Here is a 72,089-nt window from a genome sequence, read left to right as displayed (position 1 = left end):
GATGAGTTATTTTGAGGATTTATATGGTAGAAAATGTATCACACCCATCAACTGGGATGATTCAGTAAATTGGGTGGTTCTTGGACCTAAAACGCTGAAGGAAGTGGAACAAAAGGTAATTAATATGAGGCAAAGATTAAAGGTAGTAAAAGATAGGAAAAAAGTTATGCAGATCAAAAAAGAATGCAAAAGTAATTCCAAGTGGGAGAGCATGTGTATCTCCACATTAAACCAAGAAAGAGTTCACTAAGAATAGGGTATTGTTATAATTTGGCACCAAGATTTTATGGACCATTTCAGAATTTGGAGAGAGTGGGGCCAATGGCCTATAGATCGGGGTTACCATCCACAGTGAAAGAACGTTATGTTTTCCATATTTATTTGCTCAAAAAGTATGTAAATGATGCTAATCATATTGTTGATTGGTTCGTGATACAAGTGGAATCCAAGGGAGAATTCAAACTAGAACCACATTGCATTTTGATTCAGAGGCATATCGCACTTTAGAATTGAGTAGTAGAGTAGGTCAAGGTGTAATGGAAGCACTTTGGATGAAATGAAGCCACTTAGGAAATGGTTGATCATATGAGGGTATCTTACCTATTTTTTTATTTTATAAATAAATGTAAGAGTTGTATATATAAATTTCATTGTTGTATTTTTTGTTATGCTTATAGAACACCTAGAACATTGTTCCTTTAAGGGAGTGGTGTCTGTAACAACAATTTTGGTGCCCCTCATGTAAATACCATTGTTTGAAACTATTTATGTAAATTATGTGAAAAATGAAAATATGGATGAGCTAGAGGAATGGACATGGATTCAGAGATCTGAGGAGGAGAGGTTGGTTGGGATGTGATTAACCTATGCCACTTCATTTATTTCCATTATCCTTATCACCTGAATAATTAAATGGTCTACACAATTGAAAGCGGAGTTGTGTGTGGGCCACCTGAGTGAAGTACAAGGCCCCATGCTATTATTTTTCTCTTGGGATGTGTTGGTTAAATCAATAGGAAAGAGAGGGGACAAAGGAGTCGAATATGGGAGAACATAACACAAAAAAGAGAGAACACAAAGTAAGTGAGTGAGAGAGAAAGTGTGAGAGTATGAAGGAACATGTGAGTGGAAGGGAACATGAGGATTTGTAGGAGAAAGGGAGCACATAACAAAAGAGAAGAGAAGATGGGATATCATTCCCCATAATTTTGGAGTGGCCAGTGTTGTTTATCATTGTTATGATGGGGTAATGAAGACTAGGTGGAGATATTGTCTCACTAGTGCTTGTTGTCTCAATTGATAAACCTCTAAGTGCTTTCCTTGGGGCTAATAAACCACTTAGAGCTTACTGAATTGGATTTTATAATACTAGGGTGATTTTTAGAAGGCTGATAAACTACTTGGTAGGCTGCCACTTAGGTGCTTTCTATCTTAGCTGATAAACCACTACATGATTTTTTTGGAGCCAATAAACTGCTTAGAGCTTGCTGATTGGGATGATAAACTGCTTGGATAGTGAACTTTGGACTCCTACAATTATTACCTTGAAAATACAACAAATAAATTACCCTTTGATTACGTTCTCTTAGATTGAGTATAACATCACTGAACCTAGGGTGAATCCCTATGATCTATTTCAAAGAGGTAGAAGAGTCATTATGGATCTTACTATGTAAGGCAGTTGATAAACCACCTTAGTAGTGTACTTTCTCTCTCGTTTGGTTCATTTGATATCAGTGTGAAATTCCCTTGAGCACTTAACTCTTCATACTCTGAATCCAACTTAGGGGTGGTCAAGTTCAAGAAATATTGCGATGTATCCGACCTATGGTTGGGTGGAGAGTTGAATTCCCTCCTTTAGTTTCTAGTCATTCAAGTTAAACATATAAGTATATTAAATTGTATGTTTGTACCATGGATGATGAAAAATGTCTAGTATGTGATATGAAAGTGTAAGTATAAACACTACGAATGGAGGAATGTTGATATTCCTATATGTTTGTGATGAATTCTTTGCTTACATAATGTCATGGCTATGTTGAAATTACAGATATTTATGTTGGTGATTATTGTCATAAGCTATAGATTTATTTGTAGCCTAAACTAATCTATTATATTATGTGATTTAAATTTTCTAGAATTCTATGAGCAAGATTGTTCACTATATTATTTTAGGCTACCTATTTTGATAAAGAGTTAATGCAAGTTTTATGTGATGCATGAAATATCCAGTTAAATTTAATGGTCACTTGATTTTAAGATCAACGGGAGAATTTTATGGTTATGTATGATGATGCAGTGTCTTGAGTTCCAAAAAGGAAGTGTGGTATGTCAATTCCTTGTGAAATTTGGCTATCAGAGCTATTTCCTAACTTACTCAATATTTGAGACAAGGCAGTTTTGCTAGATCTATTAATCTTCTTAAGGTTTTGATATCATGCTTTGTAGGATCAATGCTTAGATATGGGTTCATTCCTAGAAATTTTATGCTCTAGGCATTTCCCTATCTTAAGGAAACTTGGTATTAAAAATATTAAGGTTTCTTCCCTTACAAGGAGCAAAATTTGCACATGTATATGGAGCTAGACAATTCTTTAGTGGACCATGTACCTGGGTTGAATGCCCTCTTTAAGTTCATGTTGCTAAGTTGTATCCGGATATGGGAAAGGGGGTAGATGCTTACAAGGGTAACATATGCATTCAATAATCCAGGCATCATAATGGTCATTACATGTGCACCTTTGATGTGTACCATACTTCAAATTGTCTATATTTTAGTGGTAAATCAATGTTGGAGAGATATCTAATGTGGGACCTGTGTGGGAGAAGTCAATTATTTATTTTGGTTTCACAAGTAACTCGGGATAAGGGGTGATCTAGAGGTTGGAACTTGGCATAGATACTTGTGGTACCAGATGTCCACAAAGCTAGATGTCCATTTTGGTTTGTGAATAATCCAGGGATCCGATGGTGTGTCAATGGTGTACACTTGTATGAAAAACGGATTCACCCTTAATCATATTTAACGAAGAAAGAGTAGCAAAGCATGAAGGGACTGGGCTCTATGGGACCCATTATCTTGGGTTGAGGTGGAAAGTGCCATAGAGGCCTAGTTAGACTATGTGGAAGCCACATGGTGGTCCCTCCTCAATGTGTCGAAGCTTAATGGGTCGAATTTTAAATGGGAATAACTTTCAATTAGGGAGTTAAATGGAGATAAATTTTATATCGCTTGAAATCCCTTAACGATCTAAATACAATGGTGATATTAGAAATTAATTTTGCAAAATTTGGAGAAGAAGGATTTTTGTAACCCCATCTTCATAATAGATCATGGAGGTCGAGTTAATTATAAAGTAACACCTCCCATAACCTGAGATGGTAATAGGGGGTGGGAGGGAGTGTTCCAATGAATAAATAGATCATGGTCTAGAATATGAAAAAAAGGATGAAATATAACAGAAAGGTCCCAAGATGAAACCAATCAGATATGTTTTGTGTGCCAACCGTTGATTATCCCTCCAAACTACCGTATTGCATCGTTGGCTACAAATTCCTAGCAAGGGAAGGCCGAATGTAACAAAGTGTTTTCCTTAGCTCATTTGATCATCGATTCTTAAATACAAATAACAAAAGGATTACTTGACTCAACAAGTGGTTTTAAAGCCAATGTTTAGTGGGGGTTGGCAAGGACCCTACTATTTATGGAGAGAAATTTCATTTAGGTCCCTAAATGAGGCCTAAAGCTCTAAGGTCCTTTTGAATTGATCTTTTCCCCCAAGTGTATTTCAAGATGATATTGTTTTTTGGATAGCAATAGTAGGTATTTTCTCACTCTAGTTAGTCATTTGTGGTGTTGAAAATAACAACAAGAAATGCTAAAAATAACATCTAGAAATTCTGATTTAATTTGTCTTTGAATTAAATTGGGAATTAAATTGAAATTCTATCCTCATAGCAACTTGTAATAGTTAACTAAGTGAAATTGTCTTAGTTGGCTCAGTAAATTCAAGTTGGAAGCCTATCTAGAGTTATATAGAGTGATTCCTAAATTTTAGGGGTCCGGGTTGAGTTCGTTTGAGTTGTAATTAATTATCTCAGTGTAACTAAGTTAAAGTTAGTTAAACTAGTTCAAACAGTTGGAGGAACTAGTAGGAGGTCTAGTAGTGGGGAAAGCACCAATGCAACTTCACTGCTCCACCGGTTAACTAAAGATTCACTCATAATTAACTCATGCATGTCAGTTCAGAGGAAGACCTAGTTGAGATTAGAGTTCAGGGACAGTGTACTATCAATTGTATAATTTTCCGAGTTTTACAGATAGTGCATGCAATCAGTAGAAGGCCTATGGATGGATCGCACAATTATGGAGAGAGAATTTCCCAATTAAATATGGCTTAATTCTATCAAGAATTGTGAAATGAAGTAGGGGCTTGGAAGGCAACAAAATTGGCTAAGTGTTGGATTGAGCTGGCTTGTGGGGCAGAGAGTTAGATTGTACTAGTGCAAGAATTGTTTGGGTTGAACAAGAATTTTATTTTCTTCTCAGATCTTTTGATTAAAGCAATATAGATAGTTGAGGTTTTTTGAAGTTGCTTTCCCCAGAGAAATATTGTGTTATGTGCAATTTATATTCTTCCTTTTTCTACTTATTGTTTTCATCGATCAATTTTGTTTTCGCTGATGAGTAGAGTAGATTCAAGTCTTTTGTTCTAGCATATTACATAAGTAGTTTGAATATACAAGTAAAATTTACATGTGGGCCTCATCTCCCAATGGACTAAGGCCACCTCTAGGGTTTTAAATAATGAATTCAATAATGTCATCGATAAGAGAAAGGTAACTCAAGTCATAATGGGCGGAGAGGGAATAGAAGATGGGGAGGGAAATATGGTGAAATTTGGTAGAAGCAAGGGGAGATGAGGGAGGGAATGAGGTGAGGGGGCTTGAAGGAGAAAACCGAGGGAGAGAGAGGTAAAGAGAGGTCCAAGAGAGTGTACAATGGGGCAGTGCGAAGGGAGAAAAACAAAGAGATAGGGGAGAATGAACCATTTTTAATTATATTCTCTAAAAGGGACATGGATGTTAAATACGCATACTTGCATAGAGGGGGCTCTCCTAGTAGTGAGAGGTCGAATGTCAAAGTGAAACTTTGAGTTCTTGGGGAAATAAAGTATTGAGGTTTCCGTTACAGAAAAATCCACATGCATTAGTAAACTTCCAAACATTTACCATTACATTGAGTGGGAAATTAATCCCATGTTCCTAGGGTGGATCCCAGAGTGACATTTATTTCACATGATCGATTCTTAATGAGGTGAGTGTGACAAATACTGCAACACCCCCTCCCATCCAAACATAACTCAGGGAAGAAAACTTGGGCCAAGGCCCTGATACCATATTGAGATTTTCCTTTACACAAAAACCCTTATGCATTAGTAAAATTCCAAACCATTACCATTACCTTGAGTGGGAAATTAATCCCATGTTCCCAGTGTGCAGTGTGCAGTTAGTCCACGTGATCAGTTCCCAATGAGCTAAGAGTGACAATTAGTACTCCAACATGAAGTTGTTTCCTAACGAACACCTTGAGTAGGAGCAGTCTCCATGAAATATTGTGTATAGCGGGAGCTTTATATGGGAGCTTCACGAGCCATGGTTACCACTGGGGAGGAAGGAGGAGAGACTAAATAGAGAGAGCACTTGCTCACCCATATTTTAGAAGTGTTATCCAACACACAATTCTTACTAAGATGACCATCTACATGACAATGAATGCACTTGAAGGGAAAGCCTTAATAATTGAGACTCTAGTGGTGATTTAGTGAGCCATATTTTATGTATATGGATTCAAGTAAACCAGATACCAAATTGAGCTTGACCATGATTGTAGCCATCCCCATCTAGCCAATTTGAAGAAAAGACATATTCGCCTCATAATAAAAATCTAAGGTGTGACCAAATTCTCATAACACATCCTCAAACCAAAATATGAGTGGTAATCTTAGAAGTTAAACTTGTATAGGAATTATTTCTAGTTTTTTGGACCTTGCATTGAAATCCAATGACCATTGTTTGATGAAGAGGATCTACGCTCTTCGATACTGTTATCTCAAAATCAGGCCCTAGAAGGCTGCAGACCAGGAATACTTCAAGTAACTATTTCAAACCAATATTTTAGCTAAGGCTTGTTACACTAAAAAATGTCACCATGACTATTTACAGTTAGTATGGCTCTATCAACAGTCATGCTATCCTCCTGGGCAAGTCTTATGCCTCTGCTCTCCATGTCAAACTCCAAAAAGAGAGAAAGTCTTTATAAATGTATTTATCTCTGGGTACGCAGGTTCTCTCAACCTTACCTGCAGGTACGCACCCAATGTTCACAAAAGCTACGTACTTGTACGCTCTGTATGTAAAGGGGCAGGTGCGTCCCCCTGTAAAGGTCAAAATGCGCAAGTTTCATCTTTAAAAAGTTACTTGTGGTCATTTCTAGAGCATTCTAGAAGGTTGTTCGACGTGTATTGAGCGCCTCCAGATGGTTCATGTACCCCTACCAAAGAGGAACTTATCCCATCAATGAGGGAGCTATCCCATCCAAAGAGGGGATTATCCCATTGATGGTGGACCTGAATAACTTCCTCTAGACCAGTATAAATGCAGGCATTGGGCCAGAAGGAGGAGAGGTTGGAAGCTAAACATTTCTAAGGGTAGATGCTGCTGGAATTAGGACTCCCATTTAGAAGCTTGTGAGGAGAGATTGCCATCTTTGCTTGTTCTATTTGGAAGTGGGTGAGCTTTGTCAAAGTAAAGGAGAACTCTTGATGGACCCTGGGAGGGACTTGCACAACACCAAGGCTCAGGTTGTAATTGTTCCTTTTGTTTCCTATTAATGCAAATGAGTCCATTCTTCTCAATAACTTGTTATTTATGAGTTGTTTCATGTACTCCTTGGTCTATGTGTTAAATATGTTTTATTCTATGAGATTATCAAGTGTTATTTAATCGTTTGATTGTTAGTGGATGCAGGTTTCAAAGTGAAGGAGGAGCTCATCCGGATCAGTGAGGCTGGACTGCTACAACAGCGTTGGATTACAGGTAGGATCTAAACACTTGATTTCTTATATAGTAAATGCATGTTTAGAGAAGGATTGCTCTTGTTTGTCTTGTTTGTCACTAGAGAGTCTTAGGCTCCTAGGGAGGTTGGTTGTGTCCGCACTATCAACTCTTTCCGTCTGACAAGGCTTAGCCTCCTTAGCCTGAGAGGGTTCTCTCAAAGGATTAAAGGTTTTTTTGATTATGATCAAGATGGCTAACTCTTTGTGAAACAAATAGGAATGAAAATGGTGGAAACAAAATTAACAAGCATCCATTGGGCTTATGGAGTCATATGTGATTTAGTATTAACAGTAGGATTGGCTTTGCATAAAAGTCAAGGCATTCAGATTTCAATATAGGTAGAGCACACCAAACACAAAAAAAGATAGTCTACGAGTATATGAAGGAAATTAGAACACTGCAAGTGATTTCTAAGTAATCAAATACTCATAACACTGTAGATAACATGAAAAGACAACAAAAGAAACTCATACATTGAACTCTCTATGATTCTTGAGAAGCATAAGCCAGTACTGTATTACCAAAAAAAAAACAGAGTCTTTACATAAGCCAAATATCAGAGCTTCTTTACATAAATTTCCAACCCTCTTTACATTTCTCTTTCTCCAATATATAGAGCTCTTCTACCTAATTGAGATTCCTCCTCAAGCATGAGGGGAACTCGAAATCTACTTCTAATGACACCTATTCAAATCTTAACTGCCTATTAAATGTAACAAACTGTTACTAGACTTTCTAGAGATCTAAATCAAATAGGAGTCTAACTCCATATTATGCTAATAATAGCATTAATTACAGTCATTCTCGTTCTTTGACATGTGGTCCCTTTTTAGTTTGGCTGTGTTGGATGTTCAAAGCTCCATACTAGTCTTCAATGTTACATCTTATCCATTGCCCCTGAAACATAGGAAACTACCCCTGTTTATCGGCCTTTGGTTTTACTTGAAAATGTTCGAATCCAATGAACCATGTCTTTCATCTTTGATTATCCAAAATATATTAGAATGCCATGTGCTTGATGTGCTGTCAACCTCTTTCATGTGTGAAGGCAAAAGCTCCTCCAAGCTGTCTGACATATCTTGGACTGTAGTAAATGTGATCACTTTATGACATAAATTTTAGAGTTGGATTCGAATACACGTTTCCTCCACCTGCCTTGACCTTGTTGAAAGTTGATACTTGTAGATGATCCCTTGAAGATATTTCCTTTTTCAAAAAATTTCCACTTGTATTTCAAAATTGATTGACTGATATTAGACTGTGTAGCTTTAGCAGTTTCATAGCACGCTACGAAACTGCTATGCGTTAGTCAACATCTTTAGTAGTTTTGTAGCGTGCTACAAAACTACTGTGTAATTCCAAAAACACAGTTTCAACCCAAAAATTTGCTATTTTGAGCTTCTTACTATTTAAACATTCTTCAACTGCTCCAAGGTCTTTCAAAACTGAATGGAAAGTATGATTCTTCAAGAAAGATTATACCAAGCAAAACCATCAAAATTTGAAACATAGCCTTACTTGAAATGGGATTTCTTTAAGGAAATTCTTTCTGCTAGCTTAACTGTATCTTTAAGTCTTCAATTTGTTTCTTCATGACTTTGATCCCAGATCTGAGGTTTGTATTGACCTTTCTGATAAATTGAGCTTCCTTTATTGCAGGAACAGTCCAGCTACGGAATTGAACATTAAAATCAACCACCTCGGGTATTTGAAATGTTTGGTCCTCCCACCGAGCTTGCATTTGGTTAAAATAAGCCTCCTTAACTGCAAATTTCCTGGTAGCTTTCTTCAGTCTAGCAATTTCAAAGTTGGCCAATTCCAATCTCCTTTTCAAGTCTTCCACACTATCTTCTTCTTGAATGGTAACTGCTTTGCCTTTATCCTTTCTTTCATGAGGCTGTGTCACCTCCCCTGTTTCATCTGCTCTTGGCAGTACCTCCTGTATTTGTTTAAACTTCCTCGTTATGGGTCTCCTGGGCTTAAAGACAAATTGATCAACCTGATCATCAAACTTGAGTTTTTTCGAGGCTTTGACTCTCTTAGCCTTGTCTTTTCCTAACTCTATCAAATTTACTTGAACTAGTGGAGATTCTTCAATGTCGATGGCTTGCAATAAGTCATTTAAATCTCCCTTCGAAACAAGGCTTTCTTCAATAATCCTTGATTTGCCTTTTTCTTTAGCTACCTGGCTCCTAGTCCTTCTTCTTTGAACTCCTTCACATGTGCTTGATTCATGTGCAGCTTCTTTGACCTGAGATTTCTCTTTAAGGGATTGTTGGGGTGTATCCTGGATAGTCAGTGGCCTGGTGGATTCTCTTACTTTCTTCCTTGCCTTTAACTTTGAAAACCTCCTAGATCTTGTTTCTGCCTGATGACCAGTTGTTGTTGGAAGATCTTTTGTAGCTTGAGGACTGAGACCGGTCTCGTTTTTGAAACCAAACATGAATATAAAGGTGGGCCAGTCTCTACCTACTTTCTGGAGTTCATGCAGAACAATCAACTTAATCAAACCGTGGTGAAACAATGAGGTCTCACAGGCTTCTTTCCTTAGTTTCACCTTATCACACATTTTACTTAAGCTACGGAATAAGTAAAAAGGTAGGTCAATGGATATCTTTCCTGTGAAATGTAGCAAAAGTGAATGATATAAATACACCTTGTTATATCTGCCTTCACAGGTAAGGTACCTCTGTATACAGGTAAGCAGATTGGCATATGAGTCTTTGACATAATTTCTAGGCACAGACTTGTTTAAATCTGAGTCAATGTGTTCTGGCTTCAAAAACTCTTTGCAGGGAGTCATATCAAATTTGAAATTCTTAAACCAAGTTTCCTGTCCCCTTGGAATCTCAGCAACTGCGGATATTACCTCTGGTGAGACTTGCAATTTGAGCATCCCAACCTTCGAATTCAGCCCTGTGAAATTCAAAGAAAATTCCTTGGTGGTTTGTGCATGACCTCCCTTAGTTTCTCACAAAAGTTCCAACATCCAACCTGCTTGAATGCCTGCTCAACTTCTTTGTGTTTCAAGAGAATGTCTACACCTTCAGGTTCATTTCTTAAGCACCTGCCTGATCTATGGTCTTTTCTTTTTGTCGATCCCTCCATGAAGGTTCAGTGTAATGGAGGTTTGAAATGCTAGCGCTACTTAAACTTCAATTTCTGCCTCGCTTGAATGGCTGCCTTGCATGATAACTGCCTCGCTTGATAACTATGGATTCAAATTGAAAACTTGCAGTCTTGTTCCTCATGCAACGAATACAATCATCATTAAGACTGTGAATACGTGGCCTCTCTTGGAACTTGCAATCCGTGTGTACCAACATACCTAGTGGCTGTAATAATGGAGATAAGTGGTTGGACATGATATGTGGAGTGCATAAGCTGACAAGGAATGATGCAACCATAATTGAACTTGACAGATTTGACAATTAGGAAAGATTCGATGCGGATTGCACAAATCTCCGATTTCGTAGCGCAGTCAGTGTAAATTTTGAATTATGTGCTACGAAATCACCTAAAACATGTTGCGCTGCGAAACTGCTAAAAAGAATCTATGCGCTGCGAAAACACTTCAAAATGATTACATGCGCTATGAAATCACCTAAAGGGCTTTGTGGCACATAGTAACTTTTAAACAAAACTGACACATGGCTATGAGACCGATGATGAATGAGAATGACCAGTGATGAATGAGAATGCATATGTGACTCAAGACTCCTAAGACTCAGACTCTAAGGAAAACAAAAATCAAACTTAGACTAGCACCAACCTTTATCATCAAACTAGTGTGACAAATTTTGGCATTAGAATTCTTAAGCGATAATAGATACCATCTGCCTCGCAAGATTTTTTCCGCATCCTCCTCATAGGAAATGATCCAACCTAACCAACCCTTAACTAATATCATGCAACAAGGTATATACCCTAGATAAAGTTTGAAATGTTGTTCAAACCATTTTCTCATAACCTCTATGGATATTCATTTGTTAGAAAACTTACCCACGACTGCCTATTTTTGCATCCTGCTGATTTCATTGAGATGCACATTGATGCCAAAAGCCAATATTGTCTCGTATGCCTTCTGTTTGATACATTTTCATGTTTTTTGAGAGGGAAGTCCAACATAAGAGGCTAGTGTGGTCGCTGGACAAGCATGTGCCTCTCTTCCATGAAGCATTTCCAATAAAAGAATGTTGCCTAGGAAACCTAGCTAGTTGTAGGAGAGCGAAAGGGGAGGTAGTCGGTGGAGAGGCTGAGGTCTATCGCTAGACCAGAGAAAGTGATAGGGAAAGTTAAAGGGGATCAAGGTGGAATGCAAGGTTTGGTGGGGGAGGATGGAAGACAAGGCAGGTGGTACGTGGCCTCAAGAGAAAAGGTGAGGGAACAAGCCCCTATACTATGAGAACCTATCATTATTGAGAGTGAGCCCTGATAGGAGGTAAATACGTCATGTGTGTGATCCCGTGGGGACTTGGGGGTCTTACTTGGATAAGAAAACAAAACTTCCGAATCAGCAGTGTCAAGTGGTTGCTCTCTAGGCCCACACTAGATGTTGACCCCTTCTAGTGGTTCAACAATATAATCCTGTAAGTACTCTATGGAGAGAATATCTTAGTAGATATCGATAGTTGATCCAAGGAGGAGAGGTTGCAAGTGATACAACCTTTCAACCTTGAATATTAGCTTCGCCATCACACTCCAGCCTCATTTTATGTTTTGATATATAACACATATTTACTTTATTTTATAATATATGTTATATAAATTTCACAAACTTAACATTATATAAAATATTTTTAATTTTATTTTTAATTTCAAAAGTAAAATAAAATTTAAAATCATATACTTCAAATGATTATAATTTTATATTTTTATCAATTTAGGAATAATAATAATTTAATTTTATGATTATAATTAAATTAAAGATTAAATTAATATGTATAATATAATAATTTGTTTTTAAGACAAAAAACTAATCTCTATTTGATTATTTAATTATTAAAATTTATATAGATATATATACTTTATCCTTTTAAATTTATCTATAATTTTTCAAAACTAATCCTATGACTCAAATTTTATTATTTTTTTAATAATAATTTTATGATATCATTTTTATTAAATATAATTTAGGTAATACCCCGATCGGGGTGCGATAGTTATGATCAATACCTTTGATTTATGTATTGCCACCCCCCACACGCTCAAGGCGATGGGTGCGGTGACCCTTGGCATGAGTGCACGCAAGGCTGGTGGGAAAGGTGGCAGGGAAGGTGGTGAGGATGGATGTATAGGAGAGCATGATAGAAAAGTGGGTGAAGTTGGAGTGTTGGCTCGTGGATGCAGGAGGTGGTGCAGGGGAAATGGAAGGCGACGACATCCTCGACATCAAGCTTGGAGACGGTCTGCAATTGTATTCAGGGTATGATTTTCGGCTTTCTTCCTCCATTGCAATGACGTCCTGTTTGGGGTTTTGCTGGTGGGAGAAGGGGAAAAGTAGGAATGAGATTTGTTGGGGGGTTGAGAATTGTTGGTGGAAATGGGGTAGGCAACTAGTTGCATTTGCTTGGTTCTATGTTTATATCTTGTGCTTGATGGGTATTGCCTCTGGCCTCTGTGGTGTTGACCCTACGACGTTTGGTATGGAGAACCTAGGTACTGCTACCCACGGTTGGTGCAGGGTTGGTCGTAGGAGGCATGCAGGTTGTGGCATTGAGATGAATGTTGGGGGAAGGGGGGAATAGTTGCGATGCTACATAGGAGTAAGGCCATACTACCGCAGCCAATGCACTTGTTGGGTTACTGCGAAATTCTACAGTGGATATGGAAATGCTAGGGGTTTACAGTGGAAAGATGGGTATGGAAAAGACAATGGAACACTAAAATCTCCTGGTTGAGGGGGAAGGGGTTACAATAACTTCTTGGAAAGCTGCTTATTTGAGGTTGGGCTTACTCTCATGGCCTTGGCAAGGGGTTGTCTACCCGACTGTGACTGAGAGGTATTGGGTATGGAGGTGTGGCGAGATAGAGTGTTGCTGGATGTTATAGACATTTTTGGGCACTGCACCCCCAATCAAACATGTTCATAAACCAAGGGCTCCTAAGTCCCTAAAAGTGTTGTTCCATACCCTAAAAGAACAAGGTCAGCTGATTACATCATCTCCCAGAAGTTCTCCATGAAAAACTGCTCAGAACTGGTCAAAACTAGACCATCTCACCTGCTCCATGGTCAAAGTGCGATGCATCCCACCGAGTGCACATGGGAGGTGCGATGCATACTGAAAATCCCTTCTATGGGGTGCGATGGGCGAGAGTGGACAAATGGGAGAGACATTTTGCGAGGTGGATGATCATGGAATCTTCTAGAAACTTCTCCTGTGACACTTGCCTCTCTGATTCGCCTAGGGATGAGTAAGAGATCATCAATCTCCAAGTCGAATCAAGAACTATCAGAGAGAGGACACTAATCAGAATCCCAGAAGCTGACTCACCCCCTGTAATCATCTATATATGGATCCCTCATCCCAGAGGTCCAGAGGCTGGAATTTTGTATCTTGTAAGGAAGTGCTGTTGGTTTCTTGTTGGAATATCATAGTGTTGGGTGATCTAAGCTTTTCATGAGGTGAAAGAAGGGCTTTCATGCTAGAGGGTGACGCTGGGTCAGAACAATTGGTTATAATCCTCTTTGATTATTCTTGATATTAATAAAGCTATTCAAGTTTTCCTCTACATTCTTTATGTTTGATGATATATGCATTTGTGTGGTCAATATACATCTGGTCCTATATTGTTTATGATTATAGATCTCTGTTCTTCGATAGTATTATGCTGCTTTGATTCCACGGGTGCTCTTTGAAGCTGGGTAGACAAAGGAGAAGCGGCAAGGATCTGTCAGAAGGGAGAGGAACTGAGTAAGGAACCAAGCACAAGACTGAGGTTGGTGTCTTTTATTCCACTCTCATCTACTTCTCATAAAGGAAAACGAAAGTAGTTTTAGTTTGTTTGTTTCTAAGATAGCTACCAGTCCTAGTGGGGCTAGCAGCTCCGAGTGGACACTAGATTTCACGATAACAAAATGGCGACTCCGCTGGGGAGCGAATAGATTGTTTGTTTTTCCATATTTGTCTATTTTATAAACTTACAGACAGAGCTTGAAGTCAAGCCAGCTAGCCTTCGAAATGGATTTGCTATGCAAGTGCAAAGTAGATCAATGCTGCTTCAGTCTATCTCTGGGTTTTGTTTATAAACTGAACAATCGATTTGCAAACTTTCTAATTTCCCTAGTGGTGGCTCTAGTAACCTCATTAGATCAGCCCCTGTGATTTCTATTTTTTGTACATCATTTGCTCGACCTAAATCCCTGAACTGAGCTGCAAACTGTGACCAAGAGCCAAGTAAAGTCTCGTCCTGGTACCATCGCACCATCTCTTCAAGGAAACCAGTATGCATCGCACCTCCCATGTGCAGTAGGTGGGATGCATCCCTGCTTCCCTGTGTTACAGATGTGATGATAAAAAAAGGCTAATTTTGCCTCCAGGTTTTTGTTTTTCTTCACTCTTTTCAACTCTATTCAGGAGTTTTGTTGTCTGTGATCAGTATACCACGGTGGAAACCCCCTTCCTTTCCATCATTCCGTGTCCATTGTGCAAAGAACTGTGAATGATTTTATGTATTTTCCTCCATTTTCAGTTCTCTTTCACAAAGTAGTAGCATAGTCGTACTGTCGTCTTTTGATTTGAAAGTGTCGCAAGTGTCATTTTCAGTCAAAGAAAAGAATTCTATTGTTCTTGATGGTCAATTATACAGTTACTCTTGTATTTGATTTGAATTAGTAGTTTTTCAAGTGTTGAAAGTAGTTTTCAATTCAAAATAGTAAATTGTCGTCATTATCTTCCTTTCGTTTTGAAGAGAAATTTGTTAGTACTGTCGCTTTGAAAGATAATTCAGATTTGTACTTAGCATTCTTCTTGTCATTCACACATTAAGAAAGCTGAAAACAAATACATGCATGTGCATTTGCATTTAGACTGCTTGTTGGTTTGATTTAGGACAGTGCATCTAGTGTGTGCTCTCTGCTCTATGTTGAAAGAATATCATCTCTCTTTCTTTAGTAGCTAGGATTTTCATTGCAAAAAGAAGATTAAACGATTGTTTATCATCTTAGATTGCATTTTAGGAATTGTACATCTACATCACGCGGTGAACCTGAAAGGCAAATTTCTTAATAAATATCAACTGTAAAATAAATTTAATGAACCTAAAAATGCTTTGGAACCTAATGCACAACATCTAGAAGTCTAGGCTAGAGACATATTTCGGCGTCGTAAAGCCTAGTAACTGTCGCCTTCACTGTTGGTTGGGTGATTCCTCCTCTTTGAGACGACAAGTGCCAGTACGGACTCGTGCTCCCACGTACCATTGAGTATATATTGGGAGACCACAATAGGCTATATCCTTTATCCATAGGAAGCCATGTCTACCACCCTATCGATCGCAATGCACTAAACACAACATTCGGGAAGATTAACTGTCGTACCATAAAAAGTATTCTGCAGTTTTGCGATTGGTTTGGTAATCCCTCTGTCTAGATTTCTAGAGTAGTCTCTTTCGTCCCTTTTCAGACCCCTTAAAGGAAAAGGTCCACCTGAGCACTTGTCACTTCAGGCTCATTAAAAATCGAAGGCGACTAGAGTCATCTTTTGTTTTTTCTCGACTCTTAAAAATTGAAAAAACAAGTTGTGTCAAAGCGTCTAAAATTCATTTAATTCGGAAACATTTTCCCCTTTATTTTTAGTTGATCGAGTAATCCACAATCGTGGAAGAAAGTCAATTGAAACCTCATCGTTCACGGAGGCTTACGAGTCAACTGTCTTTGTCCCCAGAATCAAAACTATTCCAGACAAAGCGAACTCGTTTAACCGGCTCAAAGTCCCCTGGTCGGGTTGGAACAAGTGTTCCGACACCCTCGGAGACTCTGGTTACTCCAAACATTTTTGGTACCCCTGCCTTTACAGAAGAAGTTCTGCAGCCACAAGAGGACAGTAGAACTGATCCTAGTGTGAAGGTAAACACTTCTATACCTGAACCGGCTACATCCATAGCTGATTCGGAAGGTGTTGTTCCCCAAACATCAGTCGCTGCAGAATCTATACCTTCTTCGGCACTGGAAATATTTTACGGACCTGACGGTCTACCTCTTCCACCTAGTTTGATTGCTATAGAAGAGATTGTGGAGGATCCACCATCTAGTACTCCATCGCAATTTGGAGTCGGGATCACTCTATATCCTTCTTTGCCAGAAATTAGTCCACCATTATCGAAAATTCCTGTAGAATCGCTAGGAAACCTTTTGGATAGACTAGATATGTCTGAAAAACCGTCGACATCTAGGACTGTGTCATTTGACACAACAGTGGCAGAACTTCCTGCTGCTACTCCGACAATGTTTGTTGGCGTACCATCTATCGCAACTAGCTCTCAATCACTAGATGGGATCCATCCAGGGGCTGTTTCAATGGTATGGTCTGTCCCCGTTTGTTCATTTGGAATAATATTTAGAATCTCTTATGTTGAGTCTCAGCAAATTGATCCTTCGCAATGTCAATTTGGGTAGTCCGGCCCTCAAAGGCAAATAATTCCCTTAAGCACCGGATTACCGCCGTATGGAGGGAAATATGCCCTTTCATTGTCACCTCCGGGAGGTCAAACATACGAGAGTTCGCAACAGAATTCAGGTCATGCTGGAATTACATCGAGTGGTTGGATACCAATACTGCCTCAAAAACCAAGAGTTGTATACTCAATGCAACAAAGTATGCCTATGTCAAATATCCCCACTACACCGGCTATTTTGACGGTGTCACAAGTACAAGCGTTACCTGTTGTATGCCAACCTCAAGTCTCTCAGGTCACAATCCAACAACCCCTTGTCCCTGGGACACCACCACAATCAACGGTTAGTGGCTCCTTAACTCCAGGAGTGACCCAGGCTCAAACGGGTACCATTACCCCTCATCTCGGTCAAACAGCCAGTATTGGGCAATAACACATGGTCTCACAACCATGGCTGGTGCAATATCAACAACCACAATTCCAACAAGTTTACCAAGGATCTGAGCACCAAGTCTTTGCAAGTAATGGGCAGCCGTATATTCAAAACGGACAACATCAACCATTCCATAATGGTTATGCCCATCAACCTTATCAAAGTTATCAACATCAAATGCACTATGCTGGTATGCAAAGAGCCAATGCTCAGGCAATCCCATCTTATCCTGGGTATGCTTCGCCAAACCTAAATCAATAGTTGCCCTTTGTGGCAACTTTAGAGTGACCAGATCTAAACTGACTAACAAACGATCCAATCGCTTACGCCCCTTGGTGGCCAACGATTCCTCATAAACTTCAGTCAGATATTCCTAAATTTAGTGGAAATCCGGGTGAAGACTCGTCGAATCATGTGATGACCTTTCACCTGTGGTGTTAATCTAACACTCTAAATGATGATTCGATCAGGCTTCGCCTTTTTCAGCGAACGTTAACTGGTCCAGCAGCAAAATGGTATATCGAATTGCCTAGAGCTTCGTTTGATAACTTCAGCGCCCTAGCCACAACCTTTTTAACCCATTTTCAGTTACCTATAAGGTACGAAACGGGAACAGAGCTTCTTACCAATTTCAAGCAAACGACGGCAACTCACATATTCGATCATATTCATGAGTGGCGACGTCGTCGTAGAATGGTAAAAACATATGTTCCTAATAAGCTATTGGCTGAATGGTTTATTAAGTCGTTGTTACCTTCTATCACGGAAGATGTGGCAAAAGGAGGAGTCGTCACTGAAGAGCAAGTAATTGCTCATGCGCAATATCTAGACTTGATCTATACTCAGTCTGGCACGCTCTATGATAAATTCCCTGATGCGCCTAGACCGGATTTTTCCGTTCCTCCATCTCCTAAATCAAACAAAGACTCTCATGCCAGGGACGGCGTGATATGAATGACTAGCACGAAAATCGTAAAGGCTAAGTTGAAGAAAGCCCGTACGGTTTCAGGTCAAAATGCAAATGAATAACTTCTCGCCTCGGAAGTAAATGCCGTATCGATTGACAAAGGCAAAGAAACCAAGCAACTAAGAGGTAAGAAGAAAAAGAAAGGGAAGAAGAAAAAACAGGAGGAGTTGTCCCCTGAAAAATCTTCTGCAAACCCTTCTGGAGATAGGAAACCAAATCGTCCATGCCTAATATGTGATGAGGATCATTAGACAAGAGAATGTCCGTATAAAGCTGAGCTTAGAAAATTCTTCAAGAATTCAAAAACCTCGGCAGTATTGACTGATCCATTTCCAAATCCAGGAACAAATCTAGTTGCTAGTGACAATGCTTCCCCATCCCAAGTGCTAATGTTTTCGGTTTCAAAGCAGCAAAACGATGCTTTGATATCGACAAGGAATAAAGATTACGGGAATCCACAGCTGTTGGACAACAAGGCCAATGATCAACCCAGTAGTTCGACAACAACTTCGACCAAAGTTTTTCCACCCATCATTCCTGAACTAACGATAAAGCCGCCAAAGGGAGTAGTACACAAATCGACATTTAATCCTCATGCCATAACAACACAACATTATAGTATAGTGGAAGATTTGGTCCAATCGCCATCCGCTATGTCGACACTTGAGGTATTGAAAAGTTGCCCCTCCCAAAAGAAGGTTTATTATCAGCAATAGGTGGGATTGACCCAACGGATTCCAATATTGTGTCCTTTAATCACAAAGGATATGACCCTCAGTTACCGACTCAACTAGCTTTCCTCATACAAGTGAAAGCCCTCAACAAAACTGTTCATCGAACAATTATTGATGAGGGGGCATCTACATGTATTATGTCGATGAGTTGCTGGAAAAATTTAGGATCTCCATCCTTATCGCGATCTTCGACAACATTAAAAGCATTTGATGGACGAACATACACCCCATATGGGATTTTAAGTAACTTGCAAGTCGAATTGGGGGGCAAAACAGTGGAAATAGATGTTGAAGTAATTGACGGAAACCTCGATTACAACATCCTACTGGGAAGGCCTTGGATATATGCTATGGCCGCTGTTGTGTCAACATACTTCAGAAAGATTGCATTTCCTTTCCAAGGAGGAATTACAATCGTTTACCAACAAACCTTTCTCCCCAACAGTTCACAAGTTACGGGAAGCATTCCGATGATCCACGAAAGCCCTCATTCGCTTCAAAATATTAGAGTATGCCTACTAAAAGAACCTACAATGATGGGTACTTTTGCCCTACCACCTCCAAAAAATCTGGTGGAAGTGGCCATGGTGGGAACCTGCAATATAATTTCTTCTAGATTCGGAAGATTCCTGAACATTTTGACAGCATGGATCATCGCCATTATAGAGACATTGTAGCAAACAATTTTCTTGGCTTGGGGGGAAAACCCAAATCAACGCTCATCGAGTGTTTGGATAGATACGTATAAGGAATATGGCACCTCTTCAGATCCTTGGTCGCATGTACTTTCTACAGATGAAGGAATCATTCAGTCAAAGATGATAGGAGAGGCACCATGGGAAGATTACCACCATTGTTCCCATCTTCCAGATTACCACGAAGATTATTCCGACAACCTTAATCATCCTTCAATTTTTGATTTTCTATCAAATACTGTAAATATGGTGGATTCTGAGGATAGTTATTTTACTGTGTCAACCTCATTAAAAAATGAAACAACTCCCTTTCCAAATCGAGTCTTTGATTATGATCTCATAAAATCCAAGTCGAGACTTTCAAAGATCTCGAAGGTAAACCTTCATTCCAACCACTGTGTTGAATGCAATGAAGCTTGGGGGGCATGCACCTCGATTTGCATTATTATGCTAGGGGCATGCAAACTTATCACAAGTAGTGTTACCGCAGGGTTCAAGCTCGTTAAAAAATAAACTCGCCACGAGCAGTTTTTATGCGAAGTTCAAGCTCGTTAAAAATTAAACCTTAGCAATGAGCAAGCATTCCCCCAGAGTTTAAGCTCATTAAAAAATGAACCAATTTTTGGTAAATAAACATTGTGAATGCATTATCATCAGCTTTTGAGCCCTAGTCGTGTTCTCATCATCACCTCCACTCTATTTTAGCCGATCATTCACTTCCATTTGATTGTTTGCCCCTTTTGAGGAACAACTGCGAAGAGTGATCCTGTTAGCCATCCTTGTGACACTGCCGTGATTGGAAAATTCCAAACCTTACCTGGAATCAGCTGCTACCCGAAATTATCACTCGTCCCTCAAAAATGAGTCTCCTTTAAGCTCTTTTCACCTGACTCGTAAAACATGAAAATATCGCCGAGCGATTGGCCTTTCCATCTCGTTAAAGTGATTGGAAGTGCTATCCCTCTTCTAGATTTTAATCTTTTTGGACCTGAGGGATTATTACACAAAAAGATCGAGCGCTTGTTTTGTTTGGCTCGTTAAAATTACCAAAAATTCATCCATTTTTTATTATTTTATACTTTTTCGGACTTAAGGGATTATATGACGAAAAAGGATTATTGGAGTTTCCTTTGTGTCCCTTTTAGACTCTCTAAAATTGAAAAGGACCGAGTTATCTTTGTTGTAAACTCGTTAAAACCGAATAGCGACAAACTTGTCCATATAGACAAGAACGAGTTTCACTGTTGCTAGGCTCGTTAAAATATAGCGACGGGTTTGCCCGAAGGGCAAATTATAGAACAAACATATGTTATCCTCCTCAAGCTTGAAAAAAATAGAGAGGTACTGGTCAACAATGACTGGGGAAAAATTGGGAAGAAAACTTAAAGAAACTTTATTGGTAGCAAGTTGCTCTTGAACATGACACTTTCACTCCGCATCCGAGTTGGGTTGGGTTGTTCCATTCACTGGTCATACCACCATTGGTCCATCACACCATCCATATTTTGGGTTAATGCTACCAATCCATGTCAGTGTCACCGGTATGTTCAAGAGAAGTTGCTCAGAGAATTCACCTGTGTCTCATCCGCTGCAATATATTCATGCTCCATTCTTTCATGATCGCCACCCTGAACCCTGTATCATCAGATCGTTTTCACCTCCAAAATCATTTACTCCGTTCCGTGTCATAGATGTGGGATTCAGTAAGACCCTCCTATGGCGGGTCGCTTCTTGTCGACATCAGCTCATTATCCAAGAATTCAACTTAGGAACAACCCTTTCAGTACTTTGAAGCTTGCATGCCTCAATGGCAAGTTTCTCACTTCCAGTGACAGGTTTACATCAATGGCCTTCGACCGAAAGATTTTGCGCGGTGTTCGACACCAAGTCCCTTATTCACACCACGCGAATTGTACTGTAGTACCTTGAGGGTCATCATCATTATCGGTGATTCCTCTCGTGCCTATTAACAACTTACATCATTGGCTGGTAATCAGACGATGTCTTTCCATGTTCGACTCCAGAACATCTTTCACATGGATTGACTTGTACTCCGAGTGAAGATTGAACGAGTTTGAAGACCCCGGATCTAGTTTCATCCATCCGGGCTACAATATATTCAGGAAAATAAAGACATCAAATGTACATTGTTGCTGCACAGATGATCATCCAAATCAAAGGATGAAGAATCTATTAGAATCATCAGTCTCCCGCACAGACAATTGTCTATCTTATGTACATGAAAATGAATTTATGAAGTTGAGCATGGGAATGCCCGCCTCAGCTAGATCATGAAAAATATTATGAAGATAATGTATTTTATTGTATCTTATTACAAGTTGCCTTCCAGCTCGAAAGAACTTCGGATCCTCGTGATAAAGCATTTCACCCGACATCAAAAGATTAATGACCTCATGCTTTAGGGGGCAATTGTTATAGAAAATTTTGGGCACTGCACCCCCAATCAAACATGTCCATAAACCAAGGGCTCCTAAGTTCCTAAAAGTGTTGTTCCATACCCTAAAAGAACAAGGTCAGCTGATTACATAATCTCCCAGAAGTTCTCCATGGAAAACTGCTCAGAACTGGTCAAAACTGGACCATCTCACCTGTTCCATGGTCAAAGTGCGATGCATCCAACCTAATGCACATGGGAGGTGTGATGGATACTGAAAAGCCCTTCTATGGGGTCCAATGGGCGAGAGTGGACAAATGGCAGAGACAATTTGCAAGGTGGATGATCATGGAATCTTCCAGAAACTTCTCCTATGACACTTGCCTCTCTGAATTCGCCCATGGATGAGTAAGAGATCATCAATCTCCAAGTGGAATCAAGAACTATCAGAGAGAGGACACTAATCATAATCCCAGACGCTGACTCACCCCCCTGCAATCATCTATATATGGATCCCTCATCCCAAAGATCCAGAGGCTGGAATTTTGTATCTTGTAAGGAAGTGTTGTTGGTTTCTTGTTGGAATATCATAGTGTTGGGTGATCTAAGCTTTTCTTGAGGTGAAAGAAGGGCTTTCATGGTGGAGGGTGACATTGGGTTAGAACAATTGGTTGTAATCCTCTTTGCTTATTCTTGATATTAATAAAGTTATTCAAGTTTTCCTCCACATTCTTGTATGTTTGATGATATATGCATTTGTGTGGTCAATATACATCTGGTCCTATATTGTTTATGATTGTAGATCTCTGTTCTTTGATAGTATTATGTTGCTTTGATTCCACAGGTGCTCTTTGAAGCTGGGTAGACGAAGGAGAAGTGGCAAGGATCTGTCAGAAGGGAGAGGAACCGAGTAAGGAACCAAGCGCAAGACTGAGGTTGGTGTCCTTCATTCCAATCTCATATACTTCTCATAAAGGAAAACATAAGTAGTTTTAGTTTGTTTGTTTCTAAGATAGCTACGAGTCTTAGTGGGACTAGCAGCTCCGAGTGGACACTACATTTCCCGATAACACTGGAGACAGGGCCCCTTTGGGGACTGGATCTCTGGCCATTCTGATTCTGGCTCTGATAGAAAAAGGATAAGAGAGAAGCATGGCAACGCTGACCTCATTGACAATGCAACTCAGGGAAGGAACTGAAGCCATATTATATTAAATTATTTTCAATTAATAAATTATCATTTTGAACAGGTCTCAGGAAATTTTGATATGGCTCAGCCTGCATGAGGTCGTGGACGAGGAAGCTGGGGTTAGGTCCTCAGGCAGGATAAGGAGACAAGCACGTCAGAACCCCGTAGGGGAAGAAAATCAGTAGAACAACTTATCAACATAGCTGCTCAAGCTTACCGTGAGGGTACTGATGAAGGAATTTGGAAGCTGCTAGAAGAATGGGAAGAAGAAATTAGGTAGGGCAGTGAGACAAGGGAGGATATGGAAAATTGGAGGACTCTAGTACCAGATCCGGGCAACACTGGAGGAAGAATTACGCAGTTCATACAGGCCTTATACCTTTATTAGTTGATGAAAAGCCTGTTGGGCAAAGCCATGGAACAAATCTCGGTAGGCATGGTGGTTTCACTCCAAGGTATGCTGAGTTACAAGCAAGACCTGCAGAAAATTCAATTCCAACTCCATAAGCAAGACATTAGGTTGGACAAAATTGAAAGACACATTCCATGCATCCTAGAACTGTCTGAGATGCCTGGATCAACAGTGAAGGACCTGACACCTATGGAATTGACCTTGGAGGAGTAGAAGTGCTAATCGTTTTCAAATGTTTACTTTTGTTTTATATGCGCATAGCTTTTAATTTTCGTCATGCAAGTATATGTATAGATAGAAGTAGAGAGTATGGACATGAAACTGAGACATATATAGCTTGGTTAGAGAGATGAAAACTATACTGTTTTTGGATGGCTTACAATGCGGTTAGGTGGCCAACAAACTTGGTTTCCTAACTGAACAAGTTGAGACCACATAGCCAATCTATATGGTGTAAATTTACCTACGATTATATAAAAAATGAAAATGTCCTACTAAACTTAACAAAAAAAATATAATTTAGGCAATGTTCTTGCCGATTAAAAATCTTATCATTCTCGGCCATAACAAATTTTGTTTCACACATATTTTTCTCTTTCACAAGATTTTCAGTAAATGCCACCCCTATACAGAGACCCATCTACATATAATAATTTTGTTTGTGCAAAAATGTTGTCACTTGCTTTATACGGAGGTATCATGAGAAGACAAGAGGTTAAGACAAAGTGGACAAAAGGAGTTTGATGAGTGGGTGCTTTTACATATATTGCCTTATACGGAATCTTATCTCTTGAGGAATGAGAGGGAAATGAATATGCAATCATGTTAGATGAACAATGGAGTTTTTAAAAGTATTTATCATAAAGTGAGAGGAGAAGATATACATTATTTGTGGGTAATAATAATGGAGTTTTTGAAAGTATTTATCATCCAGTGAGAGGAGAAGATATATTTTTTTTGTGGGTAATAATAATCATATGTATCGTTATTTGTCATTGTTACTTAAAAAGCAAAATTGTTAGTGATTGATGAAATTTCATTTGTCATTATTATTTAAAAAGCAAAATTGTTAGTGATGGATGAAATTTTATAAATTAGAGATATTTTTATATTTTATTTTAATATTATAAAATAATTTTAATTTAAATAATATTTAAGGATATATATAAAATTAGTTAAATTCAATATAAAATAATATTATTAAAAATTTAAATGAAAAGCTTTTCTATACATTTAAAAGATAATGTTTATATTTTTAATACAGTTGGTTTTTATTAAATATTGAAATTTTATATAATAAATTGAAATTATATATATATATATATATATATATATATATATATATATATATATAATTTCAAAAATAAATCGTAAATTAAACATATAATTTTATTATCATTAAATAATATATAATTTTATTTAAATGATTCTTTATATAATATTAAAATTATAAATTTATTAATTAATTCTATAAATAAAATTAAATCTTAACATCCTATATTTCCTTTTCACAACATTTATTCCTCATATAATATATATAACTATACTTTGATAATGACATCCCACATATGAAACGAAAAACACTGAATAAACATACATATTTATCATAATTGATGCAACTCTATGAAGTTCATGAAGGGCATGGTCCACATAGAAAAATTGAAAAAAATATGATTACATGTACTATATCAATATAGTGCAACTAGTATCATCATAATCATGAGAAAGAGACTTCATAACCGAAATAAAGTGCATGATTTTATGTTTAAACAGGTTTGAGTGAGCTATATTGTCATTTATTTCATTTCCACTTTGGGTGTGGTCCTGTTAATTGATTTCTTCACCCCTAAACGAAGTTGTAATCATTCACAACCTGTTAATTGATTTCTTCACCCCAAAACCAAGTTGTAATCATTTTGATGGTATGAACAGGAAAATATCACTTGTATTTTTGTTTTTTTTAAAAGCGGTTGCATGTGGATTTCTTATTAATATCATGACACTGGCTTCATTTTTCAAATAAAATAAAATAAAAATATAAATTATGGAAAATATTTAATATTTATTTAAATTAAAATGATAATAAATATATGAAAAAAATATTAATAACATTAGGTCAAATTTGTGATGAGATTGATTTATTTTAGTAAAAGAAAAAATATTTATGAAAAATATTTAATATATTTTTAAATTAAAATGACAATAAATATATAAATAATTATTAATAAATAAAATATATTTAAAATTATAAATGTTATTATATTTTTATAAAGAATAAAAATTAATAAATTTATATTATTATATATTGGTTTTTATTGGGATTGATTAATGAATTTTAATTTTATTAAATCATATATATAATTATTTTAAAATAATAAAAGTTAATTTAATAAAATTATAATTTTATATATGATTAGTGAAAATGGGTCAATAGTAAATGCATAATATGAAGGAAATATGTTTATTATAGTTACTGTTAGTTATATTTGTAAATCGCATGGTAAGTTTTGTTTTGTTGTGGTTTTTCTTGTTTTGGTTCTATAACATAAAAAGTTTTATTGATGAATTAAAATTATGTTGTTTCTTATCTTTGGCCTACCACAAGGGAAACCAAATTAGAGATACAAAATGAAAAGTTTTGGAGTCCAAAAACTAAGTGAAGAAAATAATGTCCATGCTAAAGAAACTAGGTGTGTTGCCTTATAGAAACGGAAACCAATAGTTAAATACAACAAAAAAAGAAAGCTTATAAGACTACAATCCAAGATAACAAAGATGTAAAAGAAAAAAAAAAAAACAAGAGTTTGACCTAGAGATAAGGTGGATATCTTGATTGAAACCTATCGAAGTAACACAAAAACTAGACATCGTGAATTTTAAGAAAAAACTAGGCATTAAGAAGACAAGGAGGTGTCTAGATTGATGGGTTTCTCCTCAACATTGTAAGGTGGTGGCACATGTGGACTCGTTGAATTTTAAGAAAAAACTAGGCATTAAGAAGACAAGGAGGTGTCTAGATTGATGGGTTTCTCCTCAACATTATAAGGTGGTGGCACATGTGGACTCGTAGGCAAACCCATCTATAGTCTAGCTAAGTGACCTTCCACATCTTGTCTTAGTTCCTTCAGCTCATCCACTTTATGCAGTAGATTGTCTTGAATTTAACATTTGTCAACTAAAAAAATTCCCAAGAAGAAACTTCACATCCCAAGTGATACCAATAGTGTGGAGGTAATGGTTCTAGTGATCATGAGTGTTTCCAATATCCAGAATCCATGTAACCATCCCATTCAAATCCTTTGAATCAATAATTCCTTATTGTTCATGGAAGATTTCATTTTCTACTTCGTTAATTTTGGACTAGATTCTTGGTGGGGTGTGGGCCTAATAGTGTCAGACAAAAGATTTTGCACAATATCGAGCCCGAGAACCACCAAATATACCGTGCTACCCCTTCCTCTAGAACAAAGGGCTTACTATTGCATCATAGCAGCTAGTGGGAGAGGAATGCAAGCAAGGATAAGAAGTTCTAAGCAAGGGAATGCAAAAGACATAGGTTGGGAAAGAAAGAGACATTGTCTTGCTAGGAGGGTGGAGGAGTAGAGGAGACTGGAGCGAGAGCTTCTTCGTCAGTTAGAGGCAACACTAACGAGAGGAAAACTAAGGGAGGAATAACATGGAACATCACTAGAGACATGGAGCCCCAACCAAACGTCATGGCAAGAGGGGAAAATAACATGAGGATGAAACATGAAAAAAATAAGGAAACTAAGGCTTCGCTATTGGGTAAAACCACTGCCTTGATAGCTCTAGAAACCTTAGCACAAGGGGAAATAATGGTGTCCTTTGAGAGTTTCCTTGGATGTCAGGCTCATTAAACACTGGATTAACGATGGAATTCATGGAGGAGGAGTGGTGGATAGCCCCATCAAGTCAAATCAGCCCGAACATCATTACCATCTGATCACATCCCTATCAGGATAAATCACATTGCCGTTTTTTTGCTTTAAAAGTTAGTTGAAGGAAATATTAATATTATTTATTTGACAAAAAATGTATAAGATTTTTGTTTTCTTAGAGGTTGTGTTTATTGATTATTTTTTTATTCATTTTGAAAATTATTGTTTTTGGTAACATTTTTTCTTTCCTTGAATCAAAATTATTGCATTTTGTAATCATGCCCTTAACAACTTCATAATGTTGTTGAAAAATTTAAAATCAAACCTCAAATAAAAAAATGTTTCTATCACTATTATTCCCACTCATAATTTTGAGAGTGGTTAAAATTGCAATTTTTTGACACCATAATACTAATAATAAGCGTAATTATAGCCAAAAATACTAAAATTAACCTTTGAATTTAAAAAATTATCCCACTGATAACATTTATATTTTTATGTTCTTAGTATCTACAACATTTTTAGAACTATCCCCTAAAAAATATGTACTAATTCAAATATGATTACTTAAAAAGAGAAAATAAAATTGAAAAAGAAAGAAGGAAGAAGCTAAAAGATATAAGATTAATAGTTGCAATGCAACATAACCCTTATCTTTACCACTAATTAATTGATTAAGCCATTGTGGTGTTCGTGTTTTGTCATTATTCAAGAATTCTCTATTTCCAATCTATCATTATTCTCACCTCTACACATGATTCCTATGCACATCCACATTCTGCACAATGAAATCCACCTCCACACTTCATACCTCCGCATTTCACACAATGAAATTCACCTCCGCACTTCCACAATTAACTACAAGATCAGATAACCATAAGATGAAATAAGATCCCTAACTATCCAACAAACCGTAAAAACTCTTTGCTAATGCTCAAATTGTTCAACTGAAAAATAGAAGAAAATGCTAAAATTGGAAGTTTGGATATGTGGAGGTGCAGAAATGCAGATGCCCCCCTCATCCCTTGCTAATAGTCAATGGGAATTCAGTATTACTAGTTACCAGTAACAAGGATATTTTCATTTTCCATGGAACACTTCATTCCCTTAAAGATCTCAATTAACAATTCCCAATTTCATCCACACCTTTTATGATGTAAAACCCTCTATTTTACTATAGACGTGAGACAGAGATTGTAAGAAGAAAATGGTAAAACAATATGAACATGTGGGACACTAGGCTGAGGAAACTGAACAAATGATCCTATATTCCTAATTAATTGATTAAGGAAGTACAAGGTCAATGTTTTTTCATTATTTGAGAATGATCCATTTTTGCAATCATTTCTGCAATCTATCATTATTCTTGCCTCCGCACATGCTTCCTTCGCACATCGACATTCTACACAACGAAATCCACCTTTGCACTTGACACCTCCACATTCCACACAATGAAAGCCACTTCTACACTCATCACTTCACACAATGAAAGGCGTTTCCATGCCAATTAATTTATTAACTCTATTCCTCTTTATGCAAGGCTTGTATTTTATTGTTATTCAAGAATCTCCACATTTCCACAATCCATCGTTATTTTTGCATCGACACTTTAATCTACTATTATTTCCACAATCTACCATTATTTTGCATAACTTTCCTTCACAGCTTTGTATGTCGCATAATGAAATCCATCTTTCCATAGTTTCATCCACATTTACGCACTCCACAAAATTTCTACAATGTGTACATTTAAAGCTTTATTTGCATCTTCACATTCTGAATGTGCGAATTTCCACAATCTACAATTTTGTCGTTGTTCGAGAATGGTCGCATTCCCACAATTTACCGTGATTTCTATGTTCACCCCTCAATCCCACATAATGAAATCCACCTTTTCATAGTTTTCCTTTGCACCTCCTTATCACACATAATGAAAGGCATATTCACATAGCTTGGTCTGAACTTTTGCACTCCATAATGAAATCTTGATCCATATCTCTGCATTCTAAATGTCGCCATTTCCACAATCTACCGTTATTTTTTGCGTCCTCACCTCTGTATCTTGTAAAATAAAATCCACTTTCGCATATATTTCCTCAACACCTCCGTATCTCACATAATGAAAACCATCTGTGCATAGCTTCGTTCGAATTTTCACACTTCACAGAATTTCCATAGTGTGCACAATGAAAGCTTTATCCGCATCTCTACATTTTTTCTATCTACTCTTATTTCCACATCTGCACCTTTGTATCCGACACAATGAAAGCAACCTTTTCATAGTTTTCTTCTGCACCTCTATATCTCACATAATGAGAGCCATTTTCACATAGTTTCATTTTCACTTTCGCATTCTATAGAATTTCCATAGTGCACACAATGAAATATTTATTCACATCTCCTCATTATGCACACTTTTTTTTAAGGATATGCCTCTTTATTAATAAAAGAATTAGTGTGGTTGTTTATTCGATTAACACACGTCATTATTAAGGGGGCCAAACACAAACACAATGTCCATATCATTTACGCACGTCAAACCATATACTAATAGAAACAAGGATTACCAGTAAACATTAGTGTTTGTAACATATTATATCACACAATGTTTGTAATGATAATAGATAATGTGCAAACTATTGAAAGAATCTAGTACGAGAGCATGTGAGAAAGGAAAATCATGCAAGGCAACCATATATGGAAAAAATTTGTTGAGACGGTAATGTTTGCAGAGATGCGGGAACCTACGATGACAGATACTGACTAGAATGTAGACAACTCCATATTTAGCATCGAAGAATTAATTAAGTCTTAACAATACTATTGATATTTATTTATCAAATAGATGTTCAATCACGTCATCGCTCAAGTGCTTAATAACATTTACTTTGATGCATTGTTTAATGATTACTGAATGCAAGCATATCAATAAAATCATATCTATTGATATTATAAAATAGTCTTTTTGACATTTATTCGGTAAATCAACACGTAATTACCACATCGTTCGAGTGCTTAATAGAATTTATTGTTTTTAAAAAATTCAAGAATATGCACAAGTATCCATGTCTAGTATCTGTCATAGAAAGTTGAAATGATGTGCGGATCTCATTCACATACTTCTATTCACATATTTCTTTCGCATAATATTCGCACTCTACACATGTGTAATTATTATTCATCGTAAACATTTCAAAAATATTGTATTTATCCATACTATAAAATAATATTTTCGACATTTATTCGATGAATTGACGCGTAATCAACACACTTGTGCTGAAACGATATGCTTCACACACTTCTTGTGCACATTGCCTCATTTTTTGGAAACTTTTTTGGTGATTACCAGATATAAAATAATAATCGATAAGTAATAAGGACATCGTAAAACCCTAATTAAGGCTTAATTCTATGATTAAAAAATACATTTTCAAATCTTAATGGCAAGTACTGAAATCATAAGAATTTGTATCCGAGTAATGGTAAAAACATTATATATTTGGAGCTTATGCAAATTCAAGCATATTGAATTTTGCTAATGGTTCTTGTTTCTTGATTCTTGTTTATTCATGTTACAGAGTTGTCACATTTTTAAATTGTTTAGAGTAAGAAGAAATTGTAATGGGTTCCTCTCGTTTAAAGGTTTTCCAAGTCATAATGAAAAAGGGAACAAAAAAAAATGTAATATGTATTGTTGTTCAAAATGTAGACATGAAATGGAGGATGAAGTTTAAGTATTCTTGTTTTAGAATTGCAGATCACACCATGGCATAATATACATCACTCAGTAAACCCATAATATTTATGATATCAAGGGGAAAAGTTTAGTACACAAAAATAAATGAAGCAAAAGTCCAATTGATATTTTTGAGAAATTCATAGCTTATAGATGCTCTCTTTATGGCAAGAGAATTTATAATATTGTTTGTCTTATTGCTCAGCTATCTTATTTTTGTGAAAAAGGATGATGAAGCATATGAGAGACCTATGTAATGCAATACAAAAAGACGCAATTGTTTCTGCTTGTAGTTTATTCAATGCTCAAAGATAATATCCATTAAAGATAAGAAATTAGAGAATGGGGTGACAAAAACTCCAGGATTTGTTATGAAATATATGTGTAAAGGACTCAGTATGAGGTTTGTGTTTAACTAGGTTATGTATATATGAAACGATCTTTCCGAAACAATGTAACCATGATCACCACTTCATCAATATTTCCTTAAAAATGATGTGGGAGATCTCTATTTTATACACTTGCTACTTAGACAAAAGCACATTCCATATAATAAAGCATCAATTATTATTTGTCTAAATTGCATGAATTATGGGATTTGTTCTGATTGCATGTAATCTAGTTACTATTTACTATTTTTTCTATTTGTATTTGTGTCAATATTGAAATTTGCAATGATTACAAAAATATAATAATTATGTATTAATTGTGCTTTTTCCATTGCAATTGTTGCTCAGTATTTGTTCAATATGAATTTCCAGGTTTTGTGCAATGTAGAAATACGCACCTCCACTTTTTGCACAATGTATCAACTATAACAATGGTAAGAGATGATATGAAAATCTTAATATTTCCTTATAATTCAAAGATGGATTTTTGGACATCTCATTATTTTGTTGGTAAGTGATATCCAAAGGAGGTGTATATATGCCATTCATTGTGTGCAATGCAGAGGTGCAGAGGTTAGAGATGGAAATAACAATTGTTGGGCGCAACCCAACTTGGCCTATATTTTGGCAAAGACCCTGCATTTTGTGGGGTGGAGCGCAAAGTGAACGGCGTAGTGGAGCATTTTAATATGTCGCACAATGTCTTAAGGGCTTCGGGGTGGGTCAAATCCCCTCCTTTTTGTAAAAGCATTCAATTTTTAGAGGGATCAATGGTTTTGGGACCATAGTTGCTTGTTTTAAGGATTCCATGGTATTTGGACCATGGTATTTTGATGATGTAACCCTAAAATGTAATATTATATATAGGGTAAAATAATAAGAAGAGAAATAGATCGATAAATCGAATTGATCTAGATCAGTGTGTTGTGGAGGTAAATCTCCTCTGCGGACAGAGACGATCCCTACTAGCCCAGACCGGGTCTAGCAACAATCAAACAATGCTTTCACGCAAGTTCCTAATTGCAAATTTAAGGTGGATTATGAGAACCTACTTGGATTCCAACGCTAATATTCATAGAAGAGACGTCGCTCTCGTTCCTTTGCTTCGGCCGGTCACGATCCCCACAATCTCCGTGATTGGACACCTGCACATGCAAAGAACAAAACAAATACAAGCATAAAATCCAATAGATGCAATTATATATCAGTCAGAAAAGATATAACTCAACATAAATCATTACAAAGGACAATGAGAGTGGAACCATAATGACAGTCATCTATTATTGATAAATAACAAAGAAGAATACAACCATAGTTCTGACATCAAATCCTCCTTTGGCTGGGTAATCAGCTACACAAGTCTTGCAAAGCTTATTGGGATGGGAAACAAGCCTCTCTCTCCTTGGTGACAAGAATCTCCTCACTTAGATTTGGCCTTATGGGTGCAAAGAAGGCTCTTGCAACTTCAATCTCTTGGACTCCTGGAACTCTTACTATCACTAGCACTCTGCTGGAACTACCTTGCTTAAGGCAAAAGAACAAGCTTTTATAGATAGAGGGGAAGGAGATAGGATCAATCACAATTTCCATGGGATTGGCTTTATCACTTAGAAGCTTCCATGAAAGGTGGCAAACCACTTCCCTTCTATGGAGATTCGAAGCCAAACCATCCTAACTCAACACGGATTCAGTTGGTGAATTGGTTAAGGAGAACCTTCGGAAGTTTGTCTGTTAAAAACTTTACCCAACTCGGTTGGCGCGAGTGCGACTCTAAGACAGAGCGCCAACTGGCGTGCCCTATTTAGAGGATTTCCCCCATTGGCGCGAGCAGTACACTGTGGAACCGCGCCAATGCAAAAAGAGGTCTTTTTATGGGTATTCTGCAGGAGATGTCTTCAGGGCATATGAAGCTCATACTTAGAGGAATATAATGCAAGTGGTTTCAGGTCATGCCACTTCTCACGGGTCCCAGAATGATTCCTCCAGCGTGCGGGACAGGGGTAACAGGGACGGCGACAAACAGTGACAAATTACTTTGTAACAGATGCCCCCTAAAGCATGAGGCCCGAGAGAGAGAGAGGGGTGAAATGCTTTACAAGAACATGTGTAACTGAAAACACTGCCACCAGAGAACCTGCGTAAAGAAGTACAACTGATATATCAAGTACATGATATATGTGGTATGGGCACAACCGTCCATAACATAGCACACAAGAATCTAGATCCAAGGTATGGGCGCAGCCATCCAGTGAGGATCGATAAATAGACTCAGGCATGGTCGCAGCCATCCAATGAATGAGTCATGTAATGATCATAATAGGCCACAAATCGCAACCTGGATTCCGAAAAACAAAATCCAGGGTCTTGCGCTCCATCTCGACCCGAACAAAAGTACAAGTTCAAGCATGTGAATACATGAGTTGAAGTCGAACATGCATGAACATCATCTGATTACCAGCCAATAGTGAAAACTGTTAACAGACGCGAGAGTTACCACCAATAATGACAATGGCCCTCAAGGTACTATAGGTACAATCTACAGCGTGCGAATGAGCGAGCTGGCGTCGAACACCCGTAGAATCATTTGATCAGAGGCCAATGATGAAAACATCTCGTCGAACATGAAGAACCTGCCATTGAGGCATGCAGGCTCCAAGGCACCGGAAGGGAGTCTCTAGATCAACTTCCTGGATAATGAGCTGAAGTCGACAGGAAGTGACCTTGATCAAAGGTGGGCCATAGTGTTTCCCACATCATTGACACGAGACAGAGGAAGAATGTTGTGGTGAATCAGAATTATGTGAGGTATCAGAGGGAGGTTGTAATTCTGCAGAGGTCAACTTCTCTTGAACATATCGGCGACACGACAGTGGACTTGGCAGTATTTGACATTAAATGATCAAGGGTCATGGTGACAAGGCAATGAGCAGATGAGAGGTCAAACAGGATAACCCAAACCCACGGAGGCTAGTGTAAAACAAGATGAGAGGTTCCCACCTAGACACGAAAGTAGACAAGTGCCATGTTCAAGAGCGACATACTGCCGACACGACAATAATTATGGGTCCATTTTCCCCACCATTTCTGGCGACTACCCCAGTTATTTTTAACAAGCTTGACGGGGATAGCATATGCTTGTGAGGCGTCATTCCGACGGGATCCAATGTCATCAGGTTTTAACGAGCCTGACAAAGGAAAAACTTGACGTCTTTTCATGTTTAGAGAGTTTGAAAAGACAACAGAAAAGAAAACTCCAGGGGTGTCCTTTTTCGTAAGGTTGTGTCTCGCTGATGAGCCCCAAAAATGGACAATTATTTGGGCTCATTCAACCTCCTAATTTGACTTAATCCACCATTCTCATTAGTTTATTGCATGTTTTTGATTATATTTATGCTAATAGAGTGAATTTGGTTAGTCATTATGCCAACAAGTCTAATGGGTGCTTTGTGTAGCCTTTTTGGTCAACTTGGAGACAAAATTGAAGGTCTTAATGAGCACTTGGTAGCCAAATTCGTGGGAAGACAAGGGAGAGGATTTGTAGGAAGGTGTCCCCTTCATTTATGGGCCCTTACCTCAAATTCTCCACCATCAGCTCGGAGTTCAAGGGCCACCAAATCAATCAGCACAAGGGTAGCCAAGCAAGTCAAGTAGGACTGCTGTTAACTACAAGTCTTGGGCAGCCGAGTCCCTAAAGTTTAGGAGGACTGTTGGGTCCTCAATTTGTATAAATAAGAAGGCTTAGGGCCTCATTTTGTCTAGCCAGTGGATGTTAGCTAGTTAGCCAGTAGATAGTAGCTGGTAGCTCGTCATTTCATAGTCTTGTTGTAGTCATTTTGTAGTTCGATTTTTAGGCAATAGATTAGCTTTGCTTTCAGCTCATGTTCAAGTTCTTCTTGTGGACAGTTTTGATGTAACTCTTCATTTCTTGATTAATAAAGATGAATCCATCTTTGCACCAGCTCTAAATCTCTCTTAGGAGGCTGTAGCTCTTGGGGTTGGGCCCATCTCAAGTGCCCAATACCTCCTTTGATTATCTTTATGTGTCTTTGCTGCATTCTTAGAATAAAATCTGCTATTTGTATTTAAATCTTGCTTTGTTATTTAGATTTCTTTTGATGGTTAAAGTAGCTTCTCATGGTTAGAATAGATTGGTAGGATAATAACAAGAAAAAGACTACCAAACACCTTGGATCTCACCTCCCCCTCAGTGGAATCATGAGCTGGGACCAATGTGACTTTGCTGCCAATAAAAACGTTGTTTTTCTTTGCCATGCAATTCTTAGTGTTGGAATCCTCTTTTGTAGATGCTGATATTAGTAGTATTTAAATGCTTCAGTTGATGATTTCTTAGTGGCATAAGTTAGTTCATGCATTTCATTTCGAATAAGCTGCTGTTCATTTCCTTTTGTTGTTACTTAGGTCGGAATAGAGTAAAGTAACTAGGTCATAGGTTTTATAAGTGTTTGTGTGTTCAGTTTGAAAGACCACTTGCAGAGTACCTATTACCCTTCCTTACCTGCACATACCCCATCCAACCTACCTATTTCATCCTTCACTCAGAACCCTTACCTTACATTTACCTCATTCTCTTACTTTGCCATGATTCTCATCTTCTTGTGCAACATCATCTCATCCCTCCTTGAACAAATCTCACCATCTACACCTTCTCCTCAACTCCATTCCCCAAGTCCTGGACCTCTTCACACCCCTATTTCACCTCCATACTCATTCCTCCATCTTTATCCCTCCATCCATGCTCCAAAATCCCATTTCGAAACATCCTGTAGAAGAATTATAGAACATCCTGTAGAAATCCTGAACATCCTGTAGAACCCCTGCAGACTTCCTGTAGAAGCTCATAAATGCAGTTTCTTGGGAGACAAACTTTGTGAGACTCTCTGGAAGGGTGTTAGGGACCCCTTAGACCCTCTATGAACCTTCCCAACCTTTCCCAAGCATTTCTCCTCCTTGATCCACCTCTGCACAGTAAAAAATAGTTAGAAGCACATGCATGATAATTCCAACAACTTATTAAAAAATATAAAAAGATGTTTTCTTCAGGTAGAGGTAGTCTAGACACATGTATCTTACCTTCATAGAAGTAATGGCATCTCTTTCAGTAGTTTGCATTCTCATCTTTGCATCAATAGGACTAGCTGGTAGAATTAGGGTTTGCTAGGGTTTGCGTTTCTGTTTGGCTTTCAGTTTCTTTTCGCAATTAGATTAGCTTCCTTCGAGTTAGCTTTCATCCATCAATTAAAAAGCTTCTTCTAAGAGCTCATAGAAGTTGGCTTAAGCTCCTAGCGGACTTGTGCCAGCTGACCAAGTGACAGCTGTGGCAAGAGCTAGTACTTGTGCATACAACACCGTCGCTTCCAAGTTTGTTACGAACTACCGGGTTGATAAAATTAAAGAAGGGAGTTCCAGGAGTTGTAGCATTATTGCTACAATACTGGGGCCCACCACTTGCGAGCCCGAAAAAGTATAAAACAATGCTCGAAAGAACCGCCTGATCATTACGATCGAGGATTACTTTTCATGAATAGTGATTTCGACCTGAAACAGTAAAAAAGCGACCAAAATCACGTCATTTCATAACCGTTAACGAGCCTAAAATGACAAGGGCCTGACGATCTTTCTGTCTTTACATGGTCGGAAAAGAGTTTAAAGACGACCGCCTCTTATTCATGTTTAACGAGTCAAGAGGAATAACTTGACAATCTTTTCGTCTTTAAATGGTCGGAAAAGAGATGAAAGTAGACCTCCATTTTTATTCTCTTTAACGAGTCAAAAAGGGAAAATACTCGGCAATATTTTCATATTTTACGAGTCAGAAAAGAGCTTAAAGGTGACTCATCCTAGAGGAACGAGTGGTATAAAGGGTAGCAACTAGTTCCGGCAATGGTGGAACTGCTCAAAACATGTAATGGTCAAGAGGCTGGCTAACAAAACCACTCATAACTGCGGTCCCTTAGGAAAGGTAAAACAACCAAGTGAAAGCATATGATCGGCCAAAGAGATGGTGGCGATGGAATGAAAACAACCAAGGCTCATCTAGCATAATTTAGCAGGTAAAGATAGCAATCACGAGATGTAAAATGGGTATGGGTTCATTTTTACACAAGCTTGAACCATGGAGAACTCTGATTGGATTCAGTTTCATGTTTACACAAGCTTGAAACGAAAAACTATGCTTGTTATGAGTTCGCATGCCCCCCCAAGCTTCATTGCATTCAACAAAGTGGATGGAATGAAGGTTCACTCTCGAGATCTATGAAAGACTCGACTTGTATTTTACGAGATTTTAATCAAAAGACTCGATTTGGAAAGGGATTTGTTTAATTTTTTAATGAGGTTGACATAGTAAAAGAACTATCCTCGTAACCCTTGTTTCATTTTTTAACGAGCTTGACACAAGATCAGGAACTATGCTCGAACACCTTGTTTTGTTTTTTTAACGAGGTCGTCACAAGATCAAAACTATCCTTGGCCAGATCCAGTTTCATTTTTTAAGGAGCTTGACACAGGAAAGGAACTATGCTCCGACCAAACCCAATTTCATTTTTTAAGGAGCTTGACATAGGAAAGCAAACCATGCTCCGAACAGACCCAGTTTCATTTTTTAAGGAGCTTGACATAGGAAAGTGAACTATGCTCCAAAGGAACTTCACCATAATGGATCAGAAGTTGAGGCTCCCAAGAGTGCCACTCCTGATGGAAAGCCAACATCTTGGAAGTCAGGGCCCAATGCCTCCAGGACACTATGCACGAGGGTGGCATCACTGGATCCAGGCACAGGATAGGTGGCCACGTAGTTGATCTGTAATGGGGCAGATGCAACTGGTGGATGAAAACTAGGAGGGGACGACAATGGTGCAGGAGGCATCGGGGGACTAACGAATGACACTTGATCGATAGTCACAATTCTTCCATCGTGTGGAAAGCAAAACACATCGAAAAGTGAAGAAACGAGGGCCCCCATGGCGTAAACATAGTCGCGACCAAGGAGAAGACTAAAGTCTAAAACACCTTGGGTAACCAAGATGTCTATATAGACGGTTTTGCCTCGCAAAGTAATAGGGAACTTCGGGAGAACTCCTAGAGATGGACAGGCTCCTCCGTCGAAGGCTAACAAATTCTGAGTGACTGGCCCAAGCTGCAGGGAACCTAAAGCTTGCCAAGTAGTGTACGGCATAAGACTGACAGACGCCCCTTCATCCAAAACAGTGCCAGGTACTGCCTTAGCACAGGCATGTACTGTGATCTAGAAAGGCATATGGGATGGAAGGCGACCGGTGATCAAGCGATTCCAATCAAAGGAAGCGACCAGACTACTTGGTGGGGGAATCGTATGGTTTCCCCCATGTGCTAAAGGAACCGAAGGAGAACCTTCGAGAGCAGCTGGGTTAGGAGAGTCATTTCGGGACTCAGGAGAAACTGAAGAGACGAGAAGAACATGGGCGTGATGCTCTTCCAAAACAGAGTGATCGACGGGTGGTGAACTCGAATCGACACTCTTTTTGACCAATGGTTGGTCTGGAATAGGCTGGGAATAGCCAGGTTCGGGAAGAGGAGGCCAGACAAGAGAAGAATATGAATCAATCTCTTTGTCAACAGGGGAACGATCTGCGGCTACAAAGAGATGTTGATAACCAACGGGAAGTTGGGGTGAAGGAGCTGTAAGACTTTCCAAAACAACGAAGGCTTTATCCATGAGTGGACAAAGGTGAAGGGGATGATTGCCTTCACAAAGTCGACAGGGGATTCGAATCTTCCCTTTTCCCTTACCATTCCCAACTGATAAGGTAGCATCGCTGTGAGCTTCAGAGGACGATGAGGAGCGGGACCATACTTCTAGTACCCTGGGAATGCCAGGACAATCACGAAGAAGATGGTCCTCCTTGCATAATCGACAAGGAAACTTGACCTTCTGCAGAGGAGAGGAAGGGGACCTGACTTCATGTATACTTGAGGGGGTAGCTGCACTTGTAACCTCTCCCTTAGGAGCCTTCTTCTTCTTCGTCTTCTTCTTCTTCTTCTTCTTAGCCACCTGGTTACTTGAATATAGACTTTCACCAGGTGAAGTAGAAGATGAGGACGTAGAAGTGGGCATAGAATGGGAGAGATCCACCTTAGAATCAACATGATGTTGTTCAGGTGGAGGAACGGATTGACTAGACGGTGAGACGACAGGGACCAAAGAGGTTGAAAAAACCAAACTGGAAACCCAACAGTTAACCCTGGGAGGGACAACGTCGCCATATAAGGAGCACCAACATTTCCAAAAGGAGCGAAATGACCAGGGTTCCCGTCAGAGGGGATCCCTGGAAAAGTTGCCATCGAGAACGAAAAGAAGCCTACTCAAGCTAACGCAAACAAGATCTAACCAGGTAATGTTAATCGCGGCCAAATAAATTTTAAGACGCAAGGACACAACTTGACCTTTTCATGTTTTAAGAGTCGAGAAAAGGACAAAGAGATGACTCTAGTCTCCTTCAAATGTTAGTGAGCCCGAAGTGACAAATGCTCAGATGAGCCTTTTCATTTAAGGAGTCTGAAAAGGATCAAAAGTGACTACTCTGGAGAACTAGGCAAAAGGGTTTACCAAACAAATCTGTAAAACTGCATATACACCTTGGCAGTCATATGAAAACCAAGGACTTCCCGTACGGCAGTCAATCTTCCCGAATGGTGTGTTCGGTGTGTTACGGCTTGTAAGGCGGCAGACACCGCTTCCTGTGGATAAATGATGATAACCTAGTGGGGTATCCCCATATACTCGACGGTACGTGGGAGCTCAAGTCTGTGCTAGACCACTTGTTGCGTCACGGAAGGAGGAATCACCCAACCTTAAGTGAAACAAAAGTGACTAGGTTTAACGACGCCGGATCACGTCTCTAGCCTAGACCTCTAAACAATGAGCATTATGTTCCAATGTTTTTTTAAGTTCATTCAGTTCATTTTACGGTTGATCTTTGATTAGGTTTCGATTTCCAGGTCCTACCGTATGTAATCTCTCACAATTCCCTAAATGCAAGCTATATGCCAAAAAGTATCATTTCGTTCGATGAACACTAACTACGAGAGAGTTGAGAACTTTTCAATCAAACAAAATGACCATAAACAATCAAGAACCGCTCTAATGCAGCTAATGGCAATAAATGAAACTTTTCTTTAAAGTCACTAATCAATGAGAAACTCTAATTTCCATTAACTAATTCAACGCAAAAGAGACTGTTTGTTTTCTTTTCAATGGCAAAGTGCACTAAACAAATTTTGAGAGATAATAACGACGAGTAAAAGAGACAAACTTCACTCAATGAGAACACAATCACGTCCCCAAAATACCAAGGCAGTCCTTCAAAATGAAGAAAAACACCAAAGACGTCAATGAGCCATGTGATCTAGGCCCAAAACGAAGCCGAGCGGAATCCAAGTGAAAAAGAAGTAAATCACTCGAATAACGCAATAAAATACTTAACAACCACTGAACAAGTGCAAGAGAGTAACCAAAAAGTCGACTAGAATGATAGAAGACAAAAAATTCGACACACAAAGCCACTAGATGTCCTAGGGCTAAAACGTGAAATTGATAGAAAATGGCAAACACCCAAAGTATGCAAATGTAATCTATGCACACTTTTCATTCATATCTTGAAAATGAGAATTCTAATTGTGCAGGTGTGATCTATGCAAGAGAATTCTCAAACACAAGATGATTGTAATCTAAGAATCAATCAAGTGCAAATCAAGAAAAACGGGTGAGAGTTCCAAAGATCATAAAATAAAAACACTCAAGGCGATTAACACTCATACACAATTTAGCCCCCCCTCCAAGTAATGATCAAAGGAAATCAAATTAATAATTTGCCCAAAAAACTCAAAACTAGTCAAACAAGACTTTGACACACTCAAGTGATTGAAAAAGGTGTAGCTAGACACAAAACCCAAGCTTGGAAGGCTGCAAACAAGAAAACTGGAAAAGTTCACAGGCCTGGCGCAACTGTTAGGCGGAAAACTAGCGCCAATTGAGGATTGGCGCGGGCTGTACACTGGCAAGTGGCACCAATTGGCGCGACTGTCATGCAAAAAAGAGCGCCAATCAAATTTGCTAGCTTAAAAATAAAAACAAGCAGTCCAAGGCTTGGTCGACAGTATCCAGACAGACCAGGCAGCAAGAGTCAGCAAGAAATCCAACCCAGAAAGTTATCTAAGCAATCCAAACAAGAGAAAACCAAATAGACAAGACAAACTCCAAGTTGTTTAGTCCGTAAACCAAACCGGAGATTGACTGAAGTGGCGTTGATCTACTTTGCTAATGCAAAGCATAGCGTTTCGAAGGCTATTTGGCCATACTTCAGGCTCCGTCTAAAGTTTACAAATCAAACAACAAGCTAGCTCCCCAACGGAGTCGCCAAATTGTTGTGGAGGTAAATCCCCTCTGCGGACATAGACGATCCCTACTAGCCCAGACTGGGTCTAGCAACAATCCGTCAATGCTATCATGCAAGTTCCTAATTGCAAATTAAAGGTGGATTATGAGAACCTACTTGGATTCCAATGCTAATATTCGTAGAAGAGACGTCACTCTCGTTCCTTTGCTTCGGCCGATCACAATCCCCACGATCTCCGTGATTGGACACTTGCACATGCAAAGAACAAAACAAATACAAGCATAAAATCCAATAGATGCAATTATATATCAGTCAGAAAAGATATAACTCAACATCAATCATTACAAAGGACAATGAGAGTGGAACCATAATGACAATCATCTATTATTGATAAATAACAAAGAAGAATACAACCATAGTTCTGACGCCAAATCCTCCTTTGGCTGGGTAATCAGCTACACAAGTCTTACAAAGCTTGTTGGGATGGGAAACAAGCCTCTCTCTCCTTGGTGACAAGAATCTCCTCACTTAGATTTTGCCTTATGGGTGCAAAGAAGGCTCTTGCAGCTTCAATCTCTTGGACTCCTGGAACTCTTACTATCACTAGCACTCTGCTGGAACTAGCTTGATCAAGGCAAAAGAACAAGCTTTTATAGATAGAGGGGAAGGAGATAGGATCAATCACAATTTCCATGGGATTGGCTTTATCACTTAGAAGCTTCCATGAAAGGTGGCAAACCACTTCCCTTCTATGGAGATTCGAAGCCAAACCATCCTAACTCAACACAGATTCAGTTGGTGAATGGGTTAAGGAGAACCTTCGGAAGTTTGTTTGTTAAAAACTTTACCCAACTCGGTTGGCGCGAGTGCGACTCTGAGATAGAGCGCCAACTGGCGCGCCCTATTTAGAGGATTTCCCCCATTGGTGCGAGCAGTACATTGTGGAACCGCGCCAATGAAAAAAGAGGTCTTTTTATGGGTATTCTGCAGGAGATGTCTTCAGGGCATATGAAGCTCATACTTAGAGGAATATAATGCAAGTGGTTTCAGGTCATGTCACTTCTCACAGGTCCCAGAATGAGTCCTCCACCGTGCGGGAGAGGGGTAACAGGGACGGTGACAAATGGTGAAAAATTACTTTGTAACACAGTGTTATGGTAAAATTATTGTTATATGTAATTTGGTAGAGAAGGAAAGGCTCTGAAGCTAAGTGCATAGAGGCCTGAGTCTATAGTTGAGTGTGTAGACAACTAGCAAATTAGTGCACAGACCAAAAACTATATGTTGTTTAAAGATTTATTATGTTAAGAAACAGTTCTTGTGGAAATATCCCTGCACTGGGGTGAACCATGGTAAATTGGTGGTTTGATGTGTATATTCGCTTATTATCTATTGTAAAGTAGAAATTATTACAGTTGCATTTTACTTCAACATAGTGATGGTTTATATGGCATGTTTAAGTGATTAATATAATGTGGTGAAGTGATTTATAAGTACTAAGAATAAGATAACATAATAATACCACATATGCTAATATTTCAAGGTTGTAGAAACCTGGTTCTGCATCCTCCCATAACCATTTCGGGTGAGACTGTGATCTGCTTGTGGTCATTGCTGAAAGAGCCAGTGATTGAGGGTTTTGTTGGTGTGCAGTATAGATTGAATTTGGGTTAGCCCAAACCAAGCCAACAAATGGTTCTGTTGCCGGGACTGAGATATGTTTGAAGGATATGTAAATGTGGTACTCGCCAAAGAAAGAGATTCAAGACTAGATAGACATGATAGAGTGAGAATTTGTGGATCAAGAAAACAAAAACCCTCATCTGACATTTGAAGCTTGGGTACAAAAGTACTTTTTTACAGATCAATACAAGATTTTCTTTGCTTCATTTCATATTGAGCTGTACGAGTGGATATCTAGGTTGACCGAAAGGAAGAACTATTTTAAAGGTAAAGAACCTATGGTGTGGACTCCTAAACTGATATAGTGAACCAAGAGCACTGACAATAGGATTTCAAGGGCTGTTAATTTTTGGATTGATAGCATCTTGGAAGGATTCATTACTGAGTTCGCCGTAGAATCAACCATGTCCTATAGTGAAGTGAAACGACGATTCTTCAAAGGACCACGAGGTAAGTATTTATAATATTTGAAACTTTGGATTAAGATGGTTCTATGTGAAAAGGGTGTTTTATGGATGAAATCAAATTGCTAGTTTACTTATGTTTGGAAGAAGAGAGAATAACTCTAAGAAAGAGATCAGAGTAACGCAAATTGGAAAGAGATATAGAGTAGATACTAGAAAGAGATCTCATGGACAAGACTCGAAGGCTTTCCAGAGACTGATTATAGTCCTCTTTTAAATGAATATAAAAGTGAAAGAGAATAAATCCACCCTGATAACCCTGAGGTAACTTCGCAGTATTCACCCTCCCAGCCTAAGAGTTCACAGAGGCCAAAATCTAGTAATAGCCACGATATTTTTGGATTTCCCCCTCCCCCTTCCCCTCCCGCTACATCTCCTACCCCCCACCCCCTTCCCATTACTCCCCCCCCCATCCCCCTCCATGAAGTATGACTAAGGATATTAAGCTACCTATTTTCAAAGGAACTAGATTGGAGGATCCGAAACAATTTCGGTTTTTATGTGACGTTGTATGAACAGTGAAGCAGATCAATGATAAGAATATAAATAAAGTGCAGCTCGTTACGACATTTCGAGATATAGAATTCACATGTTATATGAAGTATTTAAATAATTAGAACATAACATTTGCATATATTAAAAAAACACTGATAAAAGAGTTTAAGAAGTCGAAGTCTGAGTCATAGTGCATCACCGAGTTGAAAGAAATTAAAAAAAAAATACTGAGTCTATTTGGGAGTTTGATCAAATATTTAAGGTGTTATTGGGTCAAGTAAGCTTCGACATAGATCCGTCGCAACATCAAGAATGTTTTATAGCTGCGCTGCTACCGAATATCAGATTTCAATTGATGCAACAAAAGATAGAAAGTCAAGATGAAGCTTTATAGATTGTGATGAAATTGGAAGCTTCGCCTATAGGAGATACTAATGCAGGCATGAAACAAGTTCAAGATCAGCTTGTGAACCTAACCCTATAGATACAAGACATCGAGAAAAGAAGTTAGAGAATAAGTATGGTGTACAAATTGCAAACCAGAGGGCCATTCTAAAGAATTGTGCCTTATCTTTAGAAACTACATGGATGATGGGGCGCTGAATCCATTGAATGCAAGATCTAGACTGTCGTGCGAAATATGTAAAACTAGAGGCCAACATCATTAATAATACTGTTACTTTTTATAGAAATATGTACAAACTCCAAGGAATCTATATTCCAAATTCTGTAAATTAGTAAGACACGATGAGAATATTTTTCAGGCTTACGAACTAATGATGGAGCGCGGTGCTGAAGCTTATAGATTGCAAGAAAAATATCATGGACATGAGGAAAATGGACAACGCAGTGGTTGAGAAGTTTACTAAGGAATAGGTCAAGGTGGTGGAACTGGTCGAGGACGTGTTCAGATCATTTGCTATAACTACAGCCAGCCAGGTCATTTTGCGAGAGACTGCCAAAACCCCACAATGACATGTAAGTACTGTAAATCCTTTGACCATGTAATTGAAGAATGTCCTATACTTATGGTGAATATGCAAGAAAAAAGGAATCAAAAACTGACATAGAATATTCAAATGCGAACTGCTGAAAGGAGGACTGACGAACCTCGAATTTGTATTGTCACTAGAAGTGTAGGTGCAAACAGTAGTGATAAAGTGGATGAAAAGAAAGAACCTGAAAGTGCATGGGTCAGCAAGACTACTGAAAAATATCCTATCTTTGATAATTAGAAATAAATAGAAGTATTTATGGAAGCAAAGAGAAGTTTTATGGATGTTGGAGCTTCGAACTCTAATGCACAACCAAAGCCTGATATGAAAAGTAACTACAATGTGTTATCAACTTTGACATAGGATTGAGCTCCAACACTGAATCGAGCTCTGACACAAGACCAAGATTCAACAAATCAAGTAGGTATTTTAAAATCCTTTCTTCATAATTGTATGAAATTGTTAACAGATCAAAAGGTTGTAGAAGGGATTCAGGATTTGATAGATTCTTGTGCATCCAAAGAAACATCGTGAAGTGAGATATGCGTAGTCAATAATTTACATCAACAGAAGAGAACCATAAGAGAGATGAGGCTTAGCACGCAGATAGGAGAATATGAGATGGATCAAATTATTCTGGATCTTCAATCTGATGCTAATGTATTGACGAAGCAGACATGGGAATTGATGCGTAAGCTGAAGCTACAGTGGTCACCTACTCAGTTAGGATGGAAAATCAGCAAAACATCTCCCCTCTGGGAAGACTACCAGGTGTCACAGTGGATATTGAAGGAGTTTGCAGTACTGTTGATTTTGAGGTAATATAGATTGTCGATGACAGTAACCCTTATCCTTGATTACTTGGAATTAAATGGGAATTTGAAAATATGGCCATAATTTATATGAAGAAGAGACATATGATATTTGAAGGAAACAATATGAGAGTAATTGTTCCCTTGGATCCATCAGAAGGAGTAACATATACAAAACCAGTCAAAGAAGAATACTGCACAACTAACATAGGAAATATCTATTAATTGACAATGAAGGAACAAGATTGTGTTAACCCTACTACAAAAGGCAAGTTGATTTGGGAGCATGATAGTTCTTGTACCTTAGACTCAGAAGAAGAGTTGGAAAACTGGCATAATAGGTTGTATAAAGTATTCACAAGGCGTTGTGCAAGAATTACAAAATCAATTTGATGTATGATATCTGAAGTATGTAACCCACCTTCTTATGATGGCTTAGGTGATGCACATACTTTTCTTAATGATTATGAAGAACAAGTTCCAAAAAAACAAAGGTTGTCAACCTTAGATATAGCCCTAAAAGCTACCCTTTCTAGATGGTGGAATGCACACAAGAATAGAGGAGGTTGGTAGGAATGTTAAAGATTGATGGGGATAAGGTTTGGATAGATAGATATAGAGATGGAGATAAAATATGATGGTGAAACTAATCCTAGGAAGCATATCCAACTATGCACTACAACATGGAAGGAGATTCCACATCAAGAATGGGTACATGGATTCATTCATACATTAGAGACAATCCCTAAGAATTGGCACCTAAAAACGAAAATTTGACATGGTAGCGTGAACTGGATAGACATGGTTTATGGCTTCATATTAACATTCAACTTTGAGGATGACTGCCCATACATATACTTGGTCCTTCAGATAGTCAAGAAGAGGATATTTGAGAATGCAACCCCACTGGCATGGAAACAACCTGATTGGGATGCACAAATAGAAAATGCACTGGAGTGCTATAACCTCACTTCAAATGAAGAAGAATATCCTCACAACATCGACATAGTAGAGCTAGAAGGATACTGTAGAGCTATAAAAAGGGTCTCTTTCACCTCTAGTTACCTCACATTAATATGTCAATCCGGGATCGTCTGGTTATTTCAAAGGGTGTCTCAGTCTGAGGCTAGCATTTTCCAGAGTAATGCTTGTAGTACAGCTATTTACAATTACGAAAGTAAACTAATGCAAGTCTACAACTTAACTACTTCAAAGGACTAAATCACACCAAGTATTGCATCAGCCAAAGGTTCAGTAGCAATAACCCATCCTTTTCATAACTGATGAGAATAGATCAGAGGTCTGGGAGCCAAATAGCAGATGCTGGGCTTGCTACAGCCTAGGATCGTTCTTAATGATTAGAAATGAAACAGTAGATAAAAGAAGTGATAATGAAATGGAACAGCACATCAGCCAAGGGCTTGGTAGCAATAACACATCCCTTTCATAGCTGACGGGAGCAGAGCAGAGGTCTGGGGACCAAGTAGCAGATGCTGGGGTCCTCTACAGCCTAAGTCCGTCCTCAAGAAACAACAACTTAGCAATCTGGAAATGGAACAGCAAATTGAAATGGAACAGCAAATAAATGGAACAACAACTAAATGGAACAACAGGTAAATGGAACAGCAAATAAATAGAACAACAAGTAAATGGAACAACAGGTAAATGGAACAACAGTTCAAGAATAGAACAGTAATCGAAATAAGTAATAATTGAGTTCTTCAAGCTGCAATTCTATTTAACCATGCCAATCAAAACACCAATCCCTCAATCTTATATGATGGAACAATACTATAGAACCTTAGCAACACACCATACTTAATCTGCTTCTGTTAAAACACACACGACTGTATCTCATAATAAAGGATAGTCACATTCGATACCCATGTAAAACAGATCCTTCCAGATGACTTGTTATAATGCAAAACACAATCGTGAAGAACTCTGTAATAAAGTGACAGTGTCCTGTAGAAATTAATCAATGCTTAAAGAATTGGTAAAATAACATAACATCAATATAAAGTTCAAGAACACGAAATGACTTAATCACAACAGAGCATGTAATAGAATATTCTCAAAACACAGCAGATTACCAGAGTACGTCTATGAACACACCACACGGAAACCATGCGTAATAATACAAGAGCAAGTGTCCTCCAGGGCCAGGCCCTTAGCCTCTAGGGGTACACTGCTTAAGATAGATCCAGGCTCAAAGATAAAAGAGTGAACAAGTTTGTATTAAAGCATGCAATAAAATTACAGGAACTCAAGTCTTCAACCGAACATAAAGATCATAGTCCTGATCTTCCTTAAAAGAAATTACACTCTCCAAAGATCCTCCCTGAAGCCAACAGTGCTACCCCTTTTATAGGGAAAATGGCGGAGATATCTAGGTACAGAAAATAGGAAAAATAGCGATCCCTCAGGATCTCAGATCCTGAGGGATTCGCAGAATCATTAATACTGTGTTACTTCTTTCTTTTTCTGTTTCGTGCTGGTATCTCCGCGTCCTTTCTTGGGTTGATTCATTGTGATCTGGTTCGTTTCCGGTCTTCCGTCAAAGGGATAGCAGTTAGCTCAGCTTTGTCTTTACTTTTGGAATGGTCACCTCCCGTATTTCCTCCCTCCTGCACATAGAAATGACGACTATCAGTGCTTTTCATTAATCTCTCGTGTTTCGTTATAAATTCTTATCATTATCTAGATTTCTCATGCAAAAGGCTTTTGAATTCTGATGAAAAGATACCAAAATGACCATCGAAACATACCTTCCTTGGTACTCCACACACCCCCCAGCTTACCTTTTTTCATGGCCTCATGAAAACATTGTAGTTGACATGTAGAGCAGTGAGGGAGTAGGCTAGAGATGGAATTTCGTGTGGGGGCCTACACCCATGATGCGAAACTAAATAATCAAGGAAATGGCTTGTCTGGCCCTCGGGCATTTCATACAGGGCTTGATATCCGGGTGCAGGATGCCAAATGATTGGACTCCGGAACCTATATCCTAACCAGGATGGCCCTGCCCTCAAAACAATTTCACCATAGAGGGGGAATCGGTTAACAACAAGTTTAAAATTTTCATACTTAAACGGCTCTCGGGGCTGAATATTTGGATTAGATACCCGATATCGAAATTTAGCTGCTTCAATGGCAGGGTCTTTAATAGAAGAAAAGAATTCAAGCCCCTGCCGAATGATTGCTTCATGCATGGGTCCTAATGCTTCAATCACGGCTGGAGCCCTCATGAGATTTTTATGACTTTTCCATAACTGTTCCGGGTCTCTAGGCTCAGCTCTTACCCATAGGTCTAATCCATTTTCTTGTCTCTGAAATGCATTGTAGGTTTTGAGCCATTTAATCTGATTAACTGCAAATGAAATGAATGCTTGTAATTGAATATCTCCGACAAAAGGACCAGGGTTCAGCTCGGTCTCTTGTTCTAGTACAAGGTTATGCAGGAAAAATTCACACAATAACCTTTGTACTTTTACCCCATAATGCTTACAACAATTTATAAAATCGTCTATAGTGTTAATTTCTATGGGAGCACCTGCCCTAACGGCTTTAATTTTCAATTGTAAGTATCTTTCCATTAGAAACAGGGCATAATTTTTGGCAGGAGCTCTACATGCTAGGGCATCATTGTACAGAGCACACAAGGTATCCATTTGTTTAATAACTACATCTAATCTACGGGTTACCTTGGCAACTTTCTCTTGCTCCTTTCGCCATCCCTCGAAGGCTTGGCTTTCTGACAGGTTGACGTTCCTTAACTGCTGCTGTAATTCCTCATATTTTTCACGGGGGACCATTTGTTCCCTGAGCTTTTCTGCTTCTTGCTGAGCCTGCTTCAATTGATGGTGGAGGGTTCTTGTTTTTGGGTCCTTTTTCCATGCATCTGTGGAGGCTGGGAGCTTTACTTGGATTTTCTTATTATGCTGCTTTGAATTCATAACCCTTATTACTCCCGAAGGTGATGCCTCCGTTTGAACCTCCTTATCATCTTTTTCAATTTTAACACGAACTCCAGCCCACTGCTTTTCCTTTTCAAATGGAACAGCAGTCTGTCCTTTTGTTTTAATTGGAACAACAGTTTGTCTTTCTGCTTCATTAGGGACAGTAGTTTGGCTGCTGTTAGGATTTTGAGTAGTGGAACGGCTCCTGGTTCTTCGTCTTTTATTCTTGCGGGGTCTCATTGGTGTGGCCGAATTTTTTCTTGTTGAGGTTCCTACCCCACTTTGTCTTGCTTTTAGAAGCCTAATCTTCTGGCGAAGCTTGACTATCACGTTTAATAGTGTCCCTTTTTCCTTTTGCAATTTCCTTATTTTCATCAACTTCTCAGAAAGAATAGCTGACTGTTTGTCGTGGGTTGGAGTGTGACTAATTTCCGGATTTTCTTCTTGAGGTGGCTGATCCGGGGTAAGAACCTTTCTTGGCTCTGTTGTTTCTTGGGCCAATTCTTCCTCTGCCCTTATTTCCTCCGGATTCCCCTCTGGTGCCTTCTGACTAGGGACGGGCCGTTCTTGCCTGATATTTTCTGTTTCCGTCTCATCATGGACGGGTGAAATTTCTACTTCTACTTCTTCCGTATGCACTTCCTTGGGTGCATCTTTTTCCTGGGTTTCTTCTTCGGCCTGGAGGTTGGATGGACTCAGGCGCTGGCCATATTCGCCCATATTGGCCAAAATATTGGCCAATTCATCTTCCCCCATCGGGTTTTGTACTGGGCTTTTTCCCTGTTGTTCCATTTCTTCCTCCTGCTCGGGCCGCTCAACTTCTTCTTTCTCGTCCCCTTTTTCTTCTTCATCCTGTTCTTCTTCTCCTCCTGTTTCTGTTTCCGTTGACTGTTCTTCGTCTTCCTCTTCTGTTTCTGCCTCGGCGGACTACTCTGTTTCTCTGCTATTTTCTTCTTCCGCCTCTGTCCCTGTGGATTGTTTTGCGTCCTCCTTACTTTCTTCCTCTGTATCTGTCTCTGCCGATTGCTCATCTATAATTTCTATTGCTTGGCTCGTGCGAGCCCGAGGTTTCTTTAGCTCTGCTTGTAACCCTGCAAGCCGTGCCGACTTTCTACGTTTTGCTGGTTGCTAAGATGTACCAGAATCGGGTTGTTTCTCAAGTTGCTTTTCTGCTTGTTTCTTGTCTTGTCTTTTTGCTTGCACTTCTGTGCAAGTGTCCTTCTTTCGCTTCTCTGGGCGTTGGGGTGTGCTATCAATTTGTTTCCATTTTTCTGGGCGTCCAGACGTGGGCGTCTTTTTATTAATAATATCAATTAATTCTTTCCAGCTACTCTGCTGCTGGGTAAGACTATGGTTTACTATCAATCGAATTAATCCGTGATGGCTAACCACATATTCTTTGTGCTGTGCCTTTTTCATGCTTCGTGCCACATCATGCAATAGCGAATTAAGCAATGCAGGTAAATTCACAGAACATTTTGGTTTTAAGACAACTAGGAGTTTTAGATGTCATGGTCTTACCACGTCTTTTCTGCAGTCGCAAGTAATGTAGCTCTGGACAATTTTCGCCAATTCCGCCCATGGCTCTCCTAGCGTTGCTGGCAGCACCCCTTTTCCTCGAATTGTTAAGCTCTGGCCCTCGTCCTGAAAGGTTTCCACAATCTTCTGCAACCTTTCCTTCTTCATTGTCCACACAGGCCCTGTGGCCGGTAGTCCTGTGACTTTTGCTATTATATCATCCGTGACTTCTATTCGTTTTATTCTGATTGTGGAATGTTCTTCCCGTAGGTTTTGTAAAAATTCATTCGCCACAGTTTCATTAGACTCCTTCAGGCGGTTGAGGTAGGTCAACCATCCTGCTTTCTTTAGAATTCTTTGGGTTGCAGTTGAAGTAGTCAATGTCTGAGGTTCTCTGCGGACTGACCTTCCACCCATGGCTTCACTTGCAAATTCTCAAAGGAACAACAGTTGTTCGTTAAGATGCAGCGAATCTGGTGGCGAGTTTCTCGCTCAAAAGCGTATATAATGGAAATAACTTCGAACAACGATTCATGCAGAAGAAACAAAAATGGAAAATGATCATACCGTTGAGCCGTGCTGTGCTCGAGTACAAGACCTTCTTGAATAATGGGCTGACACGTATTCTAGGGAATAATGAGGTTACTCCCCCCCCCCCCGCAATATGATAGGTTGTCCCAGCTGTCAAATAAAGGAGCAGCATTTGCTTCGTCCGCAAGGCCTTTATGGAGCAGCTTATGAAAATATGCCATGTCCGCAAAAACCGCGTATTACTGGAATCGAGGTGAAAAGTTAATTCGCTTTTAATACGTAAGCGACTGCGGTGAGTTGATGGAAGTTCGGGAATAGACATTTGCCATAATTAGCGAGCCCCATGCGGTCACTATCACTAGCTCCGTAATGATTGGTGGTAATAAATAGTCATGCGGGATATGGCTGGGTAATTAAATTATCACGCTATAAGATACGAAGGTTATAATTTCCTTACCCATTGGTGTAAAGGTTACGACTTCAATGCCATTAACAGAGCTCTGCTACCAACAGGTGTTCATAACCTTGGCAGAGTTGTTTATTTCACCTTGGGAACCATAGTCCTTTGTGTATGCGAGGAAGTGTTATGTGATGTCAAAACTGTAGGCCACTATGCAGGCTTGGTAACCAGTTAGTCATAGTGCCATTCACGAGGAAGGAGCGAATAGTGGGCAGGCCGGCTCGTGGTGAGACCTCCTGTTCCAAGGGTTATTTATTTATTTTGATATACCTCTTGAACCATTTCCTGGGTGTGGTGGCCCTAATGGGAATGCCACTTCGCTTCCATCCTGATGATCATGGTAGGCCAACTCGTAATGAGACTCCCTATCCTGCAATTTGACAAAACTGCTTTGCTTGCTTCTCTTTTTTTTTTCTTTGGTTTTAATAGAGAACCTTTCCTGTTTATACACAAAGGGTGGTTCCACACTCTTAAAGAGTAGTAATGGTGGAAGAAGTCTTAAAATCCCAATAGGAAGATATAAACTCTTCGATCTCATTGGCGAATGATAGAAAAATAGATAAAAAAATAGATGAAAAAAATCAACATGATAGAGATTACCAATCAGAACAGAGTTAGTAGAACAATGGAAACAAAAGGTGATAAGTAAGCATATCTTTTCCCTACATCCTTTCATCAATTCAGGGCAATTTCTTATAAGGATAGTGATTTATGATTTACCGATTTCCGTATACTGTGCTTTTGTTTCCATCACATAAGTAGATAGCTGTATTCTAAAGACCATTGCATCCTGCATCCTTGAGAAGGGACAAGCTGTAGTACAGTTTCAAGGAAAGATACAACAACGGTTGTTCGTTTAGAGAAAGGAGCAGTGGAAATCAATGGTGCAGTTCAATAAAATCAAACAAATGCTGTTCCGTTGAAAAAAAACCGGCATAAATCAAACCGTGTTGTTTCTTTGAGAGACGACAAAAACACAAAAATGATGTTCTTTTTTAGAAAGGAACAGCAAAAACACTCAAGTGCTGTTCATTTTTAGAAAAGGAACAGAAAAAATAAAAAATGTTGTCTCTTTTGAAAAAGGAACAGCAAAAATCACAAGTGTTGTTCCTTTTGAAAAAGGAACAGCAAAAATCACAAGTGTTGTTCCTTTTGAAAAAGGAACAACAAAAATCACAAGTGTTGTTCCTTTTGAAAAAGGAACAGCAAAAATCACAAGTGCTGTTCATTTTTAGAAAGGGAACAACAAAAATAAAAAATGCTGTCCCTTTTGAAAAAGGAACAACAAAAATAAAAAATGCTGTCCCTTTTGAAAAAGGAACAGCAAAAATCACAAGTGCTGTTCCTTTTGAAAAAGGAACAGCAAAAATCACAAATGTTGTTCCTTTTGAAAAAGGAACAGAAAAAATCACAAGTGCTGTTCCTTTTGGAAAAGGAACAGAAAAAATCACAAGTGCTGTTCATTTTTAGAAAAGGAACAGCAAAAATAAAAAATGTTGTCCCTTTTGAAAAAGGAACAGCAAAAATCACAAGTGTTGTTCCTTTTGAAAAAGGAACAACAAAAATCACAAGTGTTGTTCCTTTTGAAAAAGGAACAACAAAAATCACAAGTGCTGTTCCTTTTGGAAAAGGAACAGCAAAAATCACAAGTGCTGTTCCTTTTGAAAAAGGAACAACAAAAATCACAACATGCTGTAAAAAATATGTACAAAAATAATTCAAAGAATTATATACAAATTGTAAAGAAAAATAAGCTTCTTAGCGAGTTACAGGTGGAGGAGACTTGTCTTCCTCCCTTAAGATCTCCATATCTGAATCTTGGCGTACTTGCTGGCAAAAGGACTCCCGAGTAAGTGGTTTGCGATAGAGACGGACTCGATGGCCGTTTGCCTTAAAGGTATACCCAGAACCATCAATAGTAATTAGTGTGAGGGTACCATTTTCATGAACTTTCTGAATTTCATATGGTCCCAACCAACGAGTCTGAAGTTTCCTGGGGAAGTCCTGAAATCTAGAGTCATATAAAAGAGCCCAGTCTCTTTCATGGAAGACTCTGTTTTTGATGAGAGCATCATGCCACTTAGCTCTTTGCTGCTGTATCAGGGCAGTATGTTGAAGTGCAGAGAGTCTAATTTCATCCAGCTCATTAATCTATTGCAATCGATTAGTTTGCGCCTCAGTTAAGTCTAACCCTACTTCTTGTGCAGTTCGTAATGTCTGGATTTCAAATTCTATAGGAAAGATAGGTTGTTTTGCAAACATAAGCTGGTACGGTGAGTGGCCAGTGGTGCTTCTCCATGTTGTTCTATAAGCCCACAGTTCTTCTGGTAATCTGGCAGCCCAATCGCGTCTATGTGATGCAACTGTTTTGGTTAGAATTGTTTCTATTATCTTGTTTCTGCTTTCTACTTGCCCATTTGCCTGTGGGTGATATGGGGTGGTCATTTTATGCTGAACATGATAATTGTTGAGTGTTGCCGCTATTCTGTTTCCAGCAAATTGTGGCCCTCCATCTTTGATTATCTCTCTAGGGAGGCCATAGCGCACAAATAGATGGAGCAGGAACTGTATAACAGATTCTTCTGTAACCCTGGGCAAGGCTTCTGCTTCAACCCATTTAGTGACATATTCTGTTGCCACTAGAATGTATGTTTTCTGGTTTGATGGTGGGTTGATTGGCCCCACGAAATCAAGGGCCCATCACTCAAATGGTTCGATGACTAGCTGTGGTTTCAAGGGCATCTCATCTGAGTGACTAGGGCGTCCCGCCCTCTGGCAACTATCACATGCTTGAACAAATTTCTTTGCATCTTTAAAAATTGTGGGCCAATAATACCCTGTATGTAATACTTTATGTGCAGTCCTGCGATCAACGAAATGTCCACCACATGGTTGGTCATGGCATGCTTTTAATATATCAAAGATTTCATCTTGTCGAACGCACCTCCTGATTTGCATATCTGCCCCTGTGTGAAACAAATAGCCCCCAATCCAGGAAAATCTGGTACTTCACTGGACAATCTGTTTTCGCTCATTAGGGGTTAGATGTTTTGGTAACTTACCTACTGCTAGGTAATTGGCGACATCAGCATACCAGGGTGTTTGAACAGCAACAACAAAGAGATGCTCATCTGGAAACTGATCTTCAACTGCTGCTGCATCGACTGGTTTGGGCATTCTTGAGAGGAAATCAGCTACCGGGTTCTCTTTGCCAGGTCGATCCTTGATTGTAATGTCAAACTCCTGCAATAAAATCACCCATCTGTTTATTCTGCCATTTGTGACAGGTTTATTTGCTAGATACTTTATAGCAGAATGATCTGTGTACAAGATAATGGGATATCCAGTGATGTAATGTCTGAATTTATTGATAGCATATATAACAGCTAGAAATTCCTTTTCAGTTACAGTATAATTTAATTCAGGAGAGGATAGATTTTTGCTAATGTAATAAATGGCGTAAGGTTTTCTATCCTCCTCCTGACCAAGGACCGCTCCAATGGCTGTATCTGAGGCATCGGATGATATCTGAAATGGCAAATCCCAGTTTGGTCCGCGAAGGACTGGGGCTGTAGATAGAAGCTTTTTTAGGTCATTGAAAGCATGTTCACATTTATCTGTCCAAAGGAAATCAATATTACCAGTTAGTGCATACAATGGTGCAGAAATACGTGAATAATGTTCTATAAATCTTCTGTAATAACCAGAGAATCCAAGAAAGCTACGTACCTATGTTTGAGTAGTAGGAGTAGGAATAAGCAAAAGTATTTTCATTTTGGCTGGGTCTACCTGTACGCCGGCTGCTGAAATATAGTGCGCTAGAATAAGTCCTTCTGTCATCATCATGTAGCACTTTTCATGGCTTAGACAAAGCCTGGTAGCTATACAGCGTTGTAGGACTTTTTCTAGTGTTTCCAATGCTGGATCAAACTCTTCTCCGTATGGAGTGAAATCATCCATATATACTTCCAATCCTTCATTTATTAGATCTGCAAATATGCTAAGAATAGCCCTTTCGAATGTGGCAAGGGCATTACATAAACCAAAAGGTAAAACTCGATAGGCCAATGTTCCCCAAGGACAAGTAAAAGTAGTTTTATCCTGATCTTCAGGGGAAATCTGTATTTGGTTATACCCACTGAAGCCATCAAGAAAAGAAAAGAATTTCTTGCCTGCCAAAGTGTCCAATACTTGATCGATGAATGGGAGAGGAAAGTGATCTTTCTGCGTTGCCTTATTTAGTTCTCTATAGTCCACGCAGATTCTCCACTTCCCATTCTTTTTCGGTACCACCACAAGCGGGGAGACCCACTTACTATCAGAGATAGGGTAGATAAAGTTAACATCTAAAATTTTTTGGAGCTCAACTTTTACTACTTCTTTTAGATGAGGATTTAATCTTCTCTGAGGTTGTCTAACAGGTTTTGCATCATTCTCTATATAGATGTGGTGTGTACACAATTGAGGATCAATTCCTTTCATATCGAGGTAATCCCACGCAAATGCATTTTTATATTTTGTTAAAACATGGATGAGTTTTGTTTCTTGTTCCGGTGTAAGGTTGGCGTTAATGTTTAAGGTCTTCCCAGGTTCGATTTCCACTATTTTACTATGTGCAACTGACGTGACAGGGATTGTATGGTCATGCACATCTTTCAGAGGTTCCTCCTCTATTTCATTATCAAATGCTGCTTTTATCATATGACACTGGGTACGAGATGTGTGTTTAGTTTGACTGATAAAATTACTGATGGCATCATCTTCTTTTTTATTTTTGAACTCTAGCGCTTCTTGTATAGTTAACAGAGATCTAATGTTGTCAGTAAGATATGATACAGGGTGCCTATTAGTTTTGACTACTGTGATGCTTGGCTGCGCTGGGGGATATAGTACTAAGTTCTTAATATCTGCCCCCTTAGTTATGATCATGTTCCCTTGCCGACAGCCGATGTAAGCGTTAGCGGTAGCGAGCCAAGGCCTTCCTAAGATCAATGGATGTCCATCTAGTCGGGTTTTAGGATTTATTATCAGGAAATCAGTTGGGTATTCCCAGGAATCAACTGAGACCATAACATCATGCAATATGCCTTCTGGCCTGACCACAGATCGATCAGCCAATTCCAGCAAAGTTGAAGTAGGTTCTGCAGATGTAATTCCTAACTTTTGGCAAGTGGAGGTGGTCAATATATTGTTTGCAGCTCCAAGATCAACTAAGGCGTTGGTTAAGGTTTGGCCATAAATTTGAACAGTTACTATTGGGTTTCCTAGGTCTTCATACTTAATAGGTGTTTCCTTCCCTGATAATAGGTCAGATAAAGTGCTGACTACTTGAACTCTTGGATTATCTATTACATTCCTTCTTGGTCTTTTTATGCACAGTTCCTTAATAGTTTTAGCATATATTGGAATGTCCTGAATGGCCTGAAGGAACGGTATTTTTATGTACAAATTTTGTAATTCTCCCAGAATGTCAAAATTAGGTTGCTGTATAGGTCGAGGTATGACTAAACGTTCTGGGAACGAGGGAGAGGATGCAGTTACTTGATTCTGAGTTTGTTGCCTGTTTTCATCCTCTTCTTGTGACAGTTGTTCTCCAGGTAACTGATTTTCAATATGAACTGTTTTGTTTCCCTCTGTTTGAATGATACACCCAGATCTTAACTGCAGATCATTGCACTCCCTCAGATCGGGTCCTTCTTCTGGTGTTTCTAAAATTTGGAGTGCTTGGACCGGTCTATTATTTGGATTGGGATTGGGCTGGGCTGGGAGTTGGGGTCTGAGATTAGATTGGGGGTTTTGCTGTAAAGCTAGTAGTGTAGGTTGAGGGAAAAGAATGTTTCATACTGGCTGCTGTGTTGGTCTCTGCCAGTTATTCTGGCAGCTTGAACTTTGTGAAGTGGGGGGAGTCCATTGCGGTGGATAAGGGTTTTTTTGCCAGTATGGTGGGGGATAAGGAGGATTCGACCAGCCAGATTGGCTTGTCTGATTTAGCCACGGGTTTGCAGAAGGGTATGACTGTGATGACCAATTTGGAAATGGGGGTTGAAACTGACTTTGCCATGTATTATACTGTTGAGTATTGTATTGCGGATACTGAAAAGAAGAAGCTGGGTCTGAAAACATACCAGTTTGTCGCGGCTGCCACTGATGACGCTGGTTAAGTAGATACACTGCTTCTGGTTCTTCTTCCGCTTCCTTATATACCGCTTTCAGTCCAGGTAATGAGGGACAATTTTCTGTAGAGTGATCCCTTGTGCAAATGGCGCATGTCTGAACTGTATTTAGTGGGCATTCCTTATGGATATGCTTCTTCCTGCATCTGGGGCAGAAAATTGCTAAATTCTGTTCTGCCTCCATTTGTTTCTGCTTAGCCTGCAAAACATCCAATTGTGTAGTCAATGTTCCTAGTATATCAGTTTTAAAAATTTCAAGTAAATTCCCAATTTCCACACATGTTACTCCTTCTGATGAAATTTTATTTTCCCATGCAAATCGATCATGTTCTGTTGGTTTGATTCGTGTACTGCCTCTCGAACTCCTGATACATAAATCAATTATGTCAGCAAAACTTTCCTGATATATATCCCCTTCCCCATAATGTTTAATGTTTCAATCCATTGTTCTTTCATGCCCCTTATTAATGCTGTTTTCAACACGTTATCAGGCAAGGGCAACAATGCATAAGGGGATCTTTGTAGATTATACTGGAAACGTTCCACGTATTCTTCTAATGTTTCATTTGGTCTAGCTATCATCTGAAATATTTCATCTTTCAGTTCTCTAGACCTACAATAATCTTGATATTTATTTAGGAAAGATTCTTTCATTTGTTCCTAGTTATTTATAACTCCACCACCTAAACCCATAAACCATCTTAAAGCTGCCCCTTTCAAAGTGGAGGTGAACAATTTTAATTTCTGGGGGTCAGTGGTGTAATCATATCCCCTGCATAGCACATCAAATTCAAATAAAAATGCATCGGGGTCCTCTGATGTAAGTCCATGAAATGTAGGAATGTGTTGAAGGGGGATTGCTTTCATAGGAGCATTTGCTGCGGAATCCACTATGGGGTATTGTAATGTAGAGGTTTGGGTGTTTGGCGGATTTTGAGCCATTGGGTCAAATATATGCCAATAACCTTCCGGAATATCTAAGAGGATATTCCTAGGTTGAGGAGGAATATTTTTAACAGGAACAGTTTTAATAGCACTTCCTCTATCTGGAATTTTTGTCTGAGGAAATAGGGTGTCTTCAATAATAATTTTTACCGCACTCCCTTTGTCTGGGCTATTTAATGGCTGAATTATCCTAGGAGGAGATCTTGGCTCCCCAAATTCCCCTGTTTCTCCTTCTCCTTCACAAATATTGCTTAGATTCCCTTCCTGCAGTCGTTCTGGAATAGAATTTTCAATTTCTTGAAAGTCCTGTTCGTCAGTCTGACTATGCACCTTAGCAAAGGCTTCAGATGGTAAACCTGAGGCCTGAAGGGAACTAGTAGGTTGTTTGGAAGTAACTTTCCTGGGTCCTACTGAAGGCTGAGATTCAGATTTCTAACAGATTTCGTCTATGTATGTCGATCGACCAAGGGTCACCGGTCCCTTAGCTTTTTTTGGTTTCGCTAACGGTTTGGGATTTTTCTCGAGCTTTTTCTGCTTAGTCATGCACTCAATTTAACTACTAAATTTTAAGCAGATAACAGCAAATCTGCAGGAAAGCGGGCAAAGGAGCAGGGCTTTTACATGCTCTGTACGTAGGTTCTTACCTTCCGTTTTCAAAACCCAATTCTTCCCCAGCAGGTTCGTACACTACTCTGAAAAAGACAAATGGCTACACTCCTTCCCCAGCAACGGCGCCAAAATGTAGAGCTATAAAAAGGGTCTCTTTCACCTCTAGTTACCTCACATTAATATGTCAATCCGGGATCGCCTGGTTATTTCAAAGGGTGTCTCAGTTTGAGGCTAGCATTTGCCAGAGTAATGCTTGTAGTACAGCTATTTACAATTACGAAAGTAAACTAATGCAAGTCTACAACTTAACTACTTCAAAGGACTAAATCACACCAAGTATTGCATCAGCCAAAGGTTCGGTAGCAATAACCCATCCTTTTCATAACTGATGAGAATAGATCAGAGGTCTGGGAGCCAAATAGCAGATGCTGGGCTTGCTACAGCCTAGGATCTTTCTTAATGATTAGAAATGAAACAGCAGATAAAAGAAGTGATAATGAAATGGAACAGCACATCAGCCAAGGGCTTGGTAGCAATAACACATTCCTTTCATAGTTGACGGGAGCAGAGCAGAGGTCTGGGGACCAAGTAGCAGATGCTGGGGTCCTCTACAGCCTAATTCCGTCCTCAAGAAACAACAACTTAGCAATCTGGAAATGGAACAACAAATTGAAATGGAACAACAAATAAATGGAACAGCAACTAAATGGAACAGCAGGTAAATGGAACAGCAAATAAATAGAACAGCAAGTAAATGGAACAGCAGGTAAATGGAACAACAGTTCAAGAATAGAACAGTAATCGAAATAAGTAATAATTGAGTTCTTCAAGCTGCAATTCTATTTAACCATGCCAATCAAAACACCAATCCCTCAATATTATATGATGGAACAATACTATAGAACCTTAGCAACACACCATACTTAATCTACTTCTGTGAAAACACACACGACTGTATCTCATAATAAAGGATAGTCACATTCGATACCCATGTAAAACAGATCCTTCCAGATGACTTGTTATAATGCAAAACACAATCGTGAAGAACTCTGTAATAAAGTGACTCCTGTAGAAATTAATCAATGCTTAAAGAATTGGTAAAATAACATAGCATCAATATAAAGTTCAAGAACACGAAATGACTTAATCACAACAGAGCATGTAATAGAATATTCTCAAAACACAGCAGATTACCAGAGTACGTGAACACACCACACGGAAACCACGCGTAATAATACAAGAGCAAGTGTCCTCCAGGGCCGGGCCCTTAGCCTCCAGGGGTACACCGCTTAAGATAGATCCAGGCTCAAAGATAAAAGAGTGAACAAGTCTGTATTAAAGCATGCAATAAAATTACAGGAACTCAAGTCTTCAACCGAACATAAAGATCATAGTCCTGATCTTCCTTAAAATAAATTACACTCTCCAAAGATCCTCCCTGAAGCCAACAGCGCTACCCCTTTTATAGGGAAAATGGCAGAGATATCTAGGTACAGAAAATAGGCAAAATAGCGATCCCTCAGGATCTCAGATCCTGAGGGATTTGCAGAATCATTAATACTACGTTACTTCTTTCTTTTTCTGTTTCGTGCTGGTATCTCCGCGTCCTTTCTTGGGTTGATTCGTTGTGATCTGGTTCGTTTCTGGTCTTCCGTCAAAGGGACAACAGTTAGCTCAGCTTTGTCTTTACTTTTGGAATGGTCACCTCCCGTATTTCCTCCCTCCTGCACATAGAAATGACGACTATCAGTGCTTTTCATTAATCTCTCGTGTTTCGTTATAAATTCTTATCATTATCTAGATTTCGCAAGCAAAAGGCTTTTGAGTTCTGATGAAAAGATACCAAAATGACCATCGAAACATACCTTCCTTGGTACTCCACAGATACCGCAAAGTAACTTGACCTAAGCTAGATATACCATATATAATGAAGCCACTAAAGATGAAGAAGATGAACATATGATCAGAGAAGAAACCAAAGTTTGCAACAATAGGAGACTACTTGGATGAAGAGATATTCAGTAAAGTTATAGAGTTATTTCATAAATATCAAGAACTATTTCCCACCAAGTTTTCAGAGATGAAGGGTATAATAGGAGATCTAGGATTCATGAAGATTCCCACATGTAAAAATTTGACAAATGAGACACCCTTCAGGTTGGTTTACAGGCAAGAAGTTGTGATTCCCATGGAGTACAACGTGCCTAGCTTGAGGATTGCAGCTTTTACAAATATGGTAGACCCTAATATAATGGAGGAAAGAATGTCGTAGTTGCTTTCTTTGGAGGAAAATAGATTTATAGAATATTCCATTAGAAGGTACATAAAGCAAGATAAAATGCCTGGTTTGACAGACATATTAAGAAAAATAAGTTCCAGGTAGGAGACCATGTTCTCCTTTATGACAATAAGTTTGTAAAATTTCCAAGAAAATTCAAGAAGCATTGGTTGGGCCCATATATTATCAAACATATTACTGATGGAGGTGGGGTTCAATTAGCAAAGTTAAATGGAGAATTGGTTCAAGGAAGAGTAAATAGTAGTAGGTTGAAGCTGTACAGGGACAACCCTACCCCTACAACTTCTCTCTAAAGAAAGAAGAAGAGTCTTAGTTCAACTTGCAGTTGATAGTGGGCATTGGACTATAAACTACACCGGAGAGAGAGCTTCGATGTAAGAGGGGTTACTCGCTACAATATGGGATGAATTGAAGTTTGCCAGAAAAATATAGTTGTTAAAAAGGAAAGTTTCCATTGAAACACGTGAAGCAATGAATTTATGAGGATAGATTGACCAAATCTAGTGATAGATATGCAATTAATGAACAAAATCTGAGCTAATGATGGGGTTAGAAATTTAGATTTGTTATAAAAAGTCGCGTCCTGCTCAGATTTGGAACTTTGTTGTCTATTACATAGAAGTTGCATAAATTTGCGCATGGATGCCTGTTAAATTTGGAGACTAGGGCCAAATTCCATGTGGGTCATCTTATTTATGGCAGCTGATATTTTTATTGGATCCCTGTTATCGAGAAGTGTAGGATTGATCTAAAGATAATCCGATTTCGATAAGTATTCGTGGAGTTACAAATTTATTTATGTTATAAGACAAATTGTCAAGTCGGCCAGTAACTTGAGTAGGCTCAGAAGCCCAATAGTCGTATCTATTCATCATCTACATTTTTAGTATAAATATAGAGGACTTGAAATCATTTGTAACACACACCTCTTCATGTGTGATATCCTCCTCACCACATCTTGGGTTTTTGGTGAAGGAGAGACACACAAGAAGATACGTTGGGTCCACTAGATGATGCCCTAGCTTATATGCTATAATGGAGACACCTAGCCGCAGTAAGGGAAGGAACACAACATGGATGGAAATACTCACACAACAATATATACGCACAACATGGAGACCTTCCTTCCACACAGTCATATACGCAGATGATGCCCTAATCCAACGCAGTCATGGAAACATACACATAGGTCATTAAGGTATCTATCCACAGTAAATGGAGACACACTTATCCGATGTAAATAGAGACATAGACGCAGTTCCTAGCCGCAGTAGAGGGAGATCTTGCCATACTGTCATGATGCCCTAGCCGCTGTAATTCTACATGTAGAAAAGTAATGGAGTTGCAGTCAAGGTCAAAATCCACAGTAGGGTATTGACTACACCATGGTTTTAGGTGCAGTCATGGCCTCATGAAGAATGCAACAATCGTTTGAGACAATCCTGTGATGTTCTCGAATTTGGCAGCGTAGATCAGGCTACGTAACCGTGTAGAGTGGATCTGGCAGCGTAGATCTGGAAACGATGAAGCCGTGTGTGATCTGGCAGCATGGGATCTGGCAGCATAGATCAGGCTACGTAGATCAAACCGTGTAGAGTGGATATGGCAGCGTAGATCAGGAGTGTGTGATCTGGCAGAGTGGATATGGCAGCAAGAAGCATGTGAGTAGATTAGGCAGCATGTGATCTGGGCATGAGGATGCAGTCACCATGAATAGAATACCCTCGGCCTTCACATATCTATGATATACCTGTAGCAGCTTCAACACAATATATTGCAATATCTTAATGAAGCAATCATTGTGCAACTGTGAGCTAGCTGGAGGAACAACAAGATGATAATGTCCTTATGCCACATTGTTGTAGGTAACAACGTGATTTACTTGAGATCTGTTCTGGGCATGTTGACATTGTTGTTGAGGGGCAGAACTACAAGAAACAGTGCAGCCTCTGAAAGAAGTCACAATGACAAGGATCATAAGCAGTAATGTTTATGATGGTTACAGTCTCACCTTAAGGAGAATGATAAGGATGATCAGTCTCAGATCATGATGGGCATGGGCAGCATGATGATGAGAGCAGATCGCAGCTTAGTCATCAAGGTCCAGCATTGTGATGGTACAGCTTGGTGCTACACGATAAAGTGCTACAAATGGATGAAATGCAACACTATGATAGGTGAAGCAGTCACCTTGGAGAATCAGTTGAAGTATATGTCTTCAACTCATCTCATGCTGATATCAAAAGTCAAAATGTTGACTTCTATTGTAAATGTACTATCTATCTCTCTTTCTCTACTGAACTTTCAAGAACATAAAAGAAGAATTAATCAAGGGTTTCCCCACATTGGGGTTTGTCCCTGGCTAGCACCACATCTTGTGTCCTCGTGTCTTGGCTTGTCTTCTACGGTTTATATTTATGTTCTAGCTGCAGTTTACTTTATGCTGAGGTGATTGCTAATCTGGAAAAGAAATTGAAATAAATTTCTCTAGCATAGAACATACCTAAAATTAACATGGTATCATAGCTGAGGTGAAGACAATGCCCAAGCAAAAGTGAAAGAGAAATCACCGAAGACAGTTGGGACAGGACAAAAGGATCAATGGGTTCCTCATCCCTCTTCTAATTCACCTAGGGTGAATTCGAAGTAGAGAATATTAACAGAATGGTGCAGCAGAAGTTGCTGATGGCCTACCTAAAGATCACTTCATTAGGAATTTCGGATCTAAGGGTGGAAGGAAAGGTGGATGCCTTGGTTGCAATAAGTTCGACCATTATGCAAGGGAGTGTCTAAATGGCAGAGACACATCTCTTGATCAAGATAATAATCATTCTAGGGACATCTTCAATGATCCGAGGAATGATAAGTAATGCAGGTCATCAAGGACATGATCGACTCTTCAGAGAAAGCAAGGAACCCCAGGTATGAAGAATCAAATGTTGTTTCTGATAAGATAAAGAAGCGTTATCTTGTATTGGCCCTCTCCTTCAGATTCTTTGGGAATCTGGCTTATTGTTTGTAGTGCTTCAAGGTACTTCTTCAAATAGATGGGTACACTCTCTAATTTGGTAGAGATGGAAACAATCGTGGGATTATACTTGGAGCCGATGGAACCTATCTTGGAAAGGATGTTGGGAATGTTATCCCTCAACTGATTGGGGGTAACGCAATTCATTTACATAATCTCTTTTATGTACCTAATCACAAGAAGAACCTGGTGTCCATTTCAGCAATGGAAGTCTAAGGTTACGAGGTGGCATTCATCGATGAAAAGTAGGTCCACAGGCTTGGAACAACCCGAGGAGTTTGAAATTGATGATCAGGAAACTCACGTATGTAGGTGGAAGAAAGCCCTCTATGGCTTGAAGAAAAACACCTCGGGCATAGTATGAGAGGATTGATAGTTGTCGGATGAAGCTGAGATTCACTAGGAGTAAAACCGATCCAAACCATTACTTGAAGGTCGTGGATGATAGATCTCTCATACCGACACCTATGTCTAACAGGTGCAGACCCTCTCATTTGTAGAAGATAGAGGGAGTTGGATTCCGAATGTGAAAAGATAAACTGCAAGCCTATGACTACCTCGAGGATCTTAACTTTTAGAAGTTATATGGTACTGATGTCGGACTAGATTTGGGAAATACCTTTGAGTTTCATAAACTCATTCGTGTTGATGTTCTTGGTGAACCTCTGTCCGGACATATGTTTTGCAGTTAGCATGGTGAGCTCATATTTGGTCGAGCTTCACTAGATTGGTGCCTAGAATCTTCTGAGATATCTTCAGGGCACAATCTCTCATGGATTGAGATACACTACTTGGAATATGAAACCACATGATGATTCGAATGCTGAGTGGGTAGGTAGTGTGGAGGATCATTAGAGCACTTCTCAGTGTTGGTTCTCCTTGGATTCTACTTCAATATCATGTATGAGTAGAAAGCAGAAGTCGGTTGCTATAAGCATCGCCGAGACCGAATACATAGCTATGAGTATGATCTCGTGTGATGCTACATGGTTGCAGAAGCTCTTAAGTGAGTTGTTTCTTCACATGATGAATACCACTATGATTCTCTGTGACAACGAAAGGTGGGATTCGATTATTGAGGAATCCCGTATTCGATAACTGCTCCTGTAGATAAACATCAGATACTGTCTTATCTGGGATATGGTAATTCGATAAGCAAGGAGGCTCCATCACATTGAGACTGATATACAGGTCACAGACATTTTTTCTAAGCCCCAGAAAGGTCAAATCCATGACTTTCCCAAACGGCTTGGTGTTGTTGAGAGACCTTCTTATAAGGGTCTTGCATGTTGCATGCACTGAGATATGGGAGCTCTGGGGGGCACGGGGCACTTCTTGGAGCAACATATGACCATAGGGTGACTCACCATCCCCTGGTGGTGCACTTTTATAGGGTAAAAGAATCAAAACTTTCCCTGTGACACCCCGTGGTGACTATGTAGTAGGATGATTAGTTCTCCTGTGAGGTCTAGATGATTTGTTCTCCATGACGATTGTGTAGCAAGATGATTAGTTCTCCTGTGAGGTCTGCATGACGTGTTCTCCATGACGATTGTGTAGCAGGATTATTAGTTCTCCTGTGAGGTCTAGGTGACGTGTTCTCCATGACGATTGTGTAGCAAGATGATTAGTTCTTCTGTGAGGTCTGGATGATGTGTTCTCCATGACGATTGTGTAGCAGGATGATTAGTTCTCCTGTGAGGCCTGGATGATGTGTTCTCCATGGAAATTGTGGAACATGATGAGTCACTCTCCTATGGGCCAGGATGATTAGTTCTCCATGGCATCCACTGGATAGGATGACTCTCTCTCCTGTGGATAGGATGATTAGTTCTCCTGTCGAGGCATCCTACCCATGCAGTCTAGGACTCATGGGAAGTACCTCTCATCTGATCAATGAGTAGGGAAATGAGGATAGGGACCATAGTAGTACCGATGGATGCATTGCTATATCTACCATACTCCCTTTGCTAGGATGACCTTCATTAATCTGGGATAAATGAGTACTGGTCTAGGACTAGTGGTAGGAGTTGTACCTACTATGACACTGACTTCGGGTCGGTTGAGGATTGGTCTAGGACCAGTGGTACACACTCTGAGACTAACTTCGGGTCAGTGGAGAATGGTTTGACACATTCTCGATCAATTCTTCTTCTTCATGGTTCAGTAGAGCTAAGTAGAGTAGAACAGAGCCAGCAGAGCTGAGTAGAGCTGAGCAGAGCTACTGAGCAGAGCTAAGCAGAGCTGATCAGAGCAGAGCCAGCAAAGCTTAGTAGAGCTAGCAGAGCTGAGAAGATCAGTACAGGGCACTGATGGCAGAGATAGTATAGTCGGACATATGGATCAGTGGATGGAGTTCTCCCTGGTTGAGATGGAGTGTTAAAATTGGCAACTAGGGCCAAACTCCATGTGGGTCATCTTATTTATGGTAGCTGATATATTTATTGGATCCCTCTCATCGAGATGTGTAGGATTGATCTAAAGATAATCCGACTCCGATAAGTATTCATGGAGTTATTAATTTATTTATGTTATAAGACAAATTGTCAAGTCGGCGAGTAACTTGAGTAGGCTCAGAAGCCCAATAGTCGTGTCTATTCATCATCTACATTTTCAGTATAAATATAGAGGACTTGAAATAATTTGTAACATACACCTCTTCATGTGTGATTTCCTCCTCACTGTGTCTTGGGTTTTTGGTGAAGGAGAGACACACAAGAAGATACGTTGGGTCCAATAGATGATGCCCTAGCTTATACACTATAATGGAGACACCTAGCCGCAATAAGGGAAGGAACACAACATGGATGGAAATACTAATGCAACAATATATACACACAGCATGGAGACTTTCTTTCCATGCAGTCATATACACAAATGATGCCCTAATCCAATGCAGTCATGGAAACATACACGCAGGTCATGAAGGTATCTATCCACAGTAAATGGAGACACACTTATCCGCTGTAAATAGAGACATAGATGTAGTTCCTAGCCACAGTAGAGGGAGATCTTTCCATACTTCTGTGATGCCCTAGCCACTATAATTCTACACGTAGAAAATTAATGGAATCATAGTTAAGGTCTAAATCTGCAGTAGGGTATTGACTGCACCATGGTTTTAGGTGAAGTCATGGCCTCATGAAGAATGTAGCAATCGTTTGAGACAATCCTATGATGTTCTCGAATATGGTAGCGTAGATCAGGCTACGTAATTGTGTAGAGTGGATCTAGCAGCGTAGATTTGGAAACAATGAAGCCATGTGTGACCTGGCAGCGTAGATCAGGCTATGTAGATCAAACCATGTAGAGTGGATCTGGCAGCGTAGATTAGGAGTGTGTGATCTAGCAGAGTGGATCTTGTAGCAAGTAGCATGTGAGTAGACCAGGAAGCATGTGATCTGGGCATGAGGACGTAGTCACCATGATTAGAATACCGCCGACTTTCACATATCTATGATATACCTGTAGCAGCTTCAACACAATATATTGCAATATCTTAATGAAGCAATCATTGTGCAGCTGTGAGCTAGCTGGAGGAAAAACAAGATGATAATGTCCTTATGCCACATTGTTGTAGGTAACAATGTGATTTACTTGAGATCTGTTCTAGGCATGCTGACATTGTTGTTGAGGGGGAGAACTACAAGAAACAGTGCAGCCTTTGAAAGAAGTCACAACGACAAGGATCATAAGCAATAATGTTTATGATGGTTACAGTTTCACCTTAAGAATAATGATAAGAATGATTAGTCTCAGATCATGATGGGCATGAGCAACATGATGATGAGAGCAGAGCACAGCTCAGTCATCAAGGTCCAATATTGTGACAGTACAGCTTGGTGCTACACGATAAAGTGCTACAAATGGATGAAATGCAACACTATGATAGGTGAAGCAGTCACCTTGGAGAATTAGTTGAAGCATATGTCTTCAACTGATCTCATGCTGATATCAAAAGTCAAAATGTTGACTTCTATTGTAAATGTACTATCTCTCTCTCTTTCTCTGCTGAACTTTGAAGAACATAAAAGAAGAATTGATCAAGGGTTTCCCCACATTGGGGTTTGTCCCTGGCTAGTGCCACATCTTGTGTCCTCTTGTCTTGGCTTGTATTTTGCAATTTATATTTATGTTCTATCTGCAATTTACTTTATGTTGATGTGATTGCTAATCTGGAAAATAAATTGAAATAAATTGCTCTAGCATAGAACATACCTAAAACTAACAGTGCCCTAACGCCTGAAGAATTTATTTGTATATTTAGTGAGAAGGGGTTAGTTGGAGTCATGGAAGCAGCATCAGCTAATATGCCCACAACATCATCACCACCACCAGCAATATCACTTGATATGCCCTCAACAACATAATCACACATGCAGCGGAGATCTCTATGAAAGAAAATGACCAGAGAGAAGAGAACGAAGAATAAACAAGAAAAGAGACCTGTTGAGCCTCAGAAAGAGCCCAAACAGGTGAGAGATTGTGAGGAAGAAGCAAAGCAAGTGAAAATGGAAACGAATGGTGCAATGTTTATGTTGCCTCTCCCACCATATATTCCACCAAGAAAACTAGAGACAAAACCACTGAAAGAGTTGAAGGACTTGAAGTATGGCACCTTCACACTTTTATTGCTAGAGTCAGTGCGATTTACTGGAGAAACCCTTGGGAAGATTCCGAAGATTAATTTTGACGGACTATGATTTCAATGTTAGAAAGAAATATCCACAATTCATACCAAACATATACTTAAAACAAGTACACTACCCTGAGAGTGGTGTGAAAAGGTTAGAACCACAATAGTGGGAAACTGGATTGACGTAGTCAGTCTTGATCAATATGTTGAACGTGTTGCACTTCGTCAAAACTCCAGGAAGCACAACTTGTGTGAGACAATGGCTCGTGTTGGTGTACGATGGATGCTTGTGGATGGGGAAGAGGATTCCTATCGACCTATTGCTAATATGGAGAATCAAAAGACCTCCTTATTAAAGGCTGAACCCCATAGAGGAGTTTGTTGGGAAAGATTAGGACAGATCCATACCAGAGAACATAAAGAAGAAGTTTGGATTGAAAAAAGGGAAGCGAAGTTACGATATCAACTCAATCAATGACTAGGGACTTTGCTTTGCAGCACATATATTGGTTGGAAAAATCATGAGGAAGTGTCGAGCTAATGAAGTCCCTACACTGGTAGTTTCATTAGCTGTGTAGTGAACTAATCGGATTCAGTACAATTGGGATGCATATCTTTACCATGAGATTTTGGAAGACTGCTGTGAGGCTCAAGAGAAAGGTACTCTGTTTCACTATGCATTGTTAATTTTGATAATTGAAATGCTTGCATGGAGAGAGCTGGAAGATTCGTAGTTCCCTCCAATAGCCTCAGATGTTTGTGAAGCCACACGATATGCCTTGTTGTGGTATACCACTAAATTGATGTGATCACAGGATAAAATAATGTTTTTTGTTTTATATCATATGGAATTACACATGTTGGTGAACTAACACCCTCACCTTTCACTGAGCCTATACAAGAATCATAGCTCTGTCATGAAGTTTAATGACAACTTCCATAGAATTTACATACAGGCTTACAGGGAAACAAAGAAGACATGGCATCCCCTACCATATTTAGTGACAGAAGATGATTTCCTAGCACATATACAACCATGGCCCATGGAGTGGATCACTATGTTTGGGTGCATAATATGTAAAGGCCAGGGGCATGACAAGGATCACTATCCAGTGTTCACGAATTACTTGGCAAGAGGAGGGTCGATGCCATTAAGACCTAAGGCACAGGTAGGACCATGCGCGGTGCCTGCATTATGGTGCGGGATCTGTCAGATAGGAGGAAAGCACACTACAAATAATTGTCATCTATTGCAGAAGTATACGCAGACATCCCAACAATTGTTTTGTAATTTTTGCAGGTCAGTAGGCCATGATGAACGCACCTGCAAAAGCTACGAACTAATGATGGATCGGGCTCCTGCCTACAGGGTGCAGACCGAAACGCAAGCCCTCAACCCAAATGCAGGAATGGCGCACACTGGATTTCAGGGGCACGGTCAAGGTCGAGGTGAAATGGGACCAGGAAAGGGTCACGGACAACTAATTTGCTACAATTGCGGGGGG

The sequence above is a fragment of the Pinus tabuliformis genome, chromosome 5_2, assembly GCF_031772625.1.
Source record: "Pinus tabuliformis cultivar Carrire ecotype Pingquan chromosome 5_2, CPIR1, whole genome shotgun sequence".
Taxonomy (NCBI): Eukaryota; Viridiplantae; Streptophyta; class Pinopsida; order Pinales; family Pinaceae; genus Pinus; species Pinus tabuliformis.
This window is presented reverse-complemented; position numbering follows the sequence as displayed.